General features: G+C 40.1%; 2 protein-coding genes across 2 annotated transcripts in view; both read left to right on the top strand.

The window, feature by feature from the left end:
• The first annotated feature begins 14849 nt into the window (after positions 1-14849).
• Positions 14850-47115, top strand: LOC134582786 (cytosolic phospholipase A2 epsilon-like). The gene is made up of 20 exons (XM_063439438.1): positions 14850-15106; positions 21694-21763; positions 22176-22312; positions 23091-23222; positions 25248-25288; positions 26846-26888; positions 28706-28766; positions 29093-29277; positions 29984-30079; positions 32369-32406; positions 33728-33863; positions 34592-34728; positions 35341-35563; positions 36162-36279; positions 36577-36714; positions 37658-37765; positions 42776-42970; positions 44226-44392; positions 44657-44843; positions 46178-47115. The coding sequence occupies exons 1-20, from the start codon at positions 15074-15076 to the stop codon at positions 46417-46419; spliced, it is 2487 nt and encodes an 828-aa protein (XP_063295508.1). The 5' UTR covers positions 14850-15073; the 3' UTR covers positions 46420-47115.
• A 6798-nt stretch (positions 47116-53913) lies between these two features.
• EHD4 (EH domain containing 4) overlaps positions 53914-72089 on the top strand; it is a 20715-nt gene continuing 2539 nt past the window's right edge. Inside the window, exons 1-4 of the mRNA XM_063439418.1 lie at positions 53914-54215; positions 62718-62894; positions 65723-65820; positions 67107-67519. Coding sequence (XP_063295488.1) covers positions 53986-54215; positions 62718-62894; positions 65723-65820; positions 67107-67519 — 918 coding nt within the window. The 5' untranslated portion in view covers positions 53914-53985. The remainder of the gene's footprint in view (positions 54216-62717; positions 62895-65722; positions 65821-67106; positions 67520-72089) is intronic.

The following is a 72089-nucleotide window of genomic DNA, read 5'->3' as shown; positions in this document are numbered from 1 at the left end:
AAATGCATAATTGACACTCAAGTATACAAAGGGGCTATACACTAATGGACGGTTATATATATATGCAAATAAGGTGTACTTTTTTTTTTTTTTTTTTTTTTCTTTTCTTCCCTTACGAATAACAGGATTCTCACAAATCAAACTTTAAAAGATAAGAGCCAGCTCACTTCTAAATCAGAGGATAAAATATATTAGAGTAAAAGGCTAGTAAAAATTTTCTCTATGTACAAGTATATTGCCACAAAGCTGGAACATGGGTAACTCCATGTCAAAAGGATAGAGAGAAGGAAGAAAATGGAAAGAAAGAAAAAAGGGAAAACCATAAAGCTGGGAAAGAGGGGAAACGAGATAATAGTGGAAGTAAAATAGAGGAAAAGAAAATGTGATCCTTTAAATTTTGTCTTCTGAATGTATAAAAATGGCGTTTATAGAAATATGAGATGTAAGGGAAAATTTAATATAGGAAAATGAACAAATACTAATAAGCATGAAACAGTTAAGACTGGTGATATGGAAAGGCAAAAAGAAAAGGAAAGAAAAATATAACACAAAATAGGGGATATATTTATAAGTAATGAGTATGTACATAATGCTTTTTTTTTTTCTTTCTTCTCCGTTTCTCCTCTCACCCTCTCTCTCGTTCTCCACAAAGAGAGATTATGAAGAAACTAATTGAGGCGATTTGGAGCAGTCCCCACTAAGGGAAGCTGCGTTCCCCCCTTAGGGTCCCTGAAAGGTACCCAGACCTTGGATTACAAGAGGTTATCCAAGAGTAGGTTTTAGGATGAAAGATTATGTTGTGACTGTATGTCTGAAGTATGTAACATGGAAATGGGTATTGCTCTCAGTATGGTTAACAAGAAGAAAGGGATATGGTTAGATTGATCTCTATTAACGCGCAAGGTTTAAACTCTCATGTGAAAAGAGGGTTTTTATATGATACTTTGATTAGAGAGAACATCAAGGTGGGATTCGTCCAAGAAACTCACTGGCGACTCAATGACAAACGACTATGGCACTACAAAAAGTTCCCTCTTCTCTACGCGGCCTCCCTACCGGGGAAGAAAAAATGTGGTGTAGCAATCATTTTTTCGAAAGAGGTGAACTTTGAGTGCCAATATCAGTTTTTAGACCCTGAGGGCAGATTCATTATTCTGGTCGGGCTGTTAAATGGGACGATATACACATTGGCAAACGTGTATTTGCCAAATATACGTCCAACTAAGTCGCTGACAAAAATTTTAAGGATAATAGAACAGGTGAAAAAAGGGAAACTGATAATAGCAGGAGATTTTAATTGCATAATGGATCCTATAATGGATAAGCAGCTGGGCCCCAACCAACTAATGGATAAAAAGTTAATAAAACAAGCTGCAGAAATGAATAGAGTGCTCAAAAAATATGAGGTATATGATTGCTGGAGGCTAGTCCACCCAAATGACAAAGAGGTAACTCATCGATCTATTCCTCATAAATCAGCAGCAAGAATCGATATGATTATGGGAGATATTAACCTCTCTAAGACCATACATTCAATAACAATTAAAAAAAATACCTGGTCTGATCACGATTTAGTAATCGCTGATGTACTAGATGTGATTAATAAGTGTCCACCAATATGGAGACTGGATGATAAGCTATTAGAAAAAAAGATGAATATAGAATATATAGCTAAACTTATGGACTTATTCTTTAGAGAAAACTCAATGGAGGAAATATCTAAAGAATGCTTATGGTGCTCTTTTAAAACAGTCATAAGAGGCTACTGGATAAAGCTAGCCAGCCAGCAAAAAAATAGCAATCCTAAATTATCAGACCTCTACATCGAGTTCTATAACCTATCTAGTTTAAATAAGAACAACATATCTATGGAAAGAACAGAAAAAATTAAGATTTGTCAAAATAAAATAAATAAACAGATTGAGGATAGAATACAACGAAATCTAAAGAAACTACAAATTAAATTTTACTATAAGAATAATAAAGTAGATACCATGTTAACAAATAGATTGAAAAAACAAAACGTGGAAAGGAAAATCTCTAAATTAATTGAGAATGGTAAAAATATTATAAATCCTGAAGATATTGCAGAGACGTTTAAAGGTTTCTATGAAAAACTATATAACCTAAAATTAAACCCACCATCAAAAGCTCTGGAAAGATACTTTTCAAATATAAAGCTGCCAAAAATTTCGCTGGAACAAAGAAATGAACTAAATAAGACCTTCACCACGATAGAAGTAGAACGGGTAATAAATAAGCTGGTAAACAAAAAAGCCCCAGGGCCGGATGGATATTCCAACCAGTTCTATAAAACCTTTAAAACACAGATCATCCCTGTTCTAACAGATACATTCAATGAAATCTCTATAAAAGGACATGCATCGACGGATTTCTTAAGAGCGCATATTAGCCCAATTTTAAAGCCAGATAAACCCACAACAGATATCGTCAACTATCGTCCAATATCGCTTATAAACGTAGACGTGAAACTTTACTCGGCTATATTGGCGGATAGGTTACAAAGGGTGCTTCCATCTATTATTAATATAGACCAGATAGGTTTCGTGGAAGGGAGACACTCAAGTAACAATACCCGGAGAATATTAGAGATACTAGATTGGGCAAAGTCAACGGACACGCCCCTGCTAACCCTGTCGGTTGATGCTGAGAAAGCCTTCGACAGGGTTGGCTGGGACTTTCTAAAGAGAGCTATGACGCACTTCGGTTTTGAAGGCTGGTTTATGGGAGCAATGGGAGCACTCTATTCGAATCCATCGGCTAGAATAGTGGGAAGAGACATTCGATCAGAATGGTTTAAGATACAAAATGGAACCCGACAGGGCTGTCCGCTCTCCCCTTTATTATATGTTTTATCCATTGAACCTCTAGCCTGCAAAATAAGACAAAATCCATTAATAAAAGGAGTATGTATTCCCAAGGACAATTAAAAAATATGTCTATATGCAGACGACATACTATTGACCATCACTGAACCCAAAATATCCTTACCCACACTAATGCTAGAGTTCGAACAGTATAGTGAAGTGTCGAACTATAAACTAAATATAAGCAAAACAATGTCTTTAGCAGTAAACATAAAAGAGGACGAGCTACAAAATTTAAGACAGACATATGCGTTCAATTGGGTAGTTAAAGAAATCTCATATCTGGGCATTTGGCTGACAGCCGATGTGTCCCACATAATGGAAAATAATTTTTTAAAAATGCTGAAAGAAACAAACAAACTTTTAAAAGACTGGAGATCAATTGAGATATCATGGTGGGGAAGGATCAATACAATCAAAGCTTATATTGTTCCAAAATGGATATACCTATTTCGCATGATCCCCCTCAAAATACCAGTGTACTGGCTGAACATGATACAAAGCAGTTTTACAAACTTCATCTGGAGAGGTAAAAAACCCAGAATAAAAGCTACTACGCTAGCCAAAAAAGCCCAGTCTGGGGGGATGAGCTATCCCTTGATATCTCAAACATATCAAGCAATTATGACGACACACGCTTCCAATCTACAAATTGTAGATATCAAGGACCAGGCGTGGTACAAACTGGAAACACATAGGGAGGGGATAAATAATCTAGAAATACTGCTATGGAACAATATCGGAAAAAATAAAAAATTTCCAAATCTAAGATCCACGATTCTCTCTCAGACACTGAGCGAATGGTATAGACTAAAAAGAAAGCTGGGGTTTAACAACAAGATACCAGATACTGTATCCCTTAAAACACTAGAACTCATAATGCCAGATATGAACTTGTTAAACTGGCATAAAAAGAAAAATATTCAAATTAAAGACCTATATGTAGATAAGCATCTAAAAGAGTATGTGGAAATATCTGACATGCTATCTCTACCTCCTAGAGAATTATTTAATTATTTTCGAGTTAAAAGCTTTTTGAAAGAATATGTACTAATTATAGAAGGCGATATGGGTACTCTGATTGAGAAGGTCCTCTCAATCGAATCTGCTAAAAACAAATACCATCCAACAATGGAACTACTAAAAGATATAGATGGACCAGATATTCCTACAGCTTTTAAAAAATGGGAAAGAGATTTGGGTATAGAGATTCAATATAAACAATGGTGTCACGCGTATTCAAGAGTAAAAAAATTCATACACTGTTTAAATATATTAGAAAATTTCATCAAAGTAAGCCATAGATGGTATATGGTCCCAAGTAGACTCAATAAAATGTCCCAGAGTAATCCCCCCAATTGCTGGAGATGCTTCCACACGGATGGCTCTATGATGCACATCTGGTGGAACTGTCCCAGATTAAGGTCCCTGTGGGACCTCTCATTCAAACTAATATGCAAGGTGGGAGACACTTGCCTGAGTAATAAACCTGAAATAGCATTATTACATTTGTATGGAACAAAATTAGACAAAAAAGCAGAGATTATGGTAATTCATAGCCTTTTGGCGACTAAATTATTGATTGCTAGAGCGTGGAAACAAACATTAATACCAAACATGCAACAATTGAAAAACCAAATAATTTCACAAATGGAGATGGAAATGGGTGGGATCTCACCAAACTTGCATTTTAAAAATAAAACTAAGGACCTCTATCTGAGTCTTATCACGGATATTAAAAGAGCCATAGTTAATTAAAAAAGTGAAAGAGAGGAAAATTTGAGAGAAAGATAAAGGAGGCGGGATGATGTGCCCGTAAAGAGTGAACCTGAGCGTATAAACTACCTTTTTTCTATATGTATGTATGAGATATATGAGGAAACCCAAATCCCACATGAATGCATGGTATGAATGTTATAGATGTAAGAGTAATAGTGAGAGTGTAAGTGCAAGAGCAGGAGGGGATACAAAGACCCAATAAGAAGATTACAAGGCTGAGGCATTCTAGAGTCTATCAGCGTAATAAAGGATAATAACTTCTGAACATCTATTGTTGAATAAACATAACTATCTGATAGACTTAGCTTAGCCTGGAAAATTATGGTAATACTGTATGGGGATATAGGGCCTAATAACTATTGGCGAAAAACTTTAAACCTCAGTAAAGATGTATGAGACGTATTCCATAACAACTGCTGTTTTGTCTGTTTGTAAATGGTTCCATGGATGAACCTATACATGTCTATTTGTATTTATTGTATTAAAAAAAAAAAAATCTTTTTCAATAAAAATTAAATTTGAAAAAAAAAATAAAAGAAATCTTGATGGTTAATGAAGTAGGAATGAAATGAATAGGATTTTACTCTGTTTTTCTTTTTCTCTTTTTATTGTTGTTCCTTTCTTTATTGTTAAATTATTTTATTGTTATATTTTTATTGTTATTTTTATATATATTTTTTTTCTCTTATTTTTTATATCTTATTTCTTATCTTTTATTTTTTTGTCTCTCTCGCTCCTGAGTGGCATGGGACTTTTAAGGATGTTATGAGGTTGATACAAGACTTGCTTAAGGGATACAATAGTATCCGCTGAATCTCCCGACCGACAAAATATCACGCATGCGCATTAGTATGCATTACATGCGAGAACGAGGCTTGGAACGCATGCTTTGAAAGATAAGCCGCAGCTGTGAACATATACCGCTGATAGGCGGAGAAGAAAGGCGGAAGGGATACCGAACGATTCAAATAAACGTCGGTGGTCTGACAGCAAGTACCCCTGAGGAAGTCCGTGGGGAAATGGACGAAACGCGTAGGGTTGGGCCCCTGTAGGAATTTGTAAAAATTTTTGTTTCATTTTATTATTGTCATTTTTTAATTTTGTAATAAAAAATGGTTTTTAGCCTGTAATATCATCCCCTTTTTTGTGTCGATCTGGGAACTAAGCTGCGGATGTCGGCTGAGGAATTCACACTGTGATTTTGACATGCTGATATAAGCGCTGCTTTCTTGTAAGTGTGATTTATTATTGCGCATTTGTGAGTGTTTATAATCTACACTTATTGTGTATTTCTACTTTTCCTACATGCCCAAATCCCGTGTGGAGAACCTCATAACACCTTTAACACTGAGATACGCCTACTATCAATACACGCTTGTGAGTGGAACTTTGAACTTTGGTTTTCAAATACATATTGGCGATATTACTCTATGAGTTTTATGGTTTTTCTGTAGATTTTTTCTGTATATAATGAATAAAAAGTGTCTGTAATATATGGTACGTAATGAAAATGCACAAGTCACTAAAAAAAAACAAACCCTCTACTAATGTCTATTGCCACTAACCACTGCACTCCACACTCTCACTATCTGCCACAACTTGGCCCTTTGTCTTGGCACTCGCAAGTGATTTAAATAGTGACCTGATAATCAATTTGTGGATTTTATATTTTTCTATATTTTTTTTTAGGCTAGGCACGTTTAATATGTGGGAGAAAAAATAAGCTGCCTTATCACATATATTACTCCTATATTTCATTACACTGACAATTAATATACCTAATGTGTACTGGAGCATTGTTTTTGATTAATATAAAATAGGGTTATAATCATGGTGAGAATAACGAGGGGAAGAAGAATAAATTCGCTTTTTTTTTCCATTTATCCACTTTTCTTTTCTTTTATTTTACATTTTCCCAATGTTTAATACAATCTACAGCGAGATTATTCTGAGGTTTATTTTTCATAGACTTCCTTACCACTCCCTTCATCTACCCAGTTATATAATTATCTCTGAGGAAACTGGTTTATCAACCACATTTATAATCGGCTTTATTGTTTTTCTTTTTGTTGCCTTTGGATTCTATTACAGTAAATTCTCATATGATAAAAATGTATTGTATTGGACCAGATTCAAGACTGTGTCAAATGCTGAGTGAATAAACCAGAAAGGGATGGAAGGCGTGAGATTAGAACATGAGACAGAGGCAGCCATTCTTAGCCAAGTTCAGCGAGGGACGCAGCCATTCTTAGTCACGTTCAGCCAGGGACGCAGCCATTCTTAGTCACGTTCAGCCAGGGACGCAGCCATTCTTAGTCACGTTAAGCCAGGGACGCAGCCATTCTTAGTCACGTTCAGCCAGGGACGCAGCCATTCTTAGTCACGTTCAGCCAGGGACGCAGCCATTCTTAGCCAAGTTCAGCCAGAGACGCAGCCATTCTTAGTCACGTTCAGCCAGGGACGCAGCCATTCTTAGCCAAATTCAGCCAGAGACGCAGCCATTCTTAGTCACGTTCAGCTAGGGACGCAGCCATTCTTAGTCACATTCAGCCAGGGACGCAGCCATTCTTAGTCACGTTCAGCGAGGGACGCAGCCATTCTTAGCCAAGTTCAGCCAGGGACGCAGCCATTCTTAGTCACGTTCAGCTAGGGACGCAGCCATTCTTAGTCACGTTCAGCCGAGGACGCAGCCATTCTTAGTCACGTTCAGCGAGGGACGCAGCCATTCTTAGCCAAGTTCAGCCAGGGACGCAGCCATTCTTAGTCACGTTCAGCCAGAGACGCAGCCATTCTTAGTCACGTTCAGCGAGGGACGCAGCCATTCTTAGTCACGTTCAGCTAGGGACGCAGCCATTCTTAGCCAAGTTCAGCTAGGGACGTAGCCATTCTTAGTCACGTTCAGCGAGGGACGCAGCCATTCTTAGTCACGTTCAGCTAGGGACGCAGCCATTCTTAGTCACATTCAGCCAGGGACGCAGCCATTCTTAGTCACGTTCAGCCGAGGACGCAGCCATTCTTAGTCACGTTCAGCTAGGGACGCAGCCATTCTTAGTCACGTTCAGCGAGGGACGCAGCCATTCTTAGCCAAGTTCAGCCAGGGACGCAGCCATTCTTAGTCACGTTCAGCGAGAGACGAAGCCATTCTTAGTCACGTTCAGCGAGGGAAGCAGCCATTCTTAGCCAAGTTCAGCCAGGGACACAGCCATTCTTAGTCACGTTCAGCGAGGGACGCAGCCATTCTTAGCCAAGTTCAGCCAGGGACGCAGCCATTCTTAGTCACGTTCAGCTAGGGACGCAGCCATTCTTAGTCACGTTCAGCTAGGGACGCAGCCATTCTTAGCCAAGTTCAGCTAGGGACGTAGCCATTCTCAGTCACGTTCAGCGAGGGACGCAGCCATTCTTAGTCACGTTCAGCCAGGGACGCAGCCATTCTTAGTCACGTTCAGCCAGGGACGCAGCCATTCTTAGTCACGTTCAGCCAGGGACGCAGCCCATCTCAGTCACGCTCAGCCAGGGACGCAGCCATTCTTAGTCACGTTCAGCCAGAGACGCAGCCATTCTTAGTCACGTTCAGCCAGAGACGCAGCCATTCTTAGTCACGTTCAGCCAGAGACGCAGCCATTCTTAGTCACGTTCAGCCAGGGACGCAGCCATTCTTAGTCACGTTCAGCCAGGGACGCAGCCATTCTTAGTCACGTTCAGCGAGGGACGCAGCCATTCTTAGTCACGTTCAGCGAGGGACGCAGCCATTCTTAGCCAAGTTCAGCCAGGGACGCAGCCATTCTTAGTCACGTTCAGCCAGGGACGCAGCCATTCTTAGTCACGTTCAGCGAGGGACGCAGCCATTCTTAGCCAAGTTCAGCCAGGGACGTAGCCATTCTCAGTCACGTTCAGCCAGAGACGCAGCCATTCTTAGTCACGTTCAGCGAGGGACGCAGCCATTCTTAGTCACGTTCATCCAGAGACTCAGCCATTCTTAGTCACGTTCAGCCAGGGACGCAGCCATTCTTATTTACGTTCAGCCGGGGACGCAGCCATTCTTAGCCAAGTTCAGCGAGGGACGCAGTCATTCTTAGTCACGTTCAGCCAGGGACGCAGCCATTCTTAGTCAAGTTCAGCCAGGGACGCAGCCATTCTTAGCCAAGTTCAGCCAGGGACGCAGCCATTCTTAGTCACGTTCAGCTAGGGACGCAGCCATTCTTAGCCAAGTTCAGCCAGGGACGTAGCCATTCTTAGTCACGTTCAGCCAGAGATGTAGCCATTCTTAGTCACGTTCAGCCAGGGACGCAGCCATTCTTAGCCAAGTTCAGCCAGGGACGCAGCCATTCTTAGTCACGTTCAGCCAGAGATGTAGCCATTCTTAGTCACGTTCAGCCGGGGACGCAGCCATTCTTAGTCACGTTCAGCCAGGGACGCAGCCATTCTTAGTCAAGTTCAGCGAGGGACGCAGCCATTCTTAGCCAAGTTCAGCCAGGGACGCAACCATTCTTAGCCAAGTTCAGCGAGGGACGCAGCCATTCTTAGCCAAGTTCAGCCAGGGACGCAACCATTCTTAGCCAAGTTCAGCCAGGGACGCAGCCATTCTTAGTCACGTTCAGCTGAGGACGCAGCCATTCTTAGTCACGTTCAGCCAGGGACGTAGCCATTCTCATTCACGTTCAGCCAGAGACGCAGCCATTCTTAGTCACGTTCAGCCAGGGACGCAGCCATTCTTAGTCACGTTCAGCGAGGGACGCAGCCATTCTTAGCCAAGCTCAGCCAGGGACGCAGCCATTCTTAGTCACGTTCAGCCAGAGACGCAGCCATTCTTAGTCACGTTCAGCGAGGGACGCAGCCATTCTTAGTCACGTTCAGCTAGGGACGCAGCCATTCTTAGTCACGTTCAGCGAGGGACGCAGCCATTCTTAGCCAAGTTCAGCCAGGGACGCAGCCATTCTTAGTCACGTTCAGCCAGAGACGCAGCCATTCTTAGTCACGTTCAGCGAGGGACGCAGCCATTCTTAGTCACGTTCAGCTAGGGACGCAGCCATTCTTAGCCAAGTTCAGCTAGGGACGTAGCCATTCTCAGTCACGTTCAGCGAGGGACGCAGCCATTCTTAGTCACGTTCAGCCAGAGACGCAGCCATTCTTAGTCACGTTCAGCCAGGGACGCAGCCATTCTTAGTCACGTTCAGCCAGGGACGCAGCCATTCTTAGTCACGTTCAGCGAGGGACGCAGCCATTCTTAGTCACGTTCAGCGAGGGACGCAGCCATTCTTATTTACGTTCAGCCGGGGACGCAGCCATTCTTAGCCAAGTTCAGCGAGGGACGCAGTCATTCTTAGTCACGTTCAGCCAGGGACGCAGCCATTCTTAGTCAAGTTCAGCCAGGGACGCAGCCATTCTTAGCCAAGTTCAGCCAGGGACGCAGCCATTCTTAGTCACGTTCAGCTAGGGACGCAGCCATTCTTAGCCAAGTTCAGCCAGGGACGTAGCCATTCTTAGTCACGTTCAGCCAGAGATGTAGCCATTCTTAGTCACGTTCAGCCAGGGACGCAGCCATTCTTAGCCAAGTTCAGCCAGGGACGCAGCCATTCTTAGTCACATTCAGCTAGGGACGTAGCCATTCTTAGTCACGTTCAGCCAGAGATGTAGCCATTCTTAGTCACGTTCAGCCGGGGACGCAGCCATTCTTAGTCACGTTCAGCCAGGGACGCAGCCATTCTTAGTCAAGTTCAGCGAGGGACGCAGCCATTCTTAGCCAAGTTCAGCCAGGGACGCAACCATTCTTAGCCAAGTTCAGCGAGGGACGCAGCCATTCTTAGCCAAGTTCAGCCAGGGATGCAACCATTCTTAGCCAAGTTCAGCCAGGGACGCAGCCATTCTTAGTCACGTTCAGCTGAGGACGCAGCCATTCTTAGTCACGTTCAGCCAGGGACGTAGCCATTCTCATTCACGTTCAGCCAGAGACGCAGCCATTCTTAGTCACGTTCAGCTAGGGACGCAGCCATTCTTAGTCACGTTCAGCCAGGGACGCAGCCATTCTTAGTCACGTTCAGCCAGGGACGCAGCCATTCTTAGTCACGTTCAGCCAGGGACGCAGCCATTCTTAGTCACGTTCAGCCAGAGACGCAGCCATTCTTAGTCACGTTCAGCCAGGGACGCAGCCATTCTTAGTCACGTTCAGCCAGGGACGCAGCCATTCTTAGTCACGTTCAGCGAGGGACGCAGCCATTCTTAGCCAAGTTCAGCCAGGGACGCAGCCATTCTTAGTCACGTTCAGCCAGAGACGCAGCCATTCTTAGTCACGTTCAGCGAGGGACGCAGCCATTCTTAGCCAAGTTCAGCCAGGGACGCAGCCATTCTTAGTCACGTTCAGCCAGAGACGTAGCCATTCTTAGTCACGTTCAGTCAGGGACGTAGCCATTCTCAGTCACGTTCAGCCAGAGACGCAGCCATTCTTAGTCACGTTCAGCGAGGGACGAAGCCATTCTTAGTCACGTTCAGCGAGGGACGCAGCCATTCTTAGCCAAGTTCAGCCAAGGACACAGCCATTCTTAGTCACGTTCAGCGAGGGACGCAGCCATTCTTAGCCAAGTTCAGCCAGGGACGCAGCCATTCTTAGTCACGTTCAGCTAGGGACGCAGCCATTCTTAGTCACGTTCAGCGAGGGATGCAGCCATTCTTAGCCCAAGTTCAGCCAGGGACGCAGCCATTCTTAGTCACGTTCAGCCAGGGACGCAGCCATTCTCAGTCACGTTCAGCCAGGGACGCAGCCATTCTTAGCCAAGTTCAGCCAGGGACGCAGCCATTCTTAGTCACGTTCAGCCAGAGACGCAGCCATTCTTAGTCACGTTCAGCGAGGGACGCAGCCATTCTTAGCCAAGTTCAGCCAGGGACGCAGCCATTCTTAGTCACGTTCAGCTAGGGACGCAGCCATTCTTAGTCACGTTCAGCGAGGGATGCAGCCATTCTTAGCCCAAGTTCAGCCAGGGACGCAGCCATTCTTAGTCACGTTCAGCCAGGGACGCAGCCATTCTCAGTCACGTTCAGCCAGGGACGCAGCCATTCTTAGCCAAGTTCAGCCAGGGACGCAGCCATTCTTAGTCACGTTCAGCCAGAGACGCAGCCATTCTTAGTCACGTTCAGCGAGGGACGCAGCCATTCTTAGCCAAGTTCAGCCAGGGACGCAGCCATTCTTAGTCACGTTCAGCCAGAGACGTAGCCATTCTTAGTCACGTTCAGTCAGGGACGTAGCCATTCTCAGTCACGTTCAGCCAGAGACGCAGCCATTCTTAGCCCAAGTTCAGCCAGAGACGCAGCCATTCTTAGTCACGTTCAGCGAGGGACGCAGCCATTCTTAGCCAAGTTCAGCCAGGGACGCAGCCATTCTTAGCCAAGTTCAGCGAGGGACACAGCCATTCTTAGCCAAGTTCAGCCAGGGACGCAACCATTCTTTGCCAAGTTCAGCCAGGGACGCAGCCATTCTTAGTCACGTTCAGCTGAGGACGCAGCCATTCTTAGTCACGTTCAGCCAGGGACGTAGCCATTCTCATTCACGTTCAGCCAGAGACGCAGCCATTCTTAGTCACGTTCAGCTAGGGACGCAGCCATTCTCAGTCACGTTCAGCCAGGGACGCAGCCATTCTTAGTCACGTTCAGCCAGAGACGCAGCCATTCTTAGTCACGTTCAGCCAGGGAATCAACCATTCTTGGTCACGTTCAGCCAGAGACGCAGTCCTTTCATCTGATTCAGCCATTGCATATCCATAGGGGCATACCCTTCAAATTCCACATGGCCAAAAAGCGATACTTTAATTTTAGGGGTGAGGCCAGAGACAGGGCTGTCCTGAAACATAACAAACAATTGATACAACTAAAATGTTTTTTAGAACAAGAGCAATGTATCTTATTTACACAGACTGAACACACTTAAAATAGTCTAATGATGCATTACTATGAGTTTTAATACCGGGGAACTCTGTTATTGTAGTCGCCTTGCCACTCCTCAATCATGCGATGCCGAATCTCCACTCGCTGTCCCACCTTGTTCGGCCGATGCTGAATCTTGACACGACTCTTTCTTTATTCCGCCGACATCGAATGCATGAGTGCACCGACATCGGAGATGGCACCAACCGGCTCGATTCCACTCTAAAGCCACAGAAAAGCAAAACAAACGTGGGCAAAACGCCTAACACAAATTAAGTACAATTACTCTTTTTTGTTCCCCAACCAATCACTGCATACTTGAGGCTATTTACGCCCATCTCTGACCTCACTTCCTTGCCCGGTCATGCTCTTAGTAGCCAAAGAGTGCGTAGTGTTAAGTGTGTTTTCTGGCTGTTACTTGGCTCTATATTTTGACTAATTTGATCTCTGGAATCCCTGATCTTGGCTTTGTGTATTTGTTTATTCTACCTTCTCTTGACCTTGGCCTGTTTATTGTTACCCTTATTACTCTCCAGACTATATTTTTTCCTTCTTACATCAAGCACGGCCACTCTAAAGGGCCTGGTGATACGCGCTATATTAATAGAGTATCGGTTGCCGCTTGTTTTTGTGTTACGGTTGTACCTTGACAGTTATATCCACACCAACAATAAAGAGTTCATAGAAAAGAGGATAGACATTAGGATTGAATTGTGAGACAGGTGAATTTGGGCCCAAAATAGCAACTGCCCTTCCTAAAAAGTGCCACTTTGGAGGTATGCGGGGGGGACTGTGAAACAACGCAAAACTATGTGTGTTCTGCCAGTTCGTGGAAATGGGGGGTTTATTATTATTTAGCATCTGTGTATGAATGTAATGTTTTATGTGTAGTGTTAGCGTGTGAATATAGGGGTATAATTGCGCAGAATGTCAATGTTGTGGGATTGTTGGATAAATTAGCAGTCTGTGAATGCAGGGGTGGTATAATTGTGCAGAATGTCAATGTTGTGGAATTGTTATATAAATGAGCAGTCTGTGAATGCAGGGGTGGTATCATTGTGCAGAATGTCAACGTTGTGGAATTGTTATATAAATTAGCAGTCTGTGAATGCAGGGGTGGTATCATTGTGCAGAATGTCAACGTTGTGGAATTGTTATATAAATTAGCAATCTGTGAATGTAGGGGTATCATTGTGCAGAATGTCAACGTTGTGGGATTGTTGGATAAATTAGCAGCCTGTGAATGCAGGGGTATCGTTGTGCAGAATGTCAATGTTGTGGAATTGTTATATAAATTAGCAATCTGTGAATGTAGGGGTATCGTTGTGCAGAATGTCAATGTTGTGGGATTGTTATATAAATTAGCAATCTGTGAATGTAGGGGTATCGTTGTGCAGAATGTCAATGTTGTGGGATTGTTATATAAATTAGCAGTCTGTGAATGCAGGGGTATCGTTGTGCAGAATGTCAATGTTGTGGAATTGTTATATAAATTAGCAATCTGTGAATGTAGGGGTATCGTTGTGTAGAATGTCAATGTTGTGGAATTGTTATATAAATTAGCAGTCTCTGAATGCAGGGATGTATTTGCGTGGGGTGTATGTGTGTGACCACATGATGTATTTAAAGGGTCACTTTAAGCCAGGGGTCCTCAAACTCTGGCCCCCCAGATGTTGCTTAACTACAACTCCCATGATTCTCTGGCGATCTATGTAATTCAAAGAATCATGGGAGTTGTAGTTCAGCAACATTTGGGGGGCCAGAGTTTGAGGACCCCCTGCTCTAAGCACTGTAGCTATTCCACGTACAACGCTCACTCTGGTGAAAGTGATCTAACAAAAAAAAATACATATGTTTTAATAATTTTTTCTGTATTATGTTTAAAGCATTATCTTAATAGTGTATTAAAAACAGGAGGTCCTTTTTACCCCCATTCTTTCCTCAAGTTATTGTTGTGAATGCAGTTTTTTTGGGTCATCTCATTGTTTCCAGTTTTGTGTCTCACCATCTCCTCACAACTCCCCTTCTTTCTCGTCTATCTCCCGAGAGATAACAAGCACCTGAAAGCAGGTGTAAATATATCCCAAATTAAAGCCTTCCCGTAAAAGTTACCTAGTGAGTTTTGAAGTGCATTAAATACCACAATGGATTTAACCTCTATTGGGTGTCACTCTAAACACCCAGCCACCACCCCAACCTTGCATATTACAAGTTACCTGAAGCAGATTTATATGTTCTGCCTTTTGATAACTCATGGGTTTGGTATGGATGTGTTTTCATTTTATACAACAAGACTCACCTCTGTGACACGAGGATGTAAAAATATCCAACAAATTATGGGAGGGACACATGAAATCGCTCTGATGTACAGTACTCATTGTGGCACTTTACTCTCGATTAACAGCACAACAGAAAGAGACTACAGACCTAACACAACGACTCTTTACTGATCATATCTCCAGCCTCAACTGAAATTGGATGTGACCTTCTTCAGGATGTACGGGGCATCACATCTGTCATGGTATAAGGTAGGCGACAGAGTTTCTTTTTAAAGGAAGACTGAAATAGCTTGACATATAGCTAACGGATGGTTAACAAGAAGCAGTATTGATCTAAATAGTAAATAACAGCATAACTGTATGTTGTAGCATCTTTTTTATTAGACTAACACATTTTTGTAATGACAGGATTTCAGGTGATTCGCAAATCACCAAGTGTTAAGCATTTTGGGGATCTCCTTCGCACCTTGTTGTTTGCCGTCCCCCTTGAGGCTCAATAGTGTTTTTATACCTCACCTCCTCTAGACTGTGAGCTGGTCTGAGCAGGGCCGGCCTCATCAACCTGTTGTTCCCGTAACATTTTGTTATTGTCTCATTTATTGTTAAATTCCCCCTTTTATAATATTGTAAAGAGTTAGGGAATAGGTTGTCACTTTACAAATGCCATGCCAATAATAATAATAATTTGATCAAATATGCCATCTTCAAAATCTAACATTGTTAGTTTATCATCTTGCTTCTGTTGAGAAAAAAATAAAAACAAACAAATAACATCCTCAAAAACAGCATTTGCCCATATTTTGCCAATGACTGCAGCCACACATCCAGCATTATACACAATATGGCATGCTCACATCTAAGGGAAAGCAGAGTAGAAGGTACAAAGCATGACATAATACAATACAGAAATTAAACCCCAATGTAGAATTCTTACTTTGATTGTGAAAACAATCTAAGTATGTTTTATATGTTTATGTACTATGTATTATATATAATACACGGGTACAAGACATACTTTCAGCGGAAATGTGTAATGCAGGTACACTCGATAAAAACTTCCAAAGCAAGTTAACATCTGATTGAAACGGAAACCTTTTTTTTTTCATGCAGATTGTGTGAGTGACAGCCAGAGGTGGTGTGGTTAGGTTTGAATAAACAGAAACAAAAGTGATTTAACTCCTAAATGGCAGTGAATTGAGCGATGAGACTGCAGGGACATGATCTATACACTATAACTGCCTTGTTTCACCAACTGCACCCTTTTGTCTTTGTTATTTATTTTTGTATATCAATTACTTGTTGCCAGATATCTCCATCTAAACTTGTAAGGCGCTTGTAGAATATGTTGGCTCTATATAAATAACAATATCTGCCAAATAGTCAGTTTGACAGTTAACAGTTTAGTGATTGAGGGTTTGCTCAGCGTTTGCCTGATGTACTGACCTCACATGCGTACACTCACAGCACGGGCTCTTGCTCGGAGCTGGGGAGAGATCGTTAAAGTAGTGATAGTGTAGTGATAGTGGGAGGCAGGAAGGAGCATGCGAGGTGAGCGGGAGGTTCAGTAGGCTGACAGAACTGTATGCAGTCAGCAGAAGATGGAATGTCTGGCTTTGTTACAGGATGTTATGTAGTTACATAATGTAACAAATGGATAAAGGAGGCATTGCAGTGTCTGCTGCTATTATTTTGTCTCATTAATAGTATGGTGATTTTAATATATTTATCACTAGTTATTTGGTGTAACCCATATTTGCGCGTCTTCCTGTATTTTCATAACCAGTTATAGTCTTTGTATTGTTACCGGATCTGCTTGTAATTTTAGCTGCTGCACACATAAGGAACAAGCGCCAGAAATCTCACTTGTTGCTATAACTCGATCTGCTTGTAACGGAGCAGCTGTCTTGGGCCCCCCAGCAGGGACAGGGCCCGGGGCAGCTGCCCCGTTTGCCCCGCGTTAAAGACGGCCCTGGTAATGACTGATGGTCCTAGGGTTTATGAGCTTGGCAGTAAACGTGTACACATCCGTTTCAGCTGGTACGGACATATCAAGTACCTTTTAATCTGCACCCGTACTAATTGATCCGGTGGAGTCGTATCCAATGGCCGGATTCATTGTATCATGACCTTTGTATTTCTGGAGTCCCGAATTAGGCTTGTTTACTATTTCTGCATACTCTTTCTGTTTGTCTGCTTTGCTACAGGTGTGTTTTGTAGTTTGTCTTTTTTTCAAATCGTATTTTATTAGGGTTTGAGTACATAAAACAATAATAACGAGAAAAAATAAATGAAATTAGAGGATCTACAGTAGACACATGCTGTGACAATATCCACATTGCAGGGATTACATAGTGAGCGTCACCAAAGGATATATAATATCTCAAGTCATGGGTGGGAGGGGGTGTTGTAGTTATATCACCTGACCGTGTACCTTGATGTATTAACATCATTACTTAGCAGCTCCGTTACCTGGTTCTGTTTTTCAATTCATGGTTTGGGTTGCATGATGGTTTCTATTGTCATTTCTTTACTCACCGTCTTCCACGTACTCGTATTACAGGTCTACAAACCATGAGCTGTAACTTTTAATGTCATCCAGATCTATACATTGTGAAATAAACAAATAGCTCATACACATAAATTCATTTTATGGAACCACGTACCTTGTGTATTTTTTATGAAAACAAAAGTACTAAGTGGCACGAGACCCAGATTACTCATCTAATTACTGTGGGTAATAACGTCCGATAATTAGCTGTTGTAGGCCTGACAGATGCAGTGTTAACAATGTGTTAATGATTAATAAAGTATAAAAGATGATTCACTTAATTAAGATAACGGCTCACAAAGCACAGACTTTTATGTTTATTTTGATAATGCCGAAAGATTGGGTGATTTTGTTAAATGTTTATTTTAATACACATGGTTACATTAAAGCAGGACACGAGATTGGGGAAAAAAATGAACAGAATTTAATTTCATAAAGAACATAAGAGCTTCACATTAATGATCAGCAGATGGCATTGCATTTAGAGGTGAATATTAAGGGTTTATTTATTTTTTAGATTTCATAGAAACATAGAAACATAGAATGTGACGGCAGATAAGAACCATTCGGCCCATCTAGTCTGCCCAATTTTCTAAATACTTTCATTAGTCCCCGGCCTTATCTTATAGTTAGGATAGCCTCATGCCTATCCCACGCATGCTTAAACTCCTTTACTGTGTTAACCTCTACCACTTCACCTGGAAGGCTATTCCATGCATCCACTACCCTCTCAGTAAAGTAATACTTCCTGATATTATTTTTAAACCTTTGTCCCTCTAATTTAAGACTATGTCCTCTTGTTGTGGTAGTTTTTCTTCGTTTAAATATAGTCTCCTCCTTTACTGTGTTGATTCCCTTTATGTATTTAAATGTTTCTATCATATCCCCCCTGTCTCGTCTTTCCTCCAAGCTATACATGTTAAGATCCTTTAACCTTTCCTGGTAAGTTTTATCCTGCAATCCATGAACCAGTTTAGTAGCCCTTCTCTGAACTCTCTCTAAGGTATCAATATCCTTCTGAAGATATGGTCTCCAGTACTGCGTACAATACTCCAAGTGAGGTCTCACCAGTGTTCTGTACAATGGCATGAGCACTTCCCTCTTTCTACTGCTAATACCTCTCCCTATACAACCAAGCATTCTGCTAGCATTTCCTGCTGCTCTATTACATTGTCTGCCTACCTTTAAGTCCTCAGAAATAATCACCCCTAAATCCCTTTCCTCAGATGTTGAGGTTAGGACTCTATCAAATATTCTGTACTCTGCCCTTGGGTTTTTACGTCCAAGATGCATTATCTTGCACTTATCCACATTAAATGTCAGTTGCCACAACTCTGACCATTTTTCTAGTCTACCTAAATCATTTGCCATTTGGCTTATCCCTCCTGGAACATCAACCCTGTTACATATCTTAGTATCATCCGCAAAAAGACACACCTTACCATCAAGACCTTCTGCAATATCACTAATAAAAATATTAAACAGAATGGGTCCAAGTACAGATCCCTGAGGTTGTTTTGTAGCCTAGTTTTTTGCTGAATAGCACTTTTGCCCCACTAACTTCAGGCAGACTGGAAAACTGTGACTATTATTGTTATGATTTATTTTTTTAGATTTTTATTTTGCAGCAACTGTGACTAAATGCTGCCCTAGGATAACAACAACCCAAACACTAACCCCTAATACTAGTCTTAGCCATAGAATAATCATTTAATATTAAATGTATGTAATGGTGAAGTAGACTGCATTTTGTGCATTATAAGTGCAACCTGCGTCGTTAAATTGGACGCAAATTGGTTTGGCGTCAAAAAATGTATCTCCGCATATAAGAAGAAGATGCAGGAGATCATTCCGCGTCACTATTGACACCATATTGTGCTCAGAATCCGTACAAAGCGCAGAGTGACGCACACTCAATAAGTGTGTGTCTATGGCCAGAGGATGCTGGAGCCGTGACACTTATGTCAAAAAAGGAGAAACCTAACTGCAATAGTGTAATCTGTGTAATTGATCTACTCGTAGAACCATATTACCACCATGATCAGGCATAAGGTCCCGCTTTCCCTGTGTAATGGTCGCCCCTTGATTTCCAGCCCATGTATTTGTAAAATAATGAAATTAAGTTACTGACGTTTTATTTAACTTGGAGTGTGAAGCTGTGTTCACTTGGCGTTTCCCGTGTGGGGTCTGACTGACACCTCACACCATGTTTATATGTATTTTTTAAATTTGTGCCACCTGTACTTTAATGACGGACTCGATAATCCGCTTTCATCCTGCTAAATTGCAATGGCTGGTGGCGAGTGGAATATTTGAGTCGTGCTTGAGACAAACTCCTACAGTTTGACAGTTGATACTCTCAAGGTAATAATGATCAAGAGGTCCAAACAGTTTAAGACAGCAGGAAGAACAGGGTACCATGATACCAGCGACCTGATCTGCCAACACATAGGGTCTACCTTATTTGAGAAAATGGTGCTTGATGAACCCAACACCATTCCATTACTATGGTAATAGAAGGCACCAGATAACTAAACAGAACTCCAGTGACCTTGAAGGGAAGAGGATTACATAATCCGTTATGTTCTTCCCATCTTGGATGGCATTCATGGGCTGACAGTCCCCGCTGGTGCTCAGAGGCAATAACGTTTGTCCACAGATAGACAAAATAGGTACATCTAATGCAGAAGAGGAACGTCCACTCTGGATATATCAGAGGAGGAGGGCGAGCTGGAGGCACCCAGGGGACCCAGGTAAGTGTCAACCAATCTGAAGGTTTACGAGGGATGGCCTTCTTGAATTAAAGAAACAGTAACAGAGTTATTTACTAAAGTGAGAATTCAAGGCGGATTTAAAATGAATTACAAATTTAAGTTTAAAATAGCTGAACTGGAAAAATTCTCTAAATTAGATTCGCTTTCCATTCAGCTACTCTGACCTTAAAACTGAAATCCATCTTGAGTTATCTTTGACTTCTCAACTTAGTGAATAGCTATGTAAATGCTTTTGTGCTCTCTGAGTACACTCAGCGTAATTTAAAAACAGTGTTTAGGAGAGGATGGGCTTTTGGGTGTTTCCAAGCAGAGCTAATTAAGCTCTTGCTACATCACTGAAACACAGGCACTTCTTCAAACACGGGATCTAGAAACCACAATGTTTCAACACTAATCAAAGCTGAAGGTCAGGACACTAAACAAGATTTCACCATCAACAAAGGAAGTGACTCAATACCCATTAGAGCGAAATAGTCGAATTTAGTCTTCAGTTTAATTTCCTTCAATAGATTTTATACCAGAACCATCAAATTTATTTCTGTTGACAATCTCATTCCCACGTCTGGCCATTGACCTCTTTCATTGTAACTATGTCTTCCTTAGAATGTAATGATAGAAAGGAATATGCCTATTTTAATTTTTGTTACAGGGGTGTGAAGTGAAAAGCTACCCTTAAAGGAACACTATAACATTATGAATACAAAAACATGTATGCCTATTGCTGTAGTGTCCCTTTAACTATCTTGCTTCTCACCTCTCCCCTCGATGAAGCATGGCTTTCTCCGTCACGACAGCATTGAAGACCTGATGCGCATGCATGGTGAATGTCGCGTGCATCCAATGCGTATCATAGAAAAACGTTAAATCCAGTGCTTTCCTATGAGCTGCAGTGTCCGTGCAGCAAAAGTGTCTCCAGAGACTATCACTACGACAGCCATGTTTAAACCTTCAGGGAAAAAATTGGCCTTTATATCAAAATCCAATGTTTTAATGTGAAGGGATGAATATATAGGACCACCACACCCCGTATGATTTGAAGTGATCAGGGTGACTTGGGTGGTCCTTTAAAGAATCAGTCTAGGCACAATAACCACGACAGGGAGCTGTTGTAGTTAACGTACCTGAATCCATCCCACGTTAAATAGCTAAACTATATTTGACCATGGTTCGGCCCAATTTCTCTGATAGGTCTAAAGCGGAGGTTCCCCTTTCTCAACACATATATTTGTCGTTATTTTGATGGAATGGTGCAGAGTGTCCTTTAACACTCTCGTCCGGTAAATTCCATCCAAACATCAGTGAATTTGATATTACTAATGCAGAAGTAGGAATCTTAACTGATGGCAGCCGGGGGACCAAGGATCAAAAACGGTTTGACTCTTAACCGTGAGCCAGCACCAGGAGACTGGAAGATAATGTAATTTATTAAATTAAGAATTATTAAATGAATTAGCGATTTTGTTTTCTTATTAAGGCAGTACATTGCTAATGCTTTGGTGTTTACTGATCAATAGGAAGAAGCTTCTAATTATGAGCTATCCATACGGATTGTACAAGCCAAAAATATTCACGGAACAGATGTTGGTGAGTAATAAACTGTAATACAGGAAGTTACCCCAAAGTACAAATACTGGCTGGAGTACCTCGGTCATGAATGGGGAAAAAAAACCAATATTCTGTGCAACTGCTATATGGGGAATGCCCCCTAACAATATCTTCTCCTCTATATCCATATATTATATAATAAAATGTATTATATTAATAATTCTGTATAAATAGAAATGGGGGCCGAAATCAGTCGTGATCCTAAATGACTGGTATGATAACCACTTTGCTAAGCTTATTGAGCGCAAATCTTTGTTTTAATTGATTCTCTTTTTTATTATGATCCAGTGCAGGAGTAAATTACTTTAATACAGGCCCCTTCTTATATAAAAGATAAATATGGCAAAATATAGCTAATATTAATATTGTGTTCCCCTCTGTCTGTCCACAGCCACCAAACCGGATTGCTATGTGTGTCTGTGGATTCCCACTACTTTGCAGGAAAAGAAACGAACCAAAACCATTTGGAACTCAAAAAATCCTGTGTGGGACGAGACCTTTCACTTCCGAATTCATAATCAGATCAAGGTAAGAACAGAGCCATTGGGGCACATAGATGCTCGCAATTGTGGCTAATGCCACAGATATGGCACTAAGTCACAGGGATAGTAAACCTTCGGCTCTCCAGATGTTGTGGACTATATCCCCCATAATGCTCTTACACACATAATGCTGGCAAAGCATCATGGGAGGTGTAGTCCAAAACATCTGGAGAGCCGAAGGTTCCCCACCCCTGGACTAAGAGAAATAGCTTATATAGATATATAAATAGCTGGTTCCTACTGAAAAAAAAAAAAAAAACATTTTATTTGATTAACCATTTTTCTTTCTTTATTTTAATAAATAATTTTTGATTTTTTCTCACCCGGTGTATTTTCTTTTTTCTCTTTTTTGTAATTTAAAAAAATATATATATATTTTTGACCCATATATGAACCTTATGTATTTTATTTGATCTTATTTTATTTTTTTTTATATTTTTCACCCATGTATAAATTCTATTTCCTTAAAAAAATATATATATATAAAATATATTGTACATCTCTATAAGACAAGCTGTATTGTTGATCAATGGCCAAAAGACTCCCCAGGCATAGCAAAACTACAGAACCCATGATCTTTTACTAAGTGCCATAGCATCACCAGACTTTAAGTTCTACACCTGGGAGTTAACATTTTCGCCACCTCTGTTCTTGATCTTAAACAACTGTCTTTTCAAGTGCTCACCCCATAAAATGGCACTTATCAAAATCGAATTGACTCTATCATGACAACACATTTCTGAATGTTACTTTATTTTCCAAAGAATGTCTTGGAGCTGTCAGTACATGACGAAGATGTTGGCACCAAAGATGACCATCTCTATACCGTGAGCTACGATTTGGCCAATGTCACTCTTAACAATCCAATTCTGAAAACATTTCCTCTAAATACAGAGGTAAGTGTGAGAACTTCATTTTAAAATGTGTTATTGTGAAATGTCAACGTATGTCAGAGTTATGATGAATATAGTGAGAAACAGGTGGAAAGTCAAGGTTGGATGTTAACTAATGTTGTGTATCATCTCTGGTTTTGCTGGTATGCACATAACTGTGATATAATCTGAAATGTCAATATATGGCTTACCATTTCCTATGTGTCTGATTTTCTGTAATGAAGCAGAATTTCATACCTTATCACTTACCTCACTCACAAATTTCTCCAATGTGGGTCCAACTCAGCACGTCCCTCTCTTGGTGTACAGGAGGTTATACAGCTCAAAATAATTGGCTACATAGTATCAGCCGGGCAAGGGAATTGGAAAGTCAAAACAGAACATTTTAGATGCAACCTGCAATGCCCTAGCAAACAAGTTCCTATTTTTGACAGGTAACTGTAATTTCTGAATGCAAATATTTGTTTAACACCCTGATGACAACAGTGCGCAGGAATGACTTTAACCGAGCAACAATGGAAGAAAATTTATATCTTAGCTCACCATGGCGCAACTGACTGTAAAATCCGTGACCTCAACTACAAATTGATCACCGGTTGGTACCGGACCCCAGACCAACTGCACAGAATGTCCCCAGAACATTCAGAATTGTGCTGGCAGTATGGCATCTCCAGAGGTAATGCTATTCATATATGGTGGTCCTGCCACAAGATATCCACATTATGGCAACAGATCCATAAGTTGATTGTGGAAATCCTCGGCTCTGACCTACCACTACAACCGTAGCATATGCTGTTACATGATACAAAGCATCCTCTATCTAAATATAAAAAATTTCTGACCAGGCACGCTCTGAACGCTGCAAAGGCCTTGATCCTGTCACTCTGGGGGAAACTAGAAGCCCCAATGACACAAAACTGGAAGCATTACATAACATGGAATGTCTCACAGCCGCTCTTAGGGGCACCTTGGATAGATGCACGCAACTGTGGAAAACCATGGATGGATTTTATCTCCTGCAGAGAAGCTAGGCCCCTAACCTCTGCCTTGCAAGACACAGACTAAGGGGCGATGGATGGTGAATCATACATCGGCATAATGCCACCTTGTCCTGTGATCCTCACTCTCAGAGATAGTAAACCAGCTGTGGATACAGGAATGGAAAACTAAGAGGCACAAGCCATACCTGCGCAGAAGTTGGAGCCGGAGACTGCGGGATGGCTTGCCGGAAATACATTTGCAGTGAATATACACCACCTACCCCCCCCATTTTGTTTCTCTTTCTATTTTCCCTTCCTCTTCTCTCTCCTCTCCCCTCTGCTCCCCACCTCCCCTCCCTCCCCCCCCCCTCCACCCCACACTTACCTTACTCCTTCTAATCCATCTAATCTCAATCAGTAATGAAGGAAAGGAGGGTACCCTGTTTAGGATTACCTCTGTGCGTAAATGACAGACATACGTCATCTTGAGATTGAAATTTGCACAATGCTGCACTATTATTGAATATTTGCAGATGTAAGCCTTCCTAAAATCTACATTACTGCACATCACCTTGAATACTTCCAATGTTTGTCTGCTAACTGTGATTTCAATGTTCTTTACATGCCTTGCTGATACGGTTGCAAAGTCTTAAATAAATAAAAAGAAAATAAATAAATAAATAATAATAAAACCCTGATGACATTTTTGGGAAGTTGCATTCTCCTATATGCCAGCAGGTTCCTTGTAAATATCCACAAGCAAGGTTTCTAACCATTTTCTTTGTCTATTTTTGTCATATCAACTTAGGAAAAATGGTGTTTCACCTTTAAGGCTACTACATTGAAAGACAGAGGATACTGTATATTCTATTACACTTTCTATCCCCCACTGTTTCTGTGAAGGATAACGAATGAATGAATGAATGTTTTTTTTTTTTTTTTGCTTTTCTTAAATTTTCATTAAGCCAGGAATGATAAACAATAAACAAGGCAACTGCAAAGTTTTGATGCAAATAGAATCTGGAATGATGTGTTTTCTTAATTTTAGCATAATGAAGAGCTCCAGGTAGAATTGGACCTGGTGGATATGTAAGTTACAAGTATCTATACCTGTTATCTTGGCTTCTCATCTTATTCTCGAGCTGGCACGGATTTTTTGGGTGCCATCGTTTAACAAATGAATAAATACCATCAAACTAATCTTTTCATATATCTGCTTCATGTTGTAATGAAGGAATAAAATACGGAAATGCACGTGGCCTCAATCTAATATTTTTGGATACGTTTTTAACAAACGATCGCACTCTTTTATAAAAATAATTTATCTACAAAAATCCCTATAGGCTTTAATGGAGGCTCGTGTAGATAAATCAGTTTGAAAGTTTTTCCAACACATTTTGAACGTTTGAAAATATCAAAAAATATTAAACAGGCCTCAGTGTTTTAAATAAACGAATATGTAAACATCTGTAACTTTCAGTAGTTTGATCCGAATACAGGTTGACTCCATGGGGGGCAAGGTATGATAAGCGTTGTGATGAGAGTTTTTACAGTCGTTTGTCCTATTTCTGCCTTTTTATATAAATATACCATACTGCTGAAATCAGGGCGGTTGAAAGGCCTGAAATGTCATTTTTATTGTTTTTATTTGTTATTCGCAAGTTTGTCTCTGTATGAAAAAAAACATTTAGAAGTGTGCAATTTCTTTAGGACATTGTTTTCATGTTTTATGAGACAAGCAGTTTTCACGTTTTTCCTTTTTGTTACAGTGTATATAAATCCTTCAAATTGTAAATACGATTTTTTTTTCTGTTCGTATTCATCATTAGTCTCATCCTGTAAATGAAATCAGTGTTAAAGAAGAATAATAATTGGCAGAAAGATGAATGATTTATAAACGTTTCAAGAAAATGGCGCATGCTCGCAAAACTAGTGAAAACGAAAAGCGGACCCCAACACTTTTCACAAAATTTACATCTCTTAATCATTTTCTTAAACGTTAAAAATTATAAATACATTTTTATTAAACATTAAAAAAAACATGTACAGATCCCTATGTGTAAGGACAAAGCTGTATCCTTAAAAAAAATCTTTCCTAATTTCTCTCTTTATTATTATTATTGCCATTTATATAGCGCCAACAGATTCCGTAGCGCTTTACAATATTATAAGAGGGGATTTAACTATAAATAGGACAATTACAAAAACACTTACGGGAACAATAGGTTGAAGAGGACCCTGCTCAATCGAGCTTACATTCTATAGGAGGTGGGGTGTAAAACACATTAGGACAGATATAATAAAGGACAGGTCACTATTTAAAATGTATTGATAATGTAATGTAACCCCACTATCATTAGTCGAATGCAATGCATGCTACAATAACCGGTAAATAAAAAAACAAAGCCCTAACTACTGGGCAACACCCAAACCTCATGAGAATGTCTGTAGGTGGTTTTCGAAAATGTAGTTTGCCAAAATTACAAAGGAAAATAAATATGTTTTTTCACCAATCCAACGTGAAAAAGTGATGTGGGGAAACTGTATAAAAACATGTGAGAATATCCTAGACCTGTGTTGTTGATGTAATATGTCTGCTGCAATGTAATACCATCTAATTTACTAATTAATGTTGTGTTGTTTTAGCCCAGAACCAAAGAAAATGGTCACAACTAACGGCGTTTTAGTGGTAAGCTACTTATAAACGCTGCGCGTTGCGTTCCTTAGAATACACTGTTGCGCTGTAACAATAGTCTAAGACACAAAATAATAAAATATTGCAGTTTCTTCAAATATCTCTTTTTATTGAACAGTAATTTGTAGTGACAAGCCTTTGGGAGTTCGACCCTTTATCAAGTCTAATGCTTTAAGCTCGTCACTAAAAAATTCTGTTAGTTCAGCAAAAGAGGTATTAAAAGAAACTGCAAAAGAAACTGCTATGGCAACTCAAATATCATGACTACAATAGTTCATTATAGGTATAGGACACCATGTTCACTCAGTTTTGGTGTAAAGATCATTGCCCTGGTGGTGTATCACTGCTCAATTCTCTGCTATTTAGGAGTTAAATCACTTATGTTTCAATTTATGCAGCCCTAGCCACCCCCAACCCCCCGGCTGTGACTGACAAAGCCTGCATGAAAACATGGTTTCATTTTCCACAATATGTTAACTTACCTTAGAAGTTTTTATCTCCTGCTCTGTAAATTAAACTTTAATCACACACAGGAGGCTATTGCAGGGTGTGGCAAGCTATTAACAGTGCAAGAGATAAGAAAGTCCAAATAAATCAAAATTTACAATAAAGCAAGTGTAAACATTAAATCTCACTTTACAGGAAGTGTTTAGGAAGGCTGTGTGAGTCACATGCAGGGAGGTGTGACTAGGCTTCATAAACAAAGTGATTTAACTCTTTAATGGCAGGGAATTGAGCAGTGAGACTACAGGGACATGATCTATACACAAAACACTGTTGCATTAAGCTAAAGTTGTTCTGGTAACTATGGTGTCTCTTAAGTGGTTTATGGCAAACAACAAGTTAAAGTAACCTGGCAATTCTTCACCTAAAAATCCTGGCTTTTTTATCTCCTTATATTCCATTACTTGTTACTTAAAATGACAGAGCCAACGCATGTGAGGTCATACACATCATGTGCCACCATAGGATGAGCAGGTGACATCATATATTATCCGAGCATTCTTTATAATGTATCCAAACATTCTTTATTTGAGGAGCTTGTAAATCATTAGATAGTTAGGTAGCTGTGTGTAAATAAGACATTATGACTTTATAGCACTTTAAATGGCTTATTTCATGAGTCAACCCATTCTACCAGATTATTAATGTATTACAACTTCTCAACACAAGGAATGCAAACAAACTAGCAATTTGTGCCACACCAGATCCTGCTGACACACAGACAGAGTTAACAATCATCAAACAGATTATACGTGGTGAGAAAACATAGCTAATTCTTAGTAAATAGCAGCCAAGATCGTGTCACTCGGCAGAGTAGGTGTATTAAACTGAGATCAGCACAGGGGAGAATGATATGTTTTTCTAACCTCACAAATGTTGGAGGAGACCCCATGCTCATATCAGTGAACATTCATGCCGTACCCCGATATGTTGCATTGCATGTAGCTGCATGCAGTTATTTTGATATAGCAATTAAAATCATTAGTTAGTTTCCAGTAAGGAATGTGTGACCTGTATAAATATCTTTATTGACTATTTTAGCTACTCTACATGCATCATAATTACTAAAATGATTTAAAAAAAAGCGACCCTTTAACAGCCTTTGTTTCTTGCAATCTGCCTGATGCACCAGACTATTTACTAATACGTACAACTAGGAATCACAACTGTGCTGATCCCATTTATTGCACGGAACCTGGATTGAAACCTGTTTGTAGCTTTGTTAGATACAATTATATAAACAAATGCTTCCATATGTGTGATAGGATGTTTGTTGGAATTACGTTACGTATATTTCTATATTTTAGTGTCCTGAAATGACTTCTCTGGAAATTCAAGTGGAAAAACAGGAAACAAATAAATTCAAAAGTAATTATATTTTACCCTCTTCCGAATAATCTATCTTAGAACTTGTGAATCCGTGAGTCCTCCCTCTTCCTCTAAGGTCACTCCAAAATTACTAATAATCCAAGCTTTAACTCAGATATTCTGAATGTCAGCTTTTACGTTATCAGTAATCCTTTTTCCCCACGAATCTAACAGATCAACATATTTTATGTGATTTTTTTTGTTCTTATTCCCTTTGCCTAAACTATCCAAGAATAGAACAGTTTTGTTTTGTTTTATTAAAAATTTTTTTATTGCTAAATTTTATTTTTCATTCTATAATAATAATTATGATTGTGTGATCTTAGAAAAAAACGAGCTGGCGTTGGCGGTCAGAGGCTCATATGAAGAAACTCACAAGATAATATTTACTCCACATGACACAAATGGATCCGATTCGAAAGAGACATTTGCTTTCCATTACCCAAGAGACTGGGGGACAGAACTCACTGCTAGTCTGAATAGAGTGTACCCATCTTTGGATGTCACATTTGTAAGTTGTTATCGTGGCTATAAGTTGAAACGTTCAAAAATGCCCAAGTTTATCTGCAATCAGGTTTACCACTAGATGAAACGAGAGCTAAATTTAGGTTCATTTTCACTCCTTGCTAATACATATTTGTTAAATGTGGGGGACAAGGAAACCTATTCTTAAAAATTATGAGAGGTGACAATTTCCATTTAATGATACTGTTTCAAATTAGAATATCCGACTCATTTAGAAGCATGAAACTACATTAGCCAGCCGTCTTGTGCAAGTCTCACTAGCGAGGTACTTTTTCTGAGGTCTAGGAGTAAAATGTGTTGTCTGTCCAAGACTATGAGCAGGAAATTACTTAAAAATAAACACAGTATCTAAATGACTACGTTCCCTTCTAATGTGATCTCCAGTCCATCTGTAATAACAAATTTTTATTTTATTGAAATATCAAGTGAGAAGTGACCAACGTATGAAAAAAGGAGGATTAGTAAAAATAAATAAATCTATATTAATATATTATATATAACTCTCTCCTATATATATATATAAACATTGAGATCAAACACACTTGATGATGGAACTACAGCTTGGGGTTTTTATATTTGCGATATGGACATAGTTTGAAGCAGATAGTTATAGAGAGAACAATAAATAATAATTTAAAATTGGTAATGATTTCATACATGTATCTTTCATTATATATTTTTTTGCTACCTAGACTAACGATGCAGAAAATGATTTCAACCTGACCACAGTACCTCTTACGTTACTTTCTCCGGATAGCGAAACTAAGGTCCAGTTGACAGGAACAGAGGCAAGTAAACAATGCTATTTATCATTTAAAAAACAAAGCGAAACGTATGGGTAACAACGAAGTATCTCAGCTTTTATCACGATTATTGAATATTTAGGCGCATATATCACCTTAAACAATAACTCACTGATTTACATCTTAAGTTTATGTGTTGGTTTTCTTATTTCAAACAAGTCTTTTTTTGTAACACTCAAATCAGATATTATTGGCTTCTAAAATTAAACCAGTGTTTTCATCTTGGGGTAATAAGCAAAACTGAGACACTCAGGTGAAACTGTAACGCAGAGTTAAAAAGCAGATGTTACGCAGTTAGGGAATACACACTGTTTAATACTGCTACATAGTTTTGCTGTTTTATTTGACTCTGTACCAAAAGGGAACCTCGAGAATGAGAATTTCCCCTAGCTAGTGCATCAGACCCTCCTCTACTGATTAAGATAAGGGATATATAATAGTTGTTCCACGTGTTTAATGTACCCTGGTTTTGTTTGTGATTGGTTTTATCATCCCTGCTTACAGTCCCACAGATACTGGATAGATATTTACCCCAATCTTGTCTTGTCCTTAATCAGCGTATACTGGTTAATTAGCTAATTTCAGTCCCAGTACTATCCAGGAACTATTTTATATGCCCCCCCAGCATGTACATCGGCCTTTTCTTATCTCTGTTAAGAATATTAGGATCATTTGTTATCCACTTTCTCAATCAGTGGAGAAGGGTGGGATTCTAGTCCAGGATACGCCCAGTGATATCCGTCTCGCTATTGGTGCCTAAGCCTTTTACCTTGGCACTCTTTGATTTATTTCCATCTGTACCTATAACCACAATAATATACATTTGTGAATGTTATTTTAATTATATTTCAGGTTCTTTATAGTCATTTTCTTTATAGCACCTCTCTATACATTGTTTGTGTATATATGTACTGTATATATGTGTATGTATATATATATATGAATGTATATGAGTATATATACATGAAAAAGAGTTTTGAATCTTTCACAAATTGATTGTTTTCACTGAATGTCATTTCTAATACGGACTACCTTCTAGAAACCTCATTCATTATGGGACGTGGGTGCCTCACTTATTAAATGTGTCCCACCAATAAAGGCAAGTTAATCATCCGAGATCGTGACCTCTCAATTTCATTACAAATGTGATCGTCATTCTTTTTTTTCCAGCAAGTTTTTATTATATAAATAAAATGTAATAAGTCAAGAAGTAGTTAAGAGGCCGATGGTAAAGTGATGGTAAAGGATGACCGACTACCCAATTAGACGTAAATCATTTAATTAGGTTTAAAGGCTTCTGCCACAAACAAACAATATATGCATTTTAGAGTAGATATGGGGCGTATTTACTAACATAAAATTGTCCACAGAACTTAGTTTTCGTCTGGTTCCATTCCGTGTATTCGTTAGCAGCTGAATTAAGAAAAATAAACTGGGCAGAATTGTAAGGCAGCCACATTTACCCAAATGGGAGCCCAATAGTTACCGAGCCATTCTCGATCTAATTACGCAGATATTTCTGTAGTGCGATACGATGGCCAGAAACAAAATATACTGACATATTGTATTACATTATAATTAAAAGAAATCTATTTTCCAAGGCTCCAGGAGGACTGGGAGAGAACTGGAGAATTCTATATTTTGCTCATTAATACTTTGCTATGAAGACGGGAAAATTATGGAGAATCTTCCTCCGTCCCATATCATGGATTTAATAAATTTATTATATTGTGTAAATGACCATAAGTGCTCCTTGCTCATTCAATCATCCTCTGAGCTGCAGGACGGGCTGATTACTCTTTAATTATTTGGTTGATAGCATTAAATCCATTAATCTAAGTGAGCTATAATATTACTCGTTATATTTGGAATGATAGTTTGCTATGTCACAGATTAGTGAAATTAACTTAGCAAGTTTGTTTCTCTGTATTTCTCGGTTGTACTTGGTGTAAATTTAGTTAGAGCTATGATGCACCACAACCAAATTTGCTAAATCACTGGAAATAGAATAATTGTCAGGGGATTAACATGAAGTGAATGCCGAAATGGGAGCATGTTTGCTAAATTAGCCACGGAAGCCACAACCAAACGTGTCTGTTGACAATTCAATGTTTAGTGAATATATCCCATGGATTAAACATGTGTCTCTAATTATGTGACATCATTGGTGTGATGAGTTAAATATATCTCATTAATGTTAGTTCTGAGAACCCATATTGTTTTATTAAATGGAATAACAAAGTAACAATTTTAATTCAATCACTCTTGTTGCAGGCCATGCCTCTGGAAATACAACTGAAGTTGAAAGAATGGTAAGTTAGTATTCTATCAGGATTTCGGTTGAGATGTCCCGTGCAACCCTTCTGATGAAGCTCTATGGCAGAGGGTGTCCTCATCCTGGTCACATGTGATCACAGCCAACCAGTCTCAGATTGTGAGCTCTGGTTTTAATTAATTAATTACAAGTGCTATTTTGACTAGGTATTGTCTGCTGATGCTGTTGCAGCCACATAAAAAGTTTCCCTAATTGTTATTATTGACGTGTTAGGGTTCGGTGATATCTGTGCTTCTAAACATGTAATAGACACAGCCCAAGCACTCGGTGTTCGTGTTAAAAGAAATTAATTGCCTCAGTGTCTGGCTTTCTGGATTTTAGAGATGACCATGTATCACTAGATAGCCACGTTGATACTGTGTGTTCTATCCCTTTTTGTACGTATCTCTGGAGATGTCACAACAGAATGCCTTCAGCAGTGATGGAGTGTCGTATGAGCTTCATTAATATAGAAAGTTGTATTTGAGTTTTCTAAACAAGAGATCTAGGTCATTAGAGGTGCATAATCTCACGGTATAGCAAAATGCTAGAAACTGCTCCCATGCACCCCATTGGTGCCTCCCAAAATAATTATATTTTGAGAAACCCACCTTCCAGCACATGAATGTCAGAATTTGGGCTGGTTTAATAGTGTCAAGCAGGCCAATGTCATTGGATGGTTTTCTAAGCTAATCAATCACCTTGTACTGGAGACTCCTAAAGCCTACAGAATCATATTAAAGAGTAACTCCAAGCATCATCACCATCGCTGGCCTGCTGTAGCCCACTGTAATGGTTATGATGCCAGGCGTACCTTAGCTTGGTTCCCCAGTAATGGGGCAAACCGTTTAGTAACAGTTTGCCCCATTACCTGGGTCCCTGCCAGGCTACTGGTCTTTTCTCAGCGCTAGCCGTTCCAGTCACCATTCATTGGCTGATAAATGCACTTCTGTGCATGAAAAATTGCAGAAAGTTAACATTACCCAACAGAAAAATGATGCTGTAGCTGTTACACCTACGACAGCAGAAGGGGTTGAACTCTGTATGTGCAGTATTTCATAGCAAAAATGGATTCTGCTTTAAATCACTGAAGTGGTTATGGTTCTTTGAGATCCTTTAAATACCTTTCCAACTGAAGAGCTATTAATTACTGCGTCGTCCAGCCAAAAGACATCGGTTAAATTAGCAAAATTCTTTAATCCCATCTATTCATTTTCTTAAATAAATAATGCACTTCAACGGCATGAAAACCATGCATCCAAGATATTAAAAATCAGTTTGCATAAAAGATTGTAAAATGTCATTGTATGTCTTTACAGTCCCGAGAAACTTGATGTGCGGCTGGGCTTCGATCTCTGTGATCAGGAGAAAGAGTTTTTGAACAAGAGACAAAAGGTTGTGGCTGCAGGACTAAAAAATGTTCTCCAACTAAAAGAGGATTTGGTGGGAGAAGAGGTTAGTGAGCAAAAGAGTTTATCTTCTCATTCAAAACGAATTCACCATTATACCAAGAAATGATGTAGTGTCCATAATGATCTAATATACGGATCTCCAGATGTCTTGAAACTACAGCTTCCATCGTGCCTTGTCATTATAAAGGCACGCAAAGCATTATGGGAGTTTTAGTTCTACAACATCTGGAGATCTACCCTTTGGGCACCTCTGATCTAAAATATATGTGGTTATATAAATGTGTGCAAACATTACTGCTGGACGAATTCTGTGCAATCAATAATTGCATTAAATCCACAAGCTTTGTTTATTATTATTATTAGTTATATATTGCCAACATATAGAAATTGACCAAAGAGCATCAATCCCAAGTCTACTGACAGGGATTCGAATATGGATTTCCCGGTTTGGAGTCAGTGACATTACCACTACTCTAACCAGCTGATATAAAGGGTTATCAGGACTCTCTAAGCTACATAGGGAGCAGTAGTGGTTATATTTCTATCATTCCTAGAATTTGAAGATAATTGGTTGTAAGAATATAGCATTCTATCAGTAACAATACTGCGATGCACATTTACCTCCTCTAACGCTTCTCATACACAACCTAGAAATTCAGAACCTGAATAGGAAAAGCTGAACTAAGTATAAGATATTTCCATGTGTCCTCTGATCTGCCATCTTATTCTCTACCTATTATCAATATAGACTCCTTTGTGTTTTGTCCGCAGGTTCCTGTCGTAGCTGTCATGGCCACTGGAGGTGGTGCGCGAGCTATGTCTTCTCTGTACAGCCATCTGTGCGGCCTTCAGAAGATGGGGCTTTTAGATTGTATCACCTACATTGCAGGGGCCTCTGGCTCTACATGGTAAGGGGAGAATATACAGAAATTTATCAGTTAGCAACCTCTTCCAGAGTCATTCAGAAACCTCTTAACTATGTGTGTCTGTGTGTGCGCGTGTGTCTGTGTGTGTGCGTGTCTGTGTTCGCGTGTCTGTGTGTGTGTGTCTGTGTGTGCATGTGTGTGTGTGTGTGTGTGTGCGTGTCTGTGTGTGTGTGTTGTGTGTGCGTGCATGTTTGTGTGTGTGCGTGCATGTGTGTCTACGTGCTTTGTTTGGTGTGTTTGTGTTTTCTCTATTACTCTGCTAGCCAAGTGAACTTTTAGATTGCCTTTCCCCAGTACTGGACTCCAAGATAATGTCACTTCTGCTTCTCTCGTGTGCAGGAACCGGAGATGAACTTGTTTTAAAGTCATGATACTAAATTGAATTAAAAAATTGCAAATCTCTTTTAACTGTGTGCCAGTTTTATTCAGGAAGGATATGTGATGCATTCTTTGTTTGATAAACATAAGACCTTTACAAGTGACTTGGGGTTTTAAATAACTTTGTTTATTTTGGCATTCAAATGATGTAAAACGAATCATTATGGCCGTGTTGCAGAAAACGCACTTTATTGATCGCTAAACCTTTTTTATTAGGACAATGAGCAAACTTTACGAAGATCCTAACTGGTCACAGAGTGAGCTTTCTGAATCTGTAAACAATGCAAAGAAACATGTCACCAAAAAGAAATTAAGCACCTTCTCCATGGATCGACTGAAATATTATCGCAAGGAACTCCAGAACACGTCTAAGGAGGGCCTTAAACCTTCCTTTACAGACCTTTGGGGGCTGATGATCGAGTCCATGTTCAATAATGGGGTAAGACCGCAATGTGTATGATATAAACAAAGCACTAACAAAGCTGGTGACAAGCAGACATCTTCAGCCTCTTAGCGCATTGGTCGCCAGGTCAAAAATTCCGATCATACACAATCAACATGACAGCTGGAATCTGTGCTATGGATTATAAAACTCTAATGCAATCACTGTGTTCATTCTAACTTTATTCTAAGCATCTCTATGTCATCATGAACGCAGCATTTCAGACATTTCACAGCATAAAAGGATAGGCAACTGTGTCTGTGTAAGTATTGTTGACCTCTAAAGGTGTGTAGACACAGACATGGTGACAAGAACAACGCTAAGATTAGTAATGGCACATTCTATTAATTCCAGAATACTGAGCAAGAAATATTGTTGTGAATCCCAGCAACAGCAAAGCATGCTGGATGATAATATGTCAAGAGGCGACCTACAATGGTTTCTAGAATAATGCATTAATTACATGACAGCCAGAACGCTTTGGAAAACGTAATTATTAAAAAAGGAAATCGTAGTTAGAATCATTAAGATTTATTTTAGATTTTAATCTATTTTATATTCTGCCTTTATTTACTTGTTTTTTTTTCCTCTATAGAAAAATGAAAGCAAGCTTTCGGACCAAAAAGCAGCCCTAGAAAGTGGACAGAACCCTCTACCCATTTACCTTGCCATGAATGTTAAACGCGGACACATTAGCACGCTGGATTTTAAAGGTAATCAGAATGTTGAGTCATTTCATGAAATGTATATATTTAAATATTTCGCTCACTGTGTCTCCATACATTGTATCACTGTTGATTTTCCTGGGTAATTTGGAGATTAATAAACTATTATCTAGTAATGATTAAAGATATATATATAAATATGGGGATTATGAATAATTCCTTTTAACTTCTGTATATTTAAATTTTTTATTTCTGAGTAATAACCATATGGATTATGTTTATATAATAATACAAGCACATATTCTGTTTAGTTTTAATTCTAACTGGAACTTTCAATGTCCGTAGAATGGTGTGAGTTCACCCCATATGAAGTAGGACTCCTGAAATATGGCGCATTCATTAAAACGGAGGACTTTGGCAGTGAGTTCTACATGGGCCGTCTGATGAAGAGGAATCCAGAGCCCCGTATATGTTACCTGCAAGGTATACTCACTCTCTATAAACTCTTTATCCACTTTATAAACTTAAAAAATGTACAAAGTCAAACTTTATTAATAGCATAAAAGTAAGTACCGTTACCAAAAAGGACGTTTTCAGCATTCTTGTCATGAGAGTAGAAGTAAGATTTTCTGTTTGTTAGGATGGAAAAGCCATTGTCATTGTCACATAGATTCAGTGACATGATTTCTTGTGTTGTAGTGTCTAGATAATGAATAGGATGGATATATAATGAAGTGAGTTACCTACAATTGCAGATTTTAAGGATGAAAGATGTGACTCTACAACCTGTGTGTTTAATAAGATTTGCAGCCCCTAACACAACTCCAGGCATTGATATTCACAATACGCAATAAGAACGGTCAAGGCTAATAAGGTCTGCTTCCTCTCCCACAAGTTCGGCAATACTTTATGCTTGTTATTACTATTGATGGGAATAAGAGCGAAAATCACAATGGAGGTATTGCGAAATCTGCCACATGTGTGGGCTTCTCTGTCACATAATGACTTGTCTAGCTAGTGTAGCCCATATTATTAGAAGCTTGCGCCATTATATAGTTTTTCCAGGAGTTAGTTCCAATTAATAGTTGTGATGGTGTTGAGTTCTACAGAAAAACACCATCACAGATATTATTAGTTGGACATTTTCATTCCACCAATATTATAGGTTGGTGTGTTAAACGATGGGTTAATGATCCAACCCAGAAGGTATTAGGCATTTGTCTTGTGTTCCCGGTGGCATGTCCGTTTATTGGAGTACAACGGAATGAAATGGTGATTAGTTTGGCCATCCGAGATTTCTCTTTGGTTATATGGTTCACACCAATCTCAGATTCCAACATAACTTTGGCTAATGGAAATTTTAGAGTCAAATTAGGTTCAGTAATGGAATTTTGAGCTTGTTGAAATGTTTTTGTTGTTTATGTAGGTTTATGGGGTAATGTTTTCTCTCTAAACCTGGTGGACACTTGGTATCTCACCACTCAGCTGGACACCTTCTGGGATCACTGGCTGAAAGACAGAATTATGGACATTGGTAAGATAAATGATCTGCTTCATATATCTGTTTTACACTTAGTACATAGTATGTTTTATCAGTATCAGTTTTACACGTAGTACATAGTATGTTTTATCAGTATCTGTTTTACACATAGCACATAGTATGTTTTATAAGTGTCTGTTTTACACGTAGTTCATAGTATGTTTTATAAGTGTCTGTTTTACACGTAGTACATACATAGTATGTTTTATCAGTATCTGTTTTACACGTAGTACATACATAGTATGTTTTATCAGTATCTGTTTTACACGTAGTACATTGTATGTTTTATCAGTATCTATTTTACACGTAGTACATAGTATGTTTTATCAGTTTTTATCAGTTTTTTTTATTTATATTTTATTAGAAATATTTCCACATTATACAACTGGTTCATAGTATGATAACTGGTATGTTGTCAACAGACATCTTACAATGGTTCTTATTATAGCATAGAAAATACAATATTAGTAAGTTTTGTACTTATCAGTCTCTGTGGGTGGACTGCTTGCTGTTGGGGGTTTGTATTCACATGGTGGCCTGAATGTGTCAGTTAGATTGTCGTCTTGTGTGTCACTAGTGTGTCTGTGTGTCCTATTCTTGCATATTAGTGCTGTTAGGGATTAGGTGCTCGGCACGGTGTTGCCGTCGCCTATGATCAGGTGGGTAGGCAGCTATCTAACCTGTGTAAGTGAGGTCTCTCTTTAGCGTCAGGGAGACCAAGTGTGTACAGGGCCTATCTGTCCAGGTCGTCTCTGTCATGGATGTGGAGTAGTTTGTGTCCCTGTGTCCTTTGGCATACGGATAGGTCCCGACTCTTTCGAGTTGGCAGCTCCGAGGTTCAGCTTCTGCAAGAGGACTCTTGGATCATCTGCTGGGGTTAGTATGAAAGTCTCGGGTCCCCGTGGTACTATCAGTGATCCGTCGTCTCCCCAACGGTACCGGATCATGGCGTCTCTCAGTTGCCTTGCAGTGGGGGCTAGGTGTCTTTTTGCTGCCAACACTCCAAATGGCAAGTCTCCATATATGGACACTGCTCCGCCTTCATAGGTGACCGTTCCAAGGGTTCTAGACCTAGACATGATGGCGGTTCTCACCGTGATGTCCCTGGTGGTGGCTATAACATCTCTTGGTGCTTGGGAGGGGGCAGTCGCGGCTTTTCGGATCCTGAAGGCCGTTGTTATCAGGTCCTTGGTGTCGTTTCTGGCGAGGAGTGAAGCTAATACCCCACGTATATATGGGAGCAGGGCCTCCTCCCCAACACCTTCTGGCACCCCTCTTACTCGTATGTTCCTCCTTCTGTGTCTCGTCTCTAAGGTGGTCACTGATCGTGAGAGGTCTCTGACTTGCTGTGCCAGGTCCTCCACTTGTCTCTGAGTGGTTGTTATTTGCTTTTCACGGGTGCAGTCTTTCTGTTGTACTTCCACGATTTTGTGCCTGAGTTCCCCTATTTCAGTTTGAGCCTCTTTGAGGTCTGCCTTCCAGACCCTGCGTATCTCTTGTATTAGGTCCTTCATGTCTCCCTTAGTGACTGGAGCAGAATCATCCTCAGACTCCACTTCTGAAATGCGGTCTTCCGACTCTGGGGATGTGAGCTGCTCCCTATCTTCTTGGGATGCCTCCGAGTCATCTTCCGCACAGTTTGCTGCGGGCGCATCTTGGTTTGGGCCGCAGCCGCTGGCCTCTCAAATGATAGCCTGATATCAGGCTGTTTTTGAGCCTCTGGAGGGCGAAAACGTTTGTTTTTGTGCCCCATATTTGTCTCTGGTGGGGGCTCTGGCCTGTGTGTGCTGTTTGGGTTCCGTACAGGGAATTATACATAGTATGTTTTATCAGTATCTGTTTTACACGTAGTACATACATAGTATGTTTTATCAGTATCTGTTTTACACGTAGTACATAGTATGTTTTATCAGTATCTGTTTTACACGTAGTACATACATAGTATGTTTTATCAGTATCTGTTTTACACGTAGTACATAGTATGTTTTATCAGTATCTGTTTTATACGTAGTTCATAGTATGTTTTATCAGTATCTGTTTTACACGTAGTACATAGTATGTTTTATCAGTATCTGTTTTATACGTAGTACATAGTATGTTTTATCAGTATCTGTTTTACACGTAGTACATAGTTTGTTTTATCAGTATCTGTTTTACACGTAGTACATAGTATGTTTTATCAGTATCTGTTTTACACGTAGTTCATAGTATGTTTTATCAGTATCTGTTTTACACGTAGTACATAGTATGTTTTATCAGTATCAGTTTTACACGTAGTACATAGTATGTTTTATCAGTATCTGTTTTATACGTAGTACATAGTTTGTTTTATCAGTATCTGTTTTACACGTAGTACATAGTATGTTTTATCAGTATCTGTTTTACACGTAGTACATAGTATGTTTTATCAGTATCTGTTTTACACGTAGTACATACATAGTATGTTTTATCAGTATCTGTTTTATACGTAGTACATAGTATGTTTTATCAGTATCTGTTTTATACGTAGTACATAGTTTGTTTTATCAGTATCTGTTTTACACGTAGTACATAGTATGTTTTATCAGTATCTGTTTTACACGTAGTACATAGTATGTTTTATCAGTATCTGTTTTACACGTAGTACATAGTATGTTTTATCAGTATCTGTTTTACACGTAGTTCATAGTATGTTTTATCAGTATCTGTTTTACACGTAGTACATAGTATGTTTTATCAGTATCTGTTTTACACGTAGTTCATAGTATGTTTTATCAGTATCTGTTTTACACGTAGTACATAGTATGTTTTATCAGTTTTACACGTAGTACATAGTATGTTTTATCAGTATCTGTTTTACACGTAGTTCATAGTATGTTTTATCAGTATCTGTTTTATACGTAGTACATAGTATGTTTTATCAGTATCAGTTTTACACGTAGTACATAGTATGTTTTATCAGTATCTGTTTTACACGTAGTACATAGTATGTTTTATCAGTATCAGTTTTACACGTAGTACATAGTATGTTTTATCAGTATCTGTTTTACACGTAGTACATAGTATGTTTTATCAGTATCTGTTTTACACGTAGTACATAGTATGTTTTATCAGTATCTGTTTTACACGTAGTACATAGTATGTTTTATCAGTATCTGTTTTACACATAGTACATACATAGTATGTTTTATCAGTATCTGTTTTATACGTAGTACATAGTTTGTTTTATCAGTATCTGTTTTACACGTAGTACATAGTATGTTTTATCAGTATCCGTTTTACACGTAGTACATAGTATGTTTTATCAGTATCCGTTTTACACGTAGTACATAGTATGTTTTATCAGTATCTGTTTTATACGTAGTACATAGTATGTTTTATCAGTATCCGTTTTACACGTAGTACATAGTATGTTTTATCAGTATCTGTTTTATACGTAGTACATAGTATGTTTTATCAGTATCTATTTTACAAGTAGTACATACATAGTATGTTTTACACATAGTACATACATAATATGTTTTATACGTAGTACATAGTATGTTTTATCAGTAATGAGTATATCGTATGTTTCCATAGCTAATTAAAGTTGGGGCTGTCTTAGTTTCCTAGCCGTGTAGTCAGAAAATAACCCACATTTCGGACACGGTGAGGTTTGTCCAGCAATAGCTTGTATGACTAATATTAATATATACAAATTGGTACACCTAGTAATTAATCCATGTATTTTGACAGTGTATAATGAGACCATATCTAGTTTGTTACATTGTGCCTATAAACTTAGCTGGAAAAAGTAGACCTCCTTCCTTTAACCCCCTCACTACTGAGCACCTTTTGAATGAAAGAAATATTAGCATTAACATTTATTTGAAGCAGGGCATGCATAGCCAGCCTATAAACCTAGCCTATGTAATAACACATCAGCTTTGTGTATAGATTGCTTTAAAAAAAATAACAATTACAATTATGTACATTTACACTATTTTTATTTTTTACTTATTTGCTCGTCCTTTATAACAATATTTGGGAAATGAACAGCTTTACACAGTATACAGTGCCCTTTATCTTGCAATATTTCTTAATGACAGTGTGTGAAATGGTAGTATAAAAGCAAAAAAATCTTTTTTTTCTCATATACAGTGGGTTTATCAATATGAATTGTAAAAAAGCTTGCTTATATGTAGTAAGGACCCTAAAGGCATTACAAGCAATGCAGCTTACTAGAAATAGCAACAGAATGTAAAAAGAATGTCTGCATTTGAAGATAATGCTCACATATAGTAAATACAGTTAAATCTTATATTTCTAAAATAAAGGCATTTAAAACTGCTTATCACACTCTTTATCAACCTCTGTAATATTAATGTAATGCTGACAGTGAAATGTTAGAGTTCATTCACTCCTCCTGACTGTAAGAATGATATCACCAAGTGAAACTTCCTGCACTGTTTGAAAGCAGTGGCCGAGCGGACATTTTCAGCAACTTTACATTGATTATATCAGTAACTAGTGGCAGAGACATGTATTTCCCTACAGGCCTAATCAAAAGTAGAGTATAAATGATTGTGACGAGTGACTAGATTTCATACTGCAAATCACATGAAAACATTTATAATGATTCTGCTATTGAAGTGGTTAAGCAGCTAACCTTGTACAACCGACAACCCCATGTTCCTTTTGATGAGCTCTTTGTTTAGTTCCTTCAATTTGTGATAAAGCTAGCCAGAGAGGCCATCAATGATGAGCATCTTCTGCGTCTTCTATGAGGTCACAAACCAGTTAAGATGGAGCTTGAGACATGCAAAGTTTCCAGAGACTCATTGCCTTGTCACAACAGCACCCTTTAAAAAACATTAGTTTTGTATAGTCACAGCAATCCATAGGATGACGAATACAAATATTGCCAAGTTTAAAAATTGATATAAAAAGCGTGTTTACTCTACATGCCTCCAATTTAATATTTCAATCCAGCAAGTTTCTATTTTTTTAATGTATTTACATGTTTTTTTCATTCTTAACCCTAAGATAAAGAAGACATACAGCGCAGGAGAGAATCAGCGCACATAAAAACCCAGCTCTATACTCCGTCTGGTACCTTCTCCAAGATTCTGACCGGAGTATTAACCAGCAGACCCATAGATGGAGAACATCAGAACTTCCTCCGAGGGTTTCACTTACACAAGGATTACCTCCAGCATTCTCAGTTCTGCAGGTGGAAAGGTTAATGTCACAATATGCAATTAAACAAGAGATGGTTGACGTTTTCTATACATTGGTCTCATGGAAATGAAGGCTAAATTCAGTGCAGTAAAACTGTGATGTCGATGATGATGGCACTTTTTATATGTAAACTGACTGGATGTCCAATCATTTTTTGGTTTCTGTGAAAGCCAAAACATTCGCCTATAAAATACCCCAACGTACCCAACGAACATGCACCCTGGTATGGTTCTCTTCTGCTAGAATTACTGAAAAAACTCTCTCTGGAACCGTCTCATGACTTTATTGCCACGGTCAGAAAAACGAGATTTAGTTTAAATAAGCGAGACACAAGACCTAGAGCTGTCTCAAGATTGCAAGTTTGTCAAATGTTACAGGAATTGGGGGAATAATGCACATCTTACTCAGGCCTTATACAGGTTTTAGCTCACTTTCCTATTATACAGGGAACCTATTCTATTAGTTTATTAGATTGGTCTCACCCACAATGGCAGCCCAAATCTGCACGAGAGATCATTTCAGCATTCACTTGGTCCCATCGCTGAGATCAGACAGACAGATACACAGTTAGCAAGGAACCTCCATCTGGATTACTCTTAACAATTAAACAATCGCAGTACAGGGTTTAACACGAACATAGATTATCAATGAACATATATAATAGAAACCGATATAAAAGATACGTTTTCATGTCTAGAGTACCAATGATGCACATCCCCGCCAACTAGAGGCTTTTGGTGATAGCGTGTGAGTGACTTTTTTAATGCAACCTTAGTCTCAGTATGTACTGGATTATTCTTTTAACCTATAGAAACCGTAGTCAGATCCCAATAAGTAAAAAAACAGAGTTTGTGGAAACCCTGAGATTTGGGAACAGGCAGTAGCTTATCCTTGGACTGGATCCAGCCAGGTATCAGACTCTTAGTTAAAGGCAATCTTATTCCAGAATGGAAGAAGTGAAACGTGAAGGGTATGACTTTGTGCTATATATAACTAAGATCGATCAATTAATCTACTAAGGTTTAAACAGTTTGATGGAAGAGGTATATATAGTAAATATGTTGTTTCTTAGCAACATTAGCCATCTTTTAGATAATCCATTTTTTTTTCTTAATTAGATATTTAAATTGTGGTCAAAACTACATCTGCTCTTTGTCTAAACAGTTACCGCCCGGTACAGCATTGTCAAATGAGAAAAGTGATAAATACAATGTATACCACTAAACTTACAGCATGTTTGTTTGTTGGTTTTCAGACACTAATCTAGACACGTTCCCCAACCAGCTAACCCCACTCGCTGACAATCTGTGCCTTGTGGATGCTGGATACTTCATTAATGCCAGCTTCCCTCCTTTACTGAAACAAGAAAGGAAGGTGGACATTATCTTATCGTTTGATTATACATTGGATACACCTCTCCAGGTACGTAATGAAGGATATCATTTAAATTAAGTGTAGACACAGAGATAGTTCAGTTGGTTATTGCACTTGCTGTTACTGTACATCTGTCCAAACCTCATATCTGCAAGTTCCAGTCTCAGTAGGGTAATCATCCTTCTAACTGATTTACTCATACAGTGTCAAAACATCTCTGAGACACGTTAATGAGAGTCAGCAATGTGTGAAATTAGTCTGAAAGGAATCACGGTATAAGCTGTTATTTAGGGCTCACCTTGTGTTTTTCAGTCTGTCGAGCAGACCTGCACGTACTGTACCACACAGGGCATTTGTTTCCCTAAGGTTTCCTTGAGCGAAGAGGAGAAGAAAACGCATAAAGAATGCTACGTTTTCGTTGATGAAGAAAATCTCGATGCTCCCTTAGTCCTACATTTCCCTCTGGTCAATGACACCTTCAGAAAGTATAAAGAGCCGGGTAGGTGTCCTAATCCTTGTAATGCATTCTCTTATTATTAAAACGTTGATTTGTATTGCTATTATAGGAGTTAAAGGGACACTCTAGGAGCCAACACAACCACTGGGCTTGTCATAGTATTCAGCCCAAATAATTACCTGGGGTTATTTTTGCGTGCTTCATTTTATATAGATGTTGCAAATAAATCAATTTGCTAAATTTTGCATCTCGACCTTGTCTTCATGTCCAATCACCCTCTTTATAAAATGTGATGTCATCAATAAGCACAGTAATGGTTTCTGGGAGTTGTAGTTCAGCTAACAGCTTTTAGAAGTAAAATGCTGATCACTAAACTACATCTTCCAGAAATGTTTGCTCTGCCCATAGGGCCCTGCTGTGCAGGTATTTATGGGATAAAATTGGCACATTGCAAATTTCATAGAAAAGCAATGGGAGCATCCCAAAAGGTCCATAATTTCCTTTTTTTTATGCAATACCTCTAGGACATTAAAAATGGTTGGCTAGTTTACCACCTGGAGTTGCTTTAAATACTATGGTTTTGCAGCTGCACCTATCACAGCCAAAAGAATATATGTGATGGCTAAAAGATAAAATAAACAAATAATGTTTAGGAATTCAAATTTAAAAAAAGGACAACATGCTGATAATGTAATAGAACCTTAACGTAAAATTAGAGGTTAGTAGTCTTGATATGAGTGAATGCTGTAGTTCAAGGAACCCTCTAAACAGCAAAACAACTACAGCTTAATAAAGTGATTTTGGTGTATAAATCACTGTTTATACAGTCCGAGCAACACCATGAAAAAATTGTTTCATTTTCAGTCAGATCTTACAGCATAGTGTGTTTACTTTAGAAGTTCAGAGAATTGACCTTAAATCACAAACACAAGGCTGCTATGGGCTCTAACAAAGCATAATGAATTCAAAATTAAACACACGGTGCAATAAAGGAAGCTAACCATGAGTGCTCTTTTTCAGGAGGTGTGTAGGGAGGCTGTATTACTCTCAGAAGTGCATAAACAAAGTGATTTAACTCCTTAATGGCAGAGAGTTGAGCAGTGAGACTGCAGGATCTGTACACCAAAACTGCTTCATTAAGCTGAAGTTGTTTTTAGTTCTAAGAGTGTCAATCTAATAATATATCCTATCCTACATTAAGGTCAGGCAGCAGAGAGCAATATTAAAAATAAAACAATAAATCTATATTTATTCAGCTCACTATATTAAGAGCTACCCCAAGCTCTGTGTATTACTTTCTATATATAGAGTTATGTACAGTGACTTATTGGAACTGACCCTGGTTATTTTTAAAACGTTGTTTGATGTTATTCCAGGTGTCTTGCGGACTCCGGAAGAGGAATCAGAAGGGGACGTAGATGTCACAAGTTTTTTGTCACCGTATTTTCTGACAAATTTTACTTACAGTGAGAGGGACTTTGACCAGCTGATGAAAATGACCCAATATAATCTCCAAAACAACAAAAGCTTAATCTTGGATGCCTTGAAATCTGCCGTGGAGAGAAGGAAAACCAAGAATCTATTAAATGGAAAACATCAGACACAATGTCACAGATAATCATTTTCCAATTAACAAAATTAGCAAAAGCAGGGGGAAAGACAGTGTTTTGGAACTGCAAGTGCGTCTTGAGAATTTCTGCCGAAGGCATCTCCTCTTAAATAAACCATGACCACATCGGAAGGATGGACCCAGCAGAACTCTCGTATCTCCTGTAATCTGGATTGCATTTCCCTTGATGCTTAGATAGCTGAGCGACTGGCTAAGTATCTTGGGAAACACATTGTTGTTTTGCACAAATGACAATATTTACCTTCACAGGTTAATCACGCCTCTAGTGTTGTAGATAATAGATTGCATTTTTTATACATATGTTTATTTATTTTACTGTTATCAGTTCCATTAGTTAAAATATTTTTGGTCATTGCTTACTAAACAAATACCAAGTTATTGGAAAATAATTTTAAAACATAATGTATGTGTGTTTCAAATATATTTGTTAGTTATTATAGTTGATTCAATGTAATGTTTGTATGGGGGTAACATTCCAATCAGACTGACCACAGTAACCTAAATGAATGCAGATTGAGCTTCAGTAACAACTGCTCTGCTACAGGCGGTATTATAGACTAGGATGAGATTTCACTGTACGATATGACAATATGGCCCTTTTTATATAATGTCCTATTAAATCATGCTGCTTTATCTAAATGTTGGAAATCCCTTTAAGTTAAGTGTTATTAAATCATTTTTTGGAAGCAAACTTAACCCCTTAAGGACACATGCCATGTGTGACATGTCATAATTCCCTTTTATTCCAGAAGTTTGGTCCTTAAGGGGTTAAAGGACCACTATAGGCACCCAGACCGCTTCAGCTCAATGAAGTGGTCTGGGTGCCAGGTCCCTCTAGTTTTAACCCTGCCTGCTGTAAACATAGCAGTTTCAGAGAAACTGCTATGTTTCACTGAGGGTTAATCTAGCCTCTAGTGGCTGTCTCACTGACAGCCGCTAGAGGCGCTTTCTGCGATTCTCACTGTGAAAATCACACTGGAGGGGGGCAATGAGGGTGGGGGGGACCTAATGACCCTATAGTGCTATAGTGCTCCTTTAAATTATGAAGAATAGATATTAGACATTGGAATCAAAATTACACTTAATTTGAACTCTGTACACTTCATTGAACTTATCAATAAGAATATTTATAAAACCAATGTATAATTTTCTGAGGGTTGCCTGTTCATTTACAGAGATTTGCGGTATTAAATATGCAGCATTTTAAGCCACATTTTACTCCAAGCTAGCAACAGAGCCAAGTTGTAGAATTTATTCATCACAGCTATTTGGTTTGTAATCTCACAGTGTGGTTTTCAACTATGATAAAGATTAAATGTAATAATTAAATCTCAAAGCTGTATTCACTAATTAGTGAATTGCGTTGATTAGAATCCACACAACAAATTCTAGGCAGAAACAGATACATTTAAAAAACTCCAATTCAGCTACTTTTCCATTCTGGCCTTTTTCCTTTTTGCTCTTTGCAATTTTTTTTTGTTTCAATTCAACACAATTCACTGTTTAGTGAATTTACCTTTTGTTTAAAAGGCATTGCTCACACATTTCTCACACATTTATAATGTATTTTGTTATTAAATCCTTCTTTTTATGTGAGTAAGTTTATTCATTTTTCTTCTTTAACCGTGGATATGTATAGAAAGCGGTGGTAAAAACATGCCAGACAGGAAAGCACAATTTGTCAAAATCCAGGACTGTTGGTAGGTATGGTAAAGGCAGTGTCAAGGCTTCTACAAATTCACAGAAAGCTTAAAATAAAGTGACATACATGTGAAACATCCTGCTCCTGTCTTAAATGTTGTAAAATAAAGTACGGTGTTTTTAATATCTATTTCTGGTGTGAATCCTTTGCATTCTCTGATGCCGACACTGGTGGTATTTGAGGAAGCACTCTGTTTAAGTAGCACCCTTGCATTGATTAACGTTACATGGTATTGCTAGTATTTTATAAGAAGGTACGACAAAGATTCCCCATAAACAGATATATATGTGAGTTATGTGTTTGTCTACGTATGTATGTATAATATATGCCTGTGACTGGGTATGTGTGCGTGTGTTGCTGCACATTTAATGTGTGTGTGACTGGGTATATATCAGTAATGTGTGTGTAACTGGGTATGTGTGTGTGTGTGTGTCTGGGTATATATCAGTAATGTGTGTGTGACTGGGTATGTGTGTGTGTGTGACTGGGTATGTGTGTCTGTGACTGGGTATATATCAGTAATGTGTGTGACTGGGTATATATCAGTAATGTGTCTGTGACTGGGTATATATCGGTAATGTGTGTGTAACTGGGTATGTGTGTGTGTGTCTGGGTATATATCAGTAATGTGTGTGTGACTGGGTATGTGTGTGTGTGTCTGGGTATATATCGGTAATGTGTGTGTGACTGGGTATGTGTGTGTGTGTCTGGGTATATATCGGTAATGTGTGTGTGACTGGGTATGTGTGTGTGTGAATGGGTATATATCAGTAATGTGTCTGTGACTGGGTATATATCGGTAATGTGTGTGTAACTGGGTATGTGTGTGTGTGTCTGGGTATATATCGGTAATGTGTGTGTGACTAGGTATGTGTGTGTGTGACTGGGTATATATCGGTAATGTGTGTGTGACTGGGTATGTGTGTGTGTGACTGGGTATATATTGGTAATGTGTGTGTGACTGGGTATGTGTGTGTGTGTGACTGGGTATGTGTGTGTGTGTGTGACTGGGTATATATTGGTAATGTGTGTGTGACTGGGTATGTGTGTGTGTGTGACTGGGTATGTGTGTCTGTGACTGGGTTTATATCGGTAATGTGTGTGTAACTGGGTATGTGTGTGTGTGTCTGGGTATATATCGGTAATATGTGTGTGACTAGGTATGTGTGTGTGTGTCTGGGTATATATCGGTAATGTGTGTGTGATTGGGTATGTGTGTGTGTGACTGGGTATATATTGGTAATGTGTGTGTGACTGGGTATGTGTGTGTGTGTGACTGGGTATGTGTGTGTGTGACTGGGTATGTGTGTGTGACTGGGTATGTGTGTCTGTGACTGGGTATATATCAGTAATGTGTGTGTAACTGGGTATGTGTGTGTGTGTCTGGGTATATATCGGTAATGTGTGTGTGACTAGGTATGTGTGTGTGGGTCTGGGTATATATTGGTAATGTGTGTGTGACTGGGTATGTGTGTGTGTGACTGGGTATATATCGGTAATGTGTGTATGCATTTGCACATGTGCAGTGTGTGTATATGCAACATAGTTCCATAGAATGAAAAGATACGTGCGTCCATCAAATTCATCCTTTCTCCCGTCTGTTTTCGCTTTTGATCCAAAAAGAAGGCAAAACCCCTTGTTTTAAAAGTGTTTTCCAATTTTGCAATAGCCGAGGAAAAAAAATTCTTCTCCAGTTTCAGATGAGTTGCATTGTGTGAGGGTATTGGAATGGTGGTACTGGAATGGTGGTATCTGTATGGTGGTACCCAGGGTATTGGAATGGTGATACCGGAATGGTGGTACCCAGGATATTGGAATTGTGATACCGGAATGGTGGTACCCAGGATATTGGAATGCTGATACTGGAATGGTGGTACCCAGGATATTGGAATGGTGATACCAGAATGGTGGTACCCAGGGTATTGGAATGGTGATACCGGAATGGTGGTACCCAGGGTATTGGAATGGTGGTACCGGAATGGTGGTATCTGAATGGTGGTACCCAGGATATTGGAATGGTGATACCGGAATGGTGGTACCCAGGGTATTGGAATGGTGATACCGGAATGGTGGTATCCAGGGTATTGCAATGGTGGTACTGGAATGGTGGTACCGTTTTACCCAGGGTATTGGAATGGTGATACCGGAATGGTGGTACCCAGGGTACTGGAATGGTGATACTGGAATGGTGGTGCCCAGGGTATTGGAATGGTGATACCGGAATGGTGGTACTGGAATGGTGGTACCGGAACGGTGGTACCCAGTGTATTGGAATGGTGATACCAGAATGGTGGTACTGGAATGGTGGTACAGGAATGGTGGTACCCAGGGTATTGAAATGGTGGTACTGGAATGGTGGTATCTGAATGGTGGTACCCAGGGTACTGGAATGGTGATACTGGAATGGTGGTACCGGAATGGTGGTACCCAGGGTATTGGAATGGTGGTACCGGAATGGTGGTACCCAGGGTATTGGAATGGTGGTACCGGAATGGTGGTATCTGAATGGTGGTACCCAGGATATCGTAATGGTAGTACCCAGGGTATTGGAATGGTGGTACCGGAATGGTGGTATCTGAATGGTGGTACCCAGGATATTGTAATGGTGGTATGGGAGTGGTGGTATCTGAATGGTGGTACCTAGGATATCGGAATGGTGGTATCTGAATGGTGGTACCTAGGATATCGTAATGGTGGTATCTGTATGGTGGTACCCAGGGTATTGGAATGGTGGTACCGGAATGGTGGTATCTGAATGGTGGTACCCAGGATATCGGAATGGTGGTATCTGAATGGTGTTACCCAGGGTATGGGAATGGTGGTATCTGAATAGTGTTACCCAGGGTATGGGAATGGTGGTATCTGTATGGTAGTACCCAGGATATCGGAATGGTGGTATTTGAATAGTGGTACCCAGGATATCGGAATGGTGGTACTGGAATGGTGTATCTGTATGGTGGTACCCAGGGCATCGGAATGGTGGTACGGGAATGGTGGTATCTGAATGGTGGTACCCAGGATATCGGAATGGTGGTATCTGAATGGTGGTACCCAGGATATCAGAATGGTGGTACCCAGGGTGTCAGGATCCTATCCTGACAACCAATATTATGCTTCTTTCATTCTGTTTCATTACAACAAGTTCCAGTTTTTCACCACTAGTGGCCTCCTTAACCACTCGGACTGATCTTCCTTCTCTCTACCTCACCTGCCTGGACTGATTACGTCTCCTACAAAAAGCCACACCCAGCGCAGTAGTGAGCCTTTATATTGAAGTTAAAGATCTACCTGAAAGGACTTCTGATCCTGGCTCCTATCTGCTTTACCTTTCCAAGCTGCTTGATACCAACCTGATATACATTATCAACCTTTGTTACCAACCTGAACTACGCCATCAACCAGCTTTATGTTAACCGATATTTATGTTGATCATCCTACTTTATACCAGCCTGATCTGCATTATACCAATCTGCATGGTGTTATTTACCTAAATTATCAGTGCTCCTTCCAAACAGGGGGCTAATTCCCTAAACGTCTATTTTACCTGCAATTCTGAAACCTTACTGTTCTGATTTACGTAATCTCTCTAAATATCCTATACTGTCATCTATAGGATTTCTTACTATCCAGTTATATCCTGTCTGGGGCATATTGCCTAAACCTCTATTTCACCTTCTACCTATTGCCTATACATTTGTTTATATGTTCACCTTCTACCCATTGCCTATAATTTTGGCTATAGGTTCTCCTATTTTCCTTCTGCCTATAATCTCATTTATAGGATTTCCTGCTACTTCACTATGTCTAAACTTACCAATAAAGAACCAAACGTTCACCCTGGCCAAAGTCTCTTATCTGACCTGCTTAAGACCATGACACAAGGTATTGGAATGCTGTTGTCCAGGGTATTGGAATGGTGGTTTCGGAATAGTGATTTGGGAATGGTGGTACCCAGGGTATTGGAATGCTGTTGTCCAGGGTATTGGAATGGTGGTTTCGGAATAGTGATTTGGGAATGGTGGTACCCAATGTATTGGAATGCTGTTGTCCAGGGTATTGGAATGGTGGTTTCGGAATAGTGATTTGGGAATGGTGGTACCCAGGGTATTGGAATGCTGTTGTCCAGGGTATTGGAATGGTGGTTTCGGAATAGTGATTTGGGAATGGTGGTACCCAATGTATTGGAATGCTGTTGTCCAGGGTATTGGAATGGTGGTTTCGGAATAGTGATTTGGGAATGGTGGTACCCAGGGTATTGGAATGCTGTTGTCCAGGGTATTGGAATGGTGGTTTCGGAATAGTGATTTGGGAATGGTGGTACCCAATGTATTGGAATGCTGTTGTCCAGGGTATTGGAATGGTGGTTTCGGAATAGTGATTTGGGAATGGTGGTACCCAGGGTATTGGAATGCTGTTGTCCAGGGTATTGGAATGGTGGTTTCGGAATAGTGATTTGGGAATGGTGGTACCCAGGGTATTGGAATGCTGTTGTGCAGGGTATCGGAATGGTGGTATCGGAATGCTGTTGTCCTGGGTATCAGAGTGGTGGTACCCATGTAGAGAATGAAATTTAGGCAGTGGGGGATGTTTTACATGTAACCCTTAATACATTGTGCCAGGTTGTTGGGAAATGCCGTGCGGGGAGGACAGTCAGAAGTTGGAATGGATGGCACAGCCGGTGGGATTGGTACATAGTGTCACAAAGGAATTGCAGTGAGTGTTGGGACATGCCGTGCGGGGAGGACAGTCAGAATGGAAGACGCAGCCGGTGGGATTGGTACCCAGGAATTGCCGTGAGTGTTGGGACACGCCGTGCGGGGAGGACAGTCAGAATGGAAGACGCAGCCGGTGGGATTGGTACCCAGGAATTGCCGTGAGTGTTGGAAAACGCCGGTCCCTATGGTTACAGCAAATTAATAAAAACCTCACGGAACCATATTGTACCTCCACAAATCTCACTGGAATAGGGCCAAATAGGTCCTGGATGTGTTTTAATGGATGATGGGAATTGGCAAATCAAGGCTCCTGGAAACTAAACTGTTAATTTTCTATCAATCATTAATAAAGATAATTAATTAAAATAAGCCATAGATCAGGTGAAGGTGTGCTGTCACAGTTCCCATGATGCAATGCTCCGTGTCGCCGCTAGGTGGCAGCAGAGCACTCCCCCCCTCTCTGGCGCTGTGTGACCAGCGATCCGACACACCCTGGTGACGTCATGTGATGGGGATCCTGGCGGAGGGGGCGGGGTTTGGTGGGCCGGTTGCTCAGGTGACGTGTCCGTGTGGCAGGTGGGCGTGTCCGGCCGGTGATACCCGGAAGTAAGCGAGCAGGCGGTGCGGACAGTGAGCTCGGTCACCCCGGACAGTGCGGCCCCCGGTATCCTGTCACCGCCAGCCCTGTGAGCTCTCTCATTGCCGCCCCCCGCTGTGAGCTCTGTGTTATTACCCCCTCTGTCAGGTCCCCCCAGCCCGGGTGCCGCTGCCGCTGAGCTCTGTGAGCTCTTGTTATTTGCCCCCCCTGTCCCTGTCCGCCCCCCCCGGGTGATCTCTCTGTTACCCCCCTGTCCCTGTCCGCCCCCCCCGGGTGATCTCTCTGTTACCCCCCTGTCCCTGTCCGCCCCCCCCGGGTGATCTCTCTGTTACCCCCCTGTCCCTGTCCGCCCCCCCCGGGTGATCTCTCTGTTACCCCCCTGTCCCTGTCCGCCCGGCCCGGGTGATCTCTCTGTTACCCCCCTGTCCCTGTCCGCCCCCCCCGGGTGATCTCTCTGTTACCCCCCTGTCCCTGTCCGCCCGGCCCGGGTGATCTCTCTGTTACCCCCCTGTCCCTGTCCGCCCGGCCCGGGTGCCGCGATGTTCAGCTGGCTGGGGAGGGAGAGCGGTGCGGCGGCCGGCCCGCAGGATGTGCTGCAGACGGTGACGGGCGGGCTGCAGTCGCTCTATTCGGGGAAGCTGCTGCCGCTGGAGGAACATTACCGATTCCATGACTTCCACTCCCCGGCCCTGGAGGAGGCCGACTTCACAAACCTGCCCATGGTCCTGCTGGTGGGACAGTACAGCACCGGGAAGACCACCTTCATCAGGTACGGCACCGAGTATACCGACCGACACCAACACACAGCGCCGGGTACCCCGACACCAACACACAGAGTATACTGACACACAGCACCGGGTACCCCGACACCAACACACAGAGTATACTGACACACAGCACCGGGTACCCCGACACCAACACACAGAGTATACTGACACACAGCACCGGGTACCCCGACACCAACACACAGAGTATACTGACACACAGCACCGGGTACCCCGACACCAACACACAGAGTATACTGACACACAGCACCGGGTACCCCGACACCAACACACAGAGTATACTGACACACAGCACCGGGTACCCCGACACCAACACACAGAGTATACTGACACCGACACACAGCACCAAATATACACAGCACCGGGTACCCCGATACCAACACACAGAGTATACTGACACCGACACACAGCACCAAATATACACAGCACCGGGTACCCCGACACCAACACACAGAGTATACTGACACACAGCACCGGGAAAACCACCTTCATCAGGTACAGCACCAGATACCGGGTATCTAACACACAGCACCGGGTATACTGACACACACAGCACCAGGAAGACCACCTTCATCAGGTACAGCACAGAGTACACCGACACACAGCGTATACTGACATACAGCTCTAGGTACACCACCTTCATCAGGTACAGCACCGGGTACACCGACACACAGCACAAAGTACACTGACACACACACAGCACCGGGAAGACCACCTTCATCAGGTACAGCACCGGGTACACAGACACACACACAGCACTGGGAAGACCACCATCATCTGGTACAGCACCGGGTACACCGACACACAGCACCGGGTACACTGACACACACACAGCACCGGGAAGACCACCATCATCAGGTACAGCACCGGGCACACCGACGCACAGACGGCATACCGACACACACAGTACAGAGTATACTGACGCACACAGCCCCGGGTACACCGACACACAGCGTATACTGACGCACACAGCCCCGGGTACACCGACACACAGCGTATACTGACGCACACAGCCCCGGGTACACCGACACACAGCCCCGGGTACACCGACACACAGCGTATACTGACGCACACAGCCCCGGGTACACCGACACACAGCGTATACTGACGCACACAGCCCCGGGTACACCGACACACAGCGTATACTGACGCACACAGCCCCGGGTACACCGACACACAGCGTATACTGACGCACACAGCCCCGGGTACACCGACACACAGCGTATACTGACGCACACAGCCCCGGGTACACCGACACACAGCGTATACTGACGCACACAGCCCCGGGTACACTGACCGCCACTTACTGGGTACACCGACACACACACAGCGCAAGGAAAACCACCTTCATCAGGTACAGCACTGGGTAACATAGAAACATAGAATATGTGACGGCAGATAAGAACCATTTGGCCCATCTAGTCTGCCCAATTTTCTAAATACTTTCATTATTCCCTGGCCTTATCTTATAGTTAGGATAGCCTTATGCCTATCCCACGCATGCTTAAACTCCTTTACTGTCTTAACCTCTACCACTTCAGCTGGAAGGCTATTCCATGCATCCACTACCCTCTCAGTAAAGTAGTACTTCCTAATATTATTTTAATATACACCGACACACACAGCGCCGGAAAAAATACCATCAGTTACAGCGCAGGGTACACCGACACAGACAGCAAAGGGTACACCAACACACTGAACCGGGTACACCGACTGGGGACATGCTGTGCCGGGTACACTGACACACAACACTGGGTACACCACCATCATCCGGTACAGCAACTGGTATACCGACACTGCGTGGGGCTCACCGACAGGGGACACACTACACTGGGTACAACAAGTCAATCTTACGGGGGAGGGGGTCACACACTGCTCTGGGCACACTGACAGGGGACTTACCTGAGGGGCACCTACCACATGTAACAACTGCTGTGGGATCATTTTATCAGGTGAGATCACTGGGGCAATCCATGAATAATGTCATCAGTTAGGACCAGTCATTCGGAGCAGGTGTACCATAAGCTTAAAGGGTCTAATTGCTTTTACAGGTAGGACCACAAGGCTTGTGTAAATCCATAAAGTAACATGTCTTGAGCACGTGTTGGATCCATATTACTTGTGTAGAATGTATGGAGTTCACTGGAAAACTTTTCTGAAGAGAACATTATTTTATACAGTGTGGGATCACTTTCAGGGGGTAGACCATGAGGAATGTAGTAAAATACTAGAATTATAAAATATCACTGACGAGAATACAAAGTTACTCAGGTAGGTCCGGAAGGGTGGATGCTAATCACATTCATAAGAACAATTTAGTATTGATAATATATATTCATCAACAGGAGAAAGCTGTGGAACACTTACTAAAACTGATTTTCGTCTATTAAAAACACGTCTCCAGTCCCAGGGTAACAGCGGATGTCCACGTTTATGTCGTACAGTCCTATTCACCACTTACTGAGCTGGAAATTCTAGATTACTGTCAGGTTATGGTTCCTGCTGTGTCACATGGATGTTGATGGGTACAGAGGCCTCTAAATATATTTTTTTGGCATTTGAAAAGAACACAATCTGTGAGAAAACAAACTTCAAAGAATTTCTCTACAAAATCCATATAGACTTTAGTGGTGACTTCTGTAGATGAATCATTTGGAACGTGTTTCTAACATGTCACCATTTGAAAAGTTTATCCAAAAATATTAAATGGAGGGATATTAACTGAGACCAGTGACGGCGTCATACCACCTCTTGGTCTTCCAGTCCTGATCCAAACTCCCCGTTGGTTTCTTGTAGTACTGAAACCTTGTGTGTTTTAATAAGTATACCCCATTTGTGTCTGTACGTTCTGATGATCGGGCTGGTGGTCCTGATATGGAGGGGGGCTCTGTTTTTTGTCCCCTTTCTTTTTCCCTGTGTCCTTGTATAGGCAGAGTCATGTAATAATTTCACTCCGCAGGAGCAAAACCGGCCTATCCACTGTTTCTTATTCTGCTTTTAGAAATGAATTTATTTTGACTTTTGTAAGGTAAACCGGTTTTAGCATGAAACATCCCTTCCAGGGCCAAGATCTGATCTTCAGAGTTAAAGGGACATTACAGGCTACAGGCTGCAGCCAAACTAGACAGAGGAAGTGCTGAACCTATTCTAAAAAAACTCCATGCTCGGCAGAGGTTTATGGGATTTGTAGTTTAGTGCTGTGCAGCAGTGTTATTAACCGCTATGGTGGATTGGATTGGATAGTGGGCGGTTTCCTCCTTCTCCCTCTTTTAACTCCTTTTAATGTGATTGCTCTAAAAATCTTATCGGCCGTGCTAATGTCACGCCTTGCATTACACATCCAAATACTTTACTTTTACAGTTATGTGTTGACCACAGAAGCAAGGAAGTGTTTTTATTGAGGAGGCGTCTCGGGGGCTAAATGTGGGATAAGCACTTGCTACTTACTAAACTCAGTAAGGCAGTGCGTGACCCTGTAAAGGAGGGGAGGTGCAGAATCCGAACCTAACGTGTTTCACAGTCATAGTTTGCTGTTATTTTTAGCTCAGAGATAATATAGATCAGCTGACTGCTCTGTATATTATCAAAAGGCGTGGAGAGAAAGGATTCCGACCCCTTCTCCCCCTATTTATCATTTTATTTTGATTTAACCCCTTAAGGACAGACAACGGATATATTCCGTCATGATTCCCTTTTATTCCAGAAGTTGTGTCATTAAGGGGTTAAGGAAACCCCCAAATAAAGTTATATTTGAAGTGTAATTGGTGCCCCCACAGCTTTACGCTTGAAAACCGTGCTGCTACTGATAGTAATTGGTTTTAAAAACAAACAAACAAGTTTAAAAGTTAACATTGCTGTGTCAGTTCCACGATGGTGATGGGAATCCTTTGAAATGTTTCTGACAGTGTTTTTTCTACATTCGTGTTTGCTTACTTTATTTGTGAAAGACAAATGTATTAAAGGACACTCCAACCACAACTCATTGCATAATGATAGATTATTGTCCTGGTGCTCACAGGGACATGTCTTAGCAGGAGGGTGCTTTAAGCACTTTACTGCCTCCTGCTCATATAAATACATTTGTGGCAAGAGTTTAAAGGGGAACCATCACTTTCCAGGATTTTTAATACTATGCTTACTCAACAAATATGTGCATGAGCTTCGAAAAATTAAGATTTAATATAGAAATCATTTAAACCTTTATCCATCTTAGCTCCCTGTCTCTCATTTTTCTAAACTCTTTATTTGGCTCCTGACAGTCTATTCGGGATTTTCACTCTTTGATTAAATGTAATTTCCAGGTAAGGGACAGTCCGATATTAACGTCTGTATTCACCTCCCAATGACTACAGCGAGACATCTAGAATCGGCTAATCTGTATCTGTTACTTTCTAGAGTGAATCCCTCTGGAGAAACCTCCAAATTGGGATTTGCAGTAAATGCAGGGACTTCAAATGTGGTGTTTTGGTGGCAGGAAATGTATTCAATAGTTGGATGCAGTGATGGTCATATAGGTGCTGCCCACCTGACGCAACATTAGAGGTAGATTTAACCCTGCAATCGAAACATTCCACTTGCTAAAAAATAAAATTCATGTTTTACATTATGGGGTTAAAAGGACAGAACCACTGCACCACGACTACTTCACTGAAAGGGTGGTCTGGGTGACTGGGTGTTGATGGAATAACTGCTGATGTGCATGTGACAGAGTTCCTGTCTGCATAGGATAGTGATCTCAATGATCAGTTCAGTAGAATTCCTCCAGATAAGGGTTTAACTTGTAATGATACACAGGGGTGTGTTCACTCACCAATAGAGCTGTCTTTATATACTGTTTCATAGGAATAAACACATTAATATTTTCATCTTCCTCTTGTTTTACTTTCCTCTTTTCCTTACTTGTTTGTTTATTTATTACTGGCATTTAAAAAGCGCCAACAGATTCCGCAGCACTGTACAATTAGTGGAGAATGTACAATATACACAGACAAATACAAGAGGGTAGAGAGAGCCCTGCCTGTAAGCTGAAAACTAGACATTTAAGCACTTTTATACAAAGTGCATAGCTAGATTGCCCTAGAGCTTACAATCTAAAGCAGGGGTCCTCAAACTCCGGCCCCCCAGATGTTGCTGAACTACAACTCCCATGATTCTTTGAATTACATAGATAACCAGAGAATCATGGGAGTTGTAGTTCAGCAACATCTGGGGGCCGCAGTTTGAGGAACCCTGATCCAAAGGATACCGTGGGGATTTGAGACAAAGGATAGCAGGGAAAATATGAAGGTGATGGCTAAAAGAGTTAACCGAGAGAAGCAGCTATAGGAAAAATGTAAAGGGAATGAAGAGGTACTTGAGTGAGAATCTCAAATATCTGGAGGAGCATGCTATATATTTAGGGGAACCTGGGTGAGAAGTGGTGAGAAGAAAAAAAAAATGCAGAGCATGTATCTGTTTGAATATTCCTCTTTCTGACACATTAGTTGCTGCATACATGATTGTGTTTATTAAAACAATATTTAGGCACGATTTGCCTTCTTTTCTATATACTTTTTATTTTTAAAAAACACCCAGCTTAGTTTATATTTGTTTATACAAAGAATGTAACCAGTTAAAGTGTATTATTAGTGTTTTCTTTTGGATGTTAAAGCCTCTGTTTGGGGAATGGGATTTGATAAGAACGTTGTGTCGCGTAATCTGTAGCTGAGGAGGGGCTGGGAATGGCTCATATTCCCCTATATGTGAACACGTTGTAGGTTACAGCATTGTACTAATGGTGGAGTCTAATCGTCGTGGACTGTTTTATAAGCAAGACTAAATGGTCTGGTTTTACACTTTGCCAAAATTATAATGTTACGTTCTGCAATTTAATTATAGGCAAGCTCACGTTTAGGGCGTGCTGGAGTCATAACAGCAGTTTCTGTTACAAGAACAGCTATAATTCAATTCTGGGCGATTCCTGCCAATAATATGCAACCGGTTAATTTATCAAGTGAAAAAATAATGAAATTGTATTTGTGACCGCAGGTTATAAAGTTTGTGTGTAAGTGTATTTATACCAAACTGAAGAAAAATCCCTACCCCCCCCCCCAACTCCCATGTGATTGCTGGAGCTGTGAAACCCCAAAATGCAAATTTAAGCAGAGCAGCATGTCTTCTTATACACAAGTACGGGGGAAATCAGGCATTACATGGGACTGTTTGAGGTTACACTTAAACGGACAGCAATAAATTAATAAAAATTGTATATACAGTGGAACCTCGGTTCTGGAATGCTTTGGTATTCAAAATATTTGAGAAAAAAAATGTCAGTATTAGAACAAAATCACACAGCACTAACCTCAATGGTACCACTTTGGAACCTTGTTGGTTTGATGCATCGACCTCCTAGCACTAGACAGGTAAAGCGACGTTTTTACTTAATTTACATTGTGTTTATTTATTTTCTGTATGATTTTATGCATTTAAGGTATTGTTAAACTGTAAAATGGGTGTTAAAATACTGTACTTTTGGGGGTCTGGAATGGATTAATCTAATTTTACATTAATTCTTATGGAAACTTTTGATTTGGTTTTTGAACAACTCTGCACTCAAACAGCCTTCTGGAACGGAACCCCTTAAGGACACAGATTCGAGGGGGAAAAGGGAATCATGACGGAATATTTCCATCATGTGTCCTTAAGGGGTTAAGTTCTAGTTCCGAGGTTCCCGTGTGTGTGTGTGTTCTAATTATCTTGCGTGTATAAATTGGATTACCCAATTTACGTAACCTATTTATTTTGTAATATTTGGGGTATGTAATCATTGATTTGTGCAGCATATGAGTATACTTTGTGTGGGTACCAGATAGACATGTTTGGAAGTAATATTTGCTATCGTGGCGCTATTCCCAGCCAGTCTTTTCCCTACTTTTAATGCTGTGTGAATAACAAAGGGTATTAACTGTGTCCATGCCACTCTGGTTAGTAAATGGCACAAAGCAAGTCCCTTGGCTGAAGACTTGATATCCTTTGGATACACTCATACATTTTATAGACACACTAAGACACATGTTGTGTCCCCCTTACTGACCGGGGCCAAATTCTTGGTGCAAGTTCCACATGTCCTTATGGTGACCTGTTGCCATTGATTTAACAATCGTAGACAGAAGGTAAAAAAAAAAAAAGTTCAATGTTTTATTCTCGATTTAAAGTAGAAATTCCACACTAACCAGTTAACTGAGATTCTAAACTCTGCGTATACATACAACACAGCCCATTATTGGAACAATCCAGCTACAAATTATTATTAGTGAAATCAACAACAAGCAACATTATTGTAAATCATTTATTTCATTGTATCCTGGTAATGCTTGGCTATTGGTGTAGCTGTCTGTAAATGTCACTGTATCCTCCTTTTTAGATGCATAGTATTCAGAGGAAGCTTGGTTTCTCTCCAGCTCCACGTCCTATATGAATGTGTGATGGGGGCTGTGTGAGTGGCTAAACAATGTTGGTTTCAGAGTAGCATCATGCATGGCTAACTTGACAAGCTAGATTTTGCATTGGCTGCTATAGAAGTTAAATTCTTTTACTCCAATATCCAGTCTCATTTTTTTTTTTAATTATATATTAAGCATTTTATTGGTGGATTTACAGAAAATAAAAAATAAAGTATTTATTATAAAACCTTGCACCATATATATTTAATAAAACCTCCAGCTGAGACTGACGTGGGCACTAGGGTATCTTACAGAAGTCATTAATTTCTGTTGATTGCACTAGATGTCCCATTTTCAGTTGGTTGACTCCAAGGTGTTCATTGTGGTTAATTCATGAACTGTTCTATATTACTGCAAGGTCTGGAAGCCTGGTGATGGCTGTCCTTGGCACTGCAGGTTTTGGGACCTATACAATGCCCCATGGGATCTAATTAATTTGTTTGGAAATGTAATCCGAACTTTATCAATTTGTAATAGCTTGATGAAAGCCATGTAAGTGAATGTTTAGCTTTAAAGAGACATAAGGGGCAGGAATTAACCTCACCACTTTTAATACATTATATAGATAATGTATAACATGAATATAAATACAAAAAAAGATCCTCGCTTTTAAACTTCGGAAAAAGAAATGTCCTCTCCAAGCAAACTCTTCCCTGGCCTGAAAGTGGCTCCAGTAATCCGGAGTCTTCCATTCTGGTCTATATGGTATGGACATCTCCTATAAGCCGATCTTTAACCCTCCAACTGGGAGTCCGGGCATAGGTAACTTCAGTAACGTCAAACCTTGTGTTTTGAAACAAATATTATAAAGTGCCCTTTGAAAGACAATTATTGTAGCCATGGGTTATTTGCACAATGTTTCACAGGTTTCTTGTTTTTTTGTTGTTTTTTTTTTTTTTTTTTTTTAAGGAAAATATATTAGCATGGGTAACATATGCCACACTTGAACATTATTTATTGTTAAAAAGCAGTTCTAATTTTAATGAACATCTTCTTCATTTTCAGATATTTGCTGGAGCAGGATTTTCCTGGAATGCGGATAGGACCGGAGCCAACCACAGACTCGTTTATTGCTGTAATGTATGGGGACAAGGAAGGGAGTATACCTGGAAACGCGTTGGTAGTGGACCCTAAAAAGCCATTTCGCAAACTAAATAGCTTTGGAAATGCCTTTCTGAACAGGTGAATATCACCCTCTCATTTCTCATAACAAAGATTTGCATGTAGTGTTTTACCGTAGCTGGTAATTCTTAGCAATTTCAACGTATTATTGAAGGTCTATACATTATTTGATACATTGGACATTATTGTCCATTCAGACCATTTCCACAAATATCTATACTCTGTCACATAGTTGCTGACACATTTCCTACAATTGATTCTCACGGTTATTTTATCAAATTAGATAAGGCAACTATATTGTCTGTTGTCGTCGGACATTATGAGAAGGGAAGGGTTTTGTGTTCTGAAATCTTCGAGCTCCCCTGCCTCTTCTCCTGCTTTTTGTTAGACATAAAGCGAGAGAGAGCAGCTCTGTACCTCCTGCCGGTCCATTGACCGTCAAGGGACAAACAAGACTGGACCCTCTTCTTTCCTGATTTAGTTACGTAATAAGCTATCATCCTGAATCCAATAACATGAAAGCTGAAGCTTTACTTAGAGGGACACTGTAGTCACCAGAACAACTACAGCTTATTGTATTTGTTCCCTTCAGACTTTTTGCTGTAAACACTGTTTGTTTCAGAGAAAATGCAGTGTTTATATTAAAGCCTAGTGATACCTCCAGTGGCCACTCCTCAGATAGGTGCTTCCTGGGGCAGTGCTGCACACTGTGACTGCATGGAGATAATGAACTTTCCTCACAGAGATGCCTTGATTCAGTGAAACTCTGAGGAGATGCTGATTGGCCAGGTTAGTGTCTGGCCCCACCCCAGCTCCTTGGTGATCTCATCCAATCCAATGCTTTCCCTAGATGTTTGTGTTCCTAATCCCTATTATGAAGAAACCTGAAGAATTTGTGCTGCCCATGTCTCTGCCTTTTATTTATTTTTGTAATTCTTTTTAGCCAGTCTCACCTTTGTTTGCTGATCCTTTTAATCTGCCTTTCTTGTATTCTTCATAAATCATGTTACACGTCCTACTGAGATGCCTACTGTAACAACATGGGTCTTAAACGTGTGACCCGCAAATTCTGAATGACAACCCCAAACCTACCTTACATTCTGAAAAATTCTATACGTAAAATCCCGCTTACATACCTGGCTGGTAAAATGCTGCAAACCTCAAACGTGTACCTTAAATGAAAACGTAATTTATGTGTAAAACAGACCATATATAGATATTCTTTGAAGCATGTCCGTGAAGTATGTTTTCCCATGGGCAGGATTTCTTGTTTTGGCCCCAGGTCAACGGTCTGTCCGAATGCAGGATAATGAGAAAAGTAAAAACTACCGGGTGTTTTTTTTTTTTTTTTCTTCCCCCTCTTATTGTCAGAGATCAAATCTGTCCATCAGTCCATAAAGGAAATGTATGTACTGCTTTCTTAAGTAATATTTTGCAGTCCATACTATTGCACTTTTTTGTAAATATCTTACCAAACTAATGTAGGACGGGAGAGGGTTACATTCCAGCAGGTATACAAAGGTTAAGAAGAAATTCCATTATTTGCCAATTCCAGGAATGAACCTAGCAGGAGAGGTCACGGAGGGACCATTTTTGTTGTCAGTTTGCTTAAGATTCCCAATGCTTGTTTTACCTGTTTGTCAAGGTCCTGATTGCGCCCCTCCTACAGCACTACAGAGCAAACGCGTTTTCTTTTCATTGTGTATATTTAGATGAAACACATTTCTGCTTTATCTTACACTTTACATTCTCTATTTGAATTTTTAATTGAAACCTAAAAAGATACCAGTCCAATAAACATCCAGCGTTCTTTAAAGTTGTTAAATGGTTATGATTAAAGTGAACCTGTGTTCCTCTGTTAAAGGAATGATGTGTTCATCGTCCGGTCATTATATATGTATTCTATACCTGCAGCAAAGAATAGAATATAAAAACAAAATAATATCAAAGTATTTTACCAGGAAAGGTAAATTTAGCTGGTCTCTAGTTCTCAAGTATGGTCAATCCTCTGCAAATGAACAGGACTGCTGCACGTCCCTAGATTAGAATGGGGGTCACAAATTCTAGGCAGATGTTTGTCATTGGTGAGTGGCACTGCATTATTTGGGGATGTGGGGGTTTGGGGGGGAGAGGGATGCCAGCTATATGCTCAGCCACCAATGATTGACATATTTTACACATTGGTACAGGCCGTGTCTGTTTGTCAAAAAAGTATCAAAATAAATTCTTTGATTGTCACAATATAGAGATTCAATAGAGCGAAGTGAGCAGCAATGATTCCCTGTGATTGGCTGAGAGTGTTGACTAATGAGTTGATAACACTGAATGGATTGACCGTGCCACTGGACTCCAGGCCCCATTACCAACTGATTCCAAAGATGTGGTTACCATGCCACAGTGTAGATTTTTGATTCTCTGCTTATTGCAGCGGTTATGGTGCAAGGAGTGTTTGGGTGTAGTCACTCTGATTTCTGTCGTGTTTTGTAGCTAGGTTGTGGAAGGAAATTCCATATAATACTGATTGCAGCAAGGCAGTGCTTTACCATTCTAGGATTTTTCTAGGAGGCAGTGCACCCAGTGTTGGCTTGCACCGTATCCACAACAATCAGCTTGTGGTACTTACAATGTCCCTGTAAATAAAATGTCTGGGTTTGGGGAATTTCTCATTATTCCATGTTTCTGTTCCATAGCGGGTTAACAGGCATGTCACCTAACTGGCCAGTAAATATATAGGAACATTTCCTTATTGTATTCTTCATTGTGAAATCTTTTATTGAGTTCTATGGATCTTTTCTGACCTACACAAACCTCTGCAGCATTGAACGTTGGGCAGTGCCATATAATAATATTGTGCTAATAACCGGTTTTTATTTAATGCTTGTTTACAGGTTCATGTGCTCGCAACTGCCCAACCAGGTATTGAAAAGTATCAGCATTATTGACTCCCCTGGAATTCTATCTGGAGAAAAACAACGCATCAGCAGAGGTATGAAAAGAGGGGTGTGCTGATCCTAATATTGCTACCTCATAGTATTTGCAAACTTATTAATATTTTTTGTGTGTGTGTGTGTATATATGGATAAATAATATGCACACACTTGAGTGCTGATCTGGCACGATTGATTTTTGCATTTATTTATTTTAATTGAAATGATTTTTCTTTACATTGAGTGACTGTGTTTACAGCTGTAATTATGGAACGTCTAAAGAATACCTTGCTTCACATTTTGAGTTGGTGAGAAAGGAATAATAAAATGTAAAATGAAATAAGGCTCAAACCACAGAACACAATTCAAAGAACTGTTTGCTTGCCTTAATAGTATTGAGTCTGTGTTGCAAAGATAAGGGAGTTTTTTGTTTGTTTTTTGGTAGGAAAGAGGAAGTTTATGTAACATGGTGACATTTATTTTTTGCTATGACCCCGATCAAGCTACTTAACTTCTAACTGTGATACAAACCAACACTGTATGAATAGGTTTTCAGATATAACTCCTATTAATCTCCATAATGCAAAATCAGGATGAGAATAAGTTAAAGTCATCTTAAAATGATGTGCGCAGGGTACACCAGAATAATTAATGTGGGAGTTTAACCATAATGAATATTTCTTTCCTGTATAATTGGATCTGATTTATTTCCTATTTGGCCACCATCTGGAATCGGTGATCAGCCTGAGACGAAGCTGGAGAGCCCTGCTTGCACAGAATGCACATTATTATGAAATGGTTACATAGTAGGCGCAAGTGCAACAGAACTAACTCCAGACACCATTACAGATGACTGAATTTTCACCTGGAGCCTGTTTTTACTGTGTCTAACAATCTGCCTACATGATTTTGACATCCTATTAGTATTTTGGGAATTGAATATAGATATGGTGTGTGCGCGGTTTTACAAATAAATTATTTTCCTTCTACATCTACTGTATGTGAACTGCTTTATGTTGTATTTAAGCCAAGTGGCTCCATGCTAACAAGTTCACTCTTAATTTTAAAATAGAAAATGTTCTCCATTTGGCAGTATGACCAGTTGATAATTTGGGACTTCCTGTTAGATGGGAGTTCACTGGAACGTTACACAGAACAAAAGAACGGACAGAGTCTACAAGTGACTACTTCTTTTCACAAAATTGGGAAATCTAGCTGTATTTAATAAAAATTGTGAATAAAAGGGAACTCCTAAAGGGGCAGTTAAGGGGAAACTTGGTTTTCATGTCTGAACGTACATATTCCTCATATAAAAATGTTGTTTTTTTTTTTTTTTTGTCCTTAGGTTATGATTTCAGCCAGGTTTTGTCATGGTTTGCAGAACGTGTGGATAGAATAATTCTTCTGTTTGATGCCCACAAACTGGACATATCTGACGAGTTTTCAGAAGCTATTAAAGCTTTTCGAGGTCAGGATGATAAGATCCGAGTTGTACTTAACAAGGCGGACCAGGTAGACACTCAGCAGCTCATGAGGGTCTACGGTGCGCTCATGTGGTCATTAGGAAAAGTAATTAACACTCCAGAGGTGGTTCGTGTCTACATTGGTTCCTTCTGGTCAAAGCCACTACAGAACACAGAGAACCGAAAACTCTTTGAAATGGAAGCTCAGGACTTGTTTCGCGATATCCAGAGCCTCCCACGCAATGCTGCCCTGCGAAAACTCAATGACCTTATCAAACGAGCTCGTCTTGCAAAGGTAAGTGCCGAAATTAATCTAGGCTAATACAGATGTAGACCACCTCCTCATATTCTGTGGTTCATGTGTCCTTAAGGGGTTAAAGGGACACTATAGTCACCTGAACAACTTCAGCTTAATGAGGTTGTTCAGGTGAGAACTATAGCTCCCTGCAGCCTTTCTCATGTAAACACTGTATTTTCAGAGAAATCTGCCCTTTTCCTGTGTATTATGTGTTTTTCTTTGTGTATATACATGTTAGTTTATCCTGCAGAATTCACTTGCGTACACCGTATCTGTGATAGATCTTCATACAAAGAATGTTCATATTATTGAACGGAATAGAATTTTTATGTTAAAGTCAGAAAATTGCTAGAGGTTATGAACATTAACATAACATAAAACAAAAGTTTGAGGGAAAAGGTGATTCACAAAGTGAATAAAACTTGTGCTAGTCCAACGTGGATTAAATAAATGTAAAACATTTTCATCTCACCATTCAAAGTTCAGAGTGAGGGGAATGTAACAGTGTGGGTAACGGGTTCATGGTGCACGTACAGTTACATCCAGTGCAAGGACTTCCCCGCGGGGTGACTTGTCCTCAATGCTACTTTAGATGCTCTTTGAATACATTTGGGCTGCACTAGTGGGCCCCCATAACGAAGCTGCGCTTTGTGGATGAATACTTTGAATGACTTGTCCTGAATGCTTAGTGTCAGCTCGGTCTTCAGTGCCTTCTACAGCCCTCTGGCCAGAGACTAGTGTTGCTAAAAGTCCACCCTTGCTTTTGGATGTTTTCACTCCAGTCCACTTTTGGTTTTGATGTGTGCCTTTGCTCTGGTCTTTGTCCGATGGTAGTTGCTTTCATTATTTGGAGTATAGTTCTCCTTTTACACGCTTTCTTCTTCTAATATTTTTGAGGCCAGCAAACCTCCCTACGCCTTCTCTCTCTCTTCTCGGATATATCAGCCATTGATAGCTGCCCTCTTTCACTAGAACCAAGTAGATGTTTAAGGTCCCTCTTCTTTACCAATATGGCAATTCTGGAGCTATCCTCGTTGATAATGCTAATCCATGGTTCTTTCAGTATTTGAGCTTGTTTTACTGCAGTTCAGAATCAGGAAGTAAGATTAGAGAGAACTGGCAAACTTTACACAATTCCTTCCCTGGAATGATTTTCTAATTTCATTCAGTAAATAAAGATCTTGTTTATTCTTGAGGGTTTCATGCGAAGGATCCATTTATTATGTGTTTTTTGTAACCCCTATTATTAAGCCAGGACATAGATTTCCTGTTGTAGTCCTTGTGACATATTTGGCTCTGGAAACCTGGGAAGCCAGTCTTTCCACTGCATTAAATCCAGTTTGAAGCTTTGAACGCCCACATTTCTGCCCTTTGTGTTCACCTCTTATGCTGTCGTTTGCTTTTAGTTGTGTTTTGCCAGTAAGCAGAGGCTGTCTGGTCCTTAACAGTTCAGGATAAGGGAAGCTGTTGTCTGTGTCGCCATGTTACTCTCTATAAACAGACTTTATGATATTTGAAGAATGTTCTGCAAGCAATGCCTCTATCTATCTTTCCACTTTACCTTCAAGATAACAAGATGTTTGTTTGAAGTGTTGATTATTTTTCTTCATTCTCTACAGAGTTAATTCTGTTTTTTTGGAGTTTAGCAGCTGATGGGTTGTAGCGAGGGTTTTGTTTGTATTTAATTGAAGTTCTCACTAGATTTGTGCATTAATTATTCAGATGAATGAGAATTCGTCAATTTTTAGGGCAACTGGTTCATTTCTCAGAATGAAGCATGAACAGTTTGAATTCTGAACATAATAAATGAAAAGAGAACATGCAATTGATCTTTTTCATTTTTCTGTTTGTCTAATTACAAGGAGAGAGCTATTACCCCAAACCTATGGCTCGTAGGAATCTAGGGTTACTTAGTTTAGTGGGGATACTTTCTGCAGGCACACCTATAGGCCTCATCCATTGCCGGGAGGTAAGGGGTTAAAATATGGCATCACCCAGTCCTACAATCCAGGGAGTTCTGTTCTCCGCCTCCTCCCTAATTAAGCCCTCACCCACTGGCAGTGGGTGAGGGGCATATGGGACGCCTGCACCGGACCCCCCAAAATAAGCAAATTCCCCCTCAGTCCCATAGCCTGAGGGATTTGGGGAAGGAAGTGGCGGGTAGCTCTACTCTCCCCAACTCTTCCATTTTTAAACATTTGAGAAGATAAAATTCGCAAAAGCTTGGCTGAATTTTGTTTGTAAACAAAAATTGGTTCTTTTTTTTTTTGGACGAGCCAATTCAGATGTGCCACAGAAAGTGACATCTTGGTGCAAGTTACGGACCTGCAGTGCTAATTAGAACAAGGCACTCACAATATTTACTGCCTTAAACATTCCACATTATCCATAGTGTGTGAAATACCAGAGATGTTCAGAATGCGCTTTGTCATAATAAAACTATTTGCATTTCTGCTGTACGATCATCTCTTTAGTAATACATATAAAGGAACCTCAGAAGTCTCCTTTTACACTGAAACCGCAAGAGCGAACTATTAAAAAGTTACTCCAACCCTTAGAAATTATTTTTTTAAATGTATTATTATTTTTTATGTAGATAAATAATGCATTATTCTTTTAAGGTTTCCCAATCGCTCCATTATTAGTTTTTAAAGAAGTTTAACTTGCCTTAATTCGCTGCTTTCTGTGCCCACTCCTGACATCACGGCAGCCAGCACGTTGTCCAATCAAAGGCTTCTCCTAGAGAACGCTCCTAGAGAAGTGCTCAGAGCCGGCAAGAGGAGGGAATAGTGATGGGAGGGAGGAGGAATTAAAAACAAAACAAAACCCTACATGGGGGGCTAGATCAAACTCCCCTTGCAGCCTCTGCCTGCATGGTGATAACATTCTGTTGCCAGCGTGCCAGAGTACAAATATTAAATATGCACAAAATTGACATTCGAACAGTTCTGGGCTGCCAATGTCAAGAGTGCGCAGGGAGCAACTACCACCGGCCTAAAAGTGCTAATTACTTGGGTTCTGCAGTTTTTCAAGCTGAAACACTGCACAACCAGATTCCTTGCTCCATAACCACTTCAACATGCAGAAGTGGTCATGGCCGTTGCAGTAACCCTTTAAAAGAGGCATTCACAGCACTGTAGCCTCTACAAATCATTGTAGTAGTTATGGTGCTCCAAGTCTGTGGGTGCTATCACACAGATTTTCTCCAACCATTTGGAAGTTTCTCTCCCCATCATAATCCACCTTCCCTTAGCAACATTGATTAACCCCTTAAGGACACATGACATGTGTGACGTCATGATTCCCTTTTTATTCCAGAAGTTTGGTCCTTAAGAGGTTAATGTGGAAACTGCACTTGCCAAAAAAAATCTGGATACATAGTTAATGTATAATCCCCATAATCACTTCCACTATGGTTATTGTGCTAGGATTGTCCCTTTAACCAGGGCTGCAGTGGTCGATACGGACAAGGTTATATAGAAGTCATTTGCAATAGTCCGTTCAGGAGCGAACATTAATTTTATTTTATGCTATGGTGCCATCTATGCCAGTGGCATAATATTTAATGCAAAAATGAAGCCAAAATAATTCTTATTCGTTTATAGTTTGCATACATCAAATAAATGATTTTTTTTCAGCCTTGTTATTTGGTTTGCGTTTTCTTGCTCCTAAGCTCAGGAAATGTAAAGGTTACAGAAATGTTGTTGGAAGCTAGAAAGATAAGGAACACGAATTCCGGTCACATGAAACGTAAATGGGGAAAAACAAATGTAAGAATTGTCCAGTGAATGTTATGCAGATAGCCCTCCTCTGCTGGCTAATAGATTGCATTAAATGTAAGAATTGTCCAGTGAATGTTATGCAGATAGCCCTCCTCTGCTGGCTAATAGATTGCATTAAATGTAAGAATTGTCCAGTGAATGTTATGCAGATAGCCCTCCTCTGCTGGCTAATAGATTGCATTAAATGTAAGAATTGTCCAGTGAATGTTATGCAGATAGCCCTCCTCTGCTGGCTAATAGATTGCATTAAATGTAAGAATTATACAGTGAATGTTATGCAGATAGCCCTCCTCTGCTGGCTAATAGATTGCATTAAATGTAAGAATTATACAGTGAATGTTATGCAGATAGCCCTCCTCTGCTGGCTAATAGATTGCATTAAATGTAAGTGCAGTTATACATTTTTATCAAATTTAAAACTGACTGGAAAAACAACAATTGAGGGTTTTCTTTTTAAACTAACACACACTTTATAGATAATATTGGCTGTTCAAATGCTTTTTTTTTTTTTTTTTTTTTACATCTGGAGTGACATATCCTCTTGTATACATTTTGGGCTCATTGTCATACAGGACTTGTTGCAGTCCTTTACTCATGGGATAGTAGCTGCTAAAATAGATCTGTCTGTCTCACTAGTTTCCATGCTACGAATGTTAATATCTAACAACTGCTAATTGGCAAATACCAAACATCGAAACTTTTCCACCCCATAATATCTTCATGTCAATTAAGTTGTTATGGGGGAAGGAGTGCCTTGGGTTTGGGAATTAAGCCATTTTCAAACA

The sequence above is a fragment of the Pelobates fuscus genome, chromosome 13, assembly GCF_036172605.1.
Source record: "Pelobates fuscus isolate aPelFus1 chromosome 13, aPelFus1.pri, whole genome shotgun sequence".
NCBI lineage: Eukaryota > Metazoa > Chordata > Amphibia > Anura > Pelobatidae > Pelobates > Pelobates fuscus.
This window is presented reverse-complemented; position numbering and strand designations above follow the sequence as displayed.

Bases quoted from the DNA above. Each gene is read 5' to 3' on its own strand.
- LOC134582786 (XM_063439438.1), top strand. From the start codon at position 15,074: ATGTACGGGGCATCACATCTGTCATGGTATAAG. The intron at 30,080-32,368 runs GCAAGTAAACAA...CTCTTGTTGCAG, and splicing joins TCCAGTTGACAGGAACAGAG to GCCATGCCTCTGGAAATACA. The intron at 34,729-35,340 runs GTAAGGGGAGAA...CTTTTTTATTAG, and splicing joins GGGGCCTCTGGCTCTACATG to GACAATGAGCAAACTTTACG.